We start from the raw sequence: 72089 nt of genomic DNA, 5'->3' as shown, positions 1-72089 counted from the left end.
TTCACCTTACGCTATTCATTGGACTCTTCAGCAACGAAGTTCAAGAATCTGGGGGAGCTCTCCTGTATCTCCACAGGAATCATGGCGTCTGTCCCATAGACAAGGCTGAAGGGTGTCTCATGGGTGCTGGACTGTGGGGTGGTGTGATAAGACCATACAATTCTGGGGACCTCCTCTGCCCAGCCTCCTTTGGCCTTGTCTAGTCTGTTGAAGCTGGAGGAAGCTTCTTCCCTACCAAGACTTGATGTGTGTTTGATGAAGAAAATGGCTTGAGTGGTTTGAAGATTGTAATAGGTTTTTAGATTCATTTGTAATTAGGCTTGTAAGTGTGTATGATTGCCTTTTGCTGTGTAACCTATCCTAGATGCCTAACCAAGTCTAGAACAAGCACATGATGTGGTTAAATGGTTTTTGAAAAGCTTTTAAAATGGTTTTAACAGTTTTAAAACAGTACACAAATAAATCTGTTTTATGGAGAAAGAATCTGTTTATTTCTTCTCTGTTAAGAAGGCTTTCGTTTAATGGTTTTTGAAAAGCTTTTTAAAATGGTTTTAACAGTTTTAAAATAGTACACAAATAAATCTGTTTTATGGAGAAAGAATCTGTTTATTTCTTCTCTGTTAAAAGGCTTTTCTAAATTTCTGTTAAGGCATCAAGGGAAAGCTCAGTTCGTTATTTCAGTTAAGCTGAGCTGGCTTGTGTGTGATACTTTAATCTGTTTTACTGTGAAAGAACAGGTTTATTCTTTGGTGTGCTGAAAGGTTTTTCACAAGGTAGTTAGGGCACCAAAGGTACCACTCAGACAGTTATTTCTGTTAAGCTGAGTTGGCAGTTTTTACAAAATAAATTTGTTAAGTTCAAAACTGAATCTGTTGTTTTCTTAACTGCTTTTCAACTGTTTTTTGAAAAGAAGTTAGAAACTGTTTTCTATATAAACAATGTCTATCTCACATGAAAGAGTGCTGAGGAATTACGCTTTTGACAGAGATCAAACAATTTCCATGTGAGAAGAAGGATTGAAAGAGTTTTAGAAAGGTTTTCCAAAGAGATTTTCAAGTGTGCTTGTTCTAGGAAACCTTTGAATCTTGGTGAAGGTGCTGGTGCAGTTCTGCAGCAAATTGAACTACTGGTTTTGAGTTCTTGCATCTTCTTTTCAGGTGTAATCTTTCCTTTATTCTGTTTTGTAAAGGTGTAAGTGTTAGTCACTCCTTGATAGGGTTTCTTGGAGTGCAAGGTGTGCTGAAATAGGGTTTTTCAGCATTGTGTGTGTTGTTCTTGTAGTGTTCAAGAACTGATGTGTTTGTAAGTGATTGGTACTGTTTTTAGTGAATTCCACCTTGGGGTAAGGTGAGACTGGATGTAGCTCTGTATGAGTGAACCAGTATAAAAACGTGTGTATCTTGTATTCTCATCCCTGCACTCTTTTCTGGTTTTTGCTTAATTCTGTCAAGAACTAAATCTGTTCTTTTTAAATTGAATCTATTAATTCTGGGTTAAGTGAAAATTGTTCTTCCTGATTTGTTGAAGTTTTCTGATCATAAACAAGGTTGCTGCATATAATGGTTTAAGTGAATTGTGAACAAACTGATCATTCATTAAAACCTGAGAAAGGATCATACTTCTTGAAATCTTGTGTTGTGTAACTTTTGATTGATTTCTAAGCATAGCTGTATCTTTCATCCTCACAATATTCAGCTGATCTGGTTCTGTTATAATTCTTTGTTGAACACAATTTTACATTGAACAAAATTCAAATTGTGCCAAGACTGCTCTGAAGAATCAATCTGTTTCATGTAAAAACAATCTGTTCTTTTTGCCTCTGGAATACTGAAAAATTGTGTGTTCTTGCGAAAATTTTATAAGCTCAATTCACCCCTCCCCTCTTGAACTTAGACACTAATAGACCCAACAATTGGTATCAAGAGCTAGGGCTTGTATTTTGCTCAAGTGTGTGTATGATGTCTGAGTTTAAAATGCCTTTTGCTGAAGGTGCATCTATTAATAGACCTCCTATGTTTGGTGGTGTTAACTATGCTTTCTGGAAAATCAGGATGAAGATCTTTATGGAATCTATTGACATGGGAATCTGGGATGCAGTGGTCAGTGGACCTTTTATACCTATGCAGGTTGTCAAAGATGAACCAATAAAGAAGCCTTGGTCTGAATGGAGTGAAACTGAGAAGAAAAAGGCCCAATATGACTCCTTAGCCAAGAATATCATCACCTCTGCACTGAATATGGATGAGTTCTTTAGAGTCTCTCAATGTAACTCAACAAAGGAGATGTGGGATGTACTAGAGGTGACTCATGAAGGAACTGATGATGTGAAACAGGCAAGGAAGCACTCACTCATTCAGGAGTATGAGCTGTTCAGAATGCAATCTGAAGAAAGTATTGCAGATGTGCAGAAACGATTTACAAACATTGTAAATCACCTCACTGGCCTTGGTAAAGTCTTTGACAAGGAAGAGCTTAACATTAAGGTATTGAAATGTCTTGATAGGAGCTGGCAGCCTAAGGTAACAGCAATCTCAGAATCCAGAGATTTATCCAAGATGTCCACTGCTGCACTTTTTGGAAAGCTGATAGAACATGAAATTGAGCTGAAAAGATTGAAAGAACAAGAAACAGTGGAAAAGAAGGCCAAAGGAATTGCTCTGAAAACTACCATAGAACATGATACAAGTGAGGAAGAAGGTGATCCAGAACATGATGAGACTGTGAGTCTGCTCACCAGGAAGTTTAGCAGATTTCTTAGAAAGAAAAACCGTGACAGAACTCAGCAGAGAAAGAGGTATTCCAAACAACCTATTGATTCAAATTCTTCCAATTACACGTGTTTTGGATGTGGTAAACCAGGTCATATAAAAGCTGATTGTCCAAACAATCAAAGTAAAGAAAAATCAGCAAGCAAGAGGAGTGACAAAGGGAAAGGTAGAAGAGCATATATCTCATGGGAAGAAAATGATGTATCCTCATCTAGTGATTCTTCAACTGAAAATGAAGAAACAAATCTTTGCTTCATGGTGAATGATGAGGGATCCAACTCTGACTTAGTAAGTAATTTCTCCACTGATTCTGAAAACTATGATCAACTACTATTAGCCTTTAAGGAAACACATGATGAAGCAAACAGGTTGGCTATAATGTGCAACAGATTGAATAGAGTAAATAGGGTACTTGAACCAAAGGTTAAAGCTCTTGAAGAAGAACTGCACAAAGCTAAAACTGAATTAATTAGTCTTGAATTGACATGTTTGCATGCATCAATTAAAACTTGTGATAATTGCAAAAAGCTGGAAAAACAGGTTGAGTATTTGTTAAAAACACTTTCAAATTTCACTAAGGGAAGAGAAAATCTTGAAACATTATTAGGTTCACAGAATGTTGTTTTCAATAAAAATGGTTTAGGATATAATCCTGGAATGAAAGGTAATGTGAAAAAGCTGTCAAGTTTCTTTGTTCCTTCCAAAACAGTTTTTTCCTCTTTTAGTAATTCAAAAACAATGCATACTGCAACATGTTTTTATTGTATGAAATCTGGTCATGTATCTAGAACATGTAAGGCTAGGAGATATCTTGTTCCTAAAGGATTGGCCAAATGGCTTCCTAAGGAAAGGTGTTAATCATGCTGGACCCTAGACTAAAGGGGTACCATATATGCTAAATCTGTTTTGTTGCAGAAAAACAGCAGGAAAAACCAGTGGTACCTAGACAGTGGCTGCTCAAAGCATATGACTGGTGATGTGACTCAGTTCATAAATCTGAAACTCAAAGCTGAAGGGCATGTCACATATGGAGATAACAATAGAGGAAAAATTCTTGGAAGAGGAGATGTTGGTACTAAAGACTCAACTACTATTGAGAATGTCCTATATGTTGAAGGGCTAAAACATAGTCTTCTAAGCATTAGCCAGCTGTGTGACAAGGGATACAAGGTCAATTTCGAAGCCAATACTTGTACAATTTCAAATGAAAATTCTGGTAAGGTGCTGTTCACTGGAAAAAGGGTAAACAACATTTATCTCCTAGACATTATAAAAAGTTGTTCTGAAAATGAGTGTTTGCTATCTAAAAATGATGAGTCATGGCTGTGGCATAGGAGACTAGCTCATATTCACACAAATCACTTGAATAAGCTAAGGTCCAAGGAACTTGTTTCTGGTTTACCAAACATAAAGTTTCAAAATAACAGATTGTGTGATGCCTGTGTAAAGGGAAAACAGATTAGAACTTCTTTTAAATCAAAAGATATGGTTTCTTCAAATAAAGCTTTGGATGTTTTGCATATGGATTTGTTTGGACCATCTAGGACTGCTAGCTTAGCTGGAAATTACTATGCTTTGGTGATTGTTGATGATTTTTCAAGATATACATGGACTTTGTTTCTTGCTTCTAAAAATGATGCATATAAAGCCTTTAAGAAACTTGCTAAGGTTCTGCATAATGAGAATGAAAATAGGATAAAACAGATTCGTAGTGATCATGGGGGAGAATTTCAAAATGCAAAGTTTGATAAATATTGTGAAAAACATGGGATCATACATAGTTATTCTGCTCCTAGGACACCCCAACAAAATGGTGTTGTTGAAAGAAAGAATAGATCACTAGAAGAGTTAGCTAGGACTATGCTAAATGAATCTGGTTTACCTAAATATTTTTGGGCTGATGTTGTATATACTGCTTCTTATGTGCTTAACAGAACATTGATTAGACCATTTCTTAAGAAAACTCCCTATGAATTGTATAAAGGAAGGAAGCCTAGCATTAGTCATCTTAGGGTGTTTGGCTGCAAATGCTTTGTCTTAAATAATGGTAAAGATAATCTGGGGAAGTTTGATCCTAAATCAGATGAAGGAATACATATTGGTTATGCTATAAATGGTCATGCTTATAGAGTATATAACAAAAGATTGCTTGCTGTTGAAGAATCTATACATGTTGTGTTTGATGAAACAGATTTTTCTGTGCCCAAATCTGTTATGGATGAACCTGGTATGGATGATTTAAGAACAATTATGCAACAGAATCAATCTAGTGAGCTTGATACTACTAATCCAAATTCTGTCAAAGAATCTACTGTGAATGCAGGACTGCCTAAAGGATGGAAGACTCCAAGGGATCTCACTCTTGACAATGTAATTGGTAAAATTGAGAAAGGAGTCTCAACAAGGAATTCACTCAACAATTTCTGCAGAACAGTAGCTTTTGTGTCACAGATTGAGCCTAAAAGTCTGGAAGAAGCACTGCAAGACAACAATTGGATAACAGCAATGCAGGAAGAGCTGAACCAGTTTGAATACAATGAAGTGTGGACCTTGGTTCCAAGGAAGCATGAGATGAACATCATAGGAACCAAGTGGGTGTACAGGAACAAGATGGATGAACATGGAGCTATCACTAGAAATAAAGCAAGACTGGTTGCTAAAGGATATAACCAAGAAGAAGGTATTGATTTTGGTGAAACCTATGCACCAGTAGCACGTCTTGAAGCTGTCAGACTTCTTTTAGCATTCTCCAGCATACAAGGTTTCAAGCTGTTTCAAATGGATGTCAAGAGTGCATTTCTAAATGGCTACATCAATGAAGAGGTGTTTGTATCTCAGCCTCCAGGGTTTGAAGATCACAAGAATCCAGAACATGTGTTCATGCTTAAGAAAGCCTTATATGGATTAAAGCAAGCACCTAGGCAATGGTATGAAAGGCTAAGTGAATTTCTGCTGTCTCAAGGATATAGCCGTGGCAATTCAGATAAAACTCTCTTTCTAAAGAAGAAAAGTGAAGATATCATACTTGTGCAAGTCTATGTAGATGATATTATCTTTGGATCCACAAATGAAGAGATGTGTGAAGACTTTGTGAAAACCATGAAAAGTGAGTTTGAGATGTCAATGTTAGGAGAAATGAATTTCTTTCTTGGTCTACAAGTTAAGCAACTCAAGGATGGGATTTTCATAAGTCAAGAAAAATACTGCAAGGAACTGCTCAAGAAGTTTGATATGAATCAATGCAAAGCAATCAGCACTCCTATTTCAACAAGTTGTCAGTTGGATCAAGATTCTGCAGGAAAATCAGTGGATCAAACGAAGTATAGGGGTTTAATTGGTTCCTTATTATATCTAACTGCCAGCAGGCCTGACATTATGTTTGTTGTATGTCTATGTGCTAGATATCAATCTGATCCAAGGGAATCACACTACAATGCAGCAAAGAGAATTCTGAAATATTTGCAAGGATCTAAGGATGTTGGATTGTGGTATCCTAACAAGGTATCTTTGAATTTGATTGGTTTTTCAGATTCTGATTTTGCAGGCTGCAAAGTTGATAGGAAGAGCACAAGTGGGACTTGTCACATGCTTGGATCAAGTCTAATCTCTTGGCATTGCAAGAAGCAAGCTTGTGTTGCTCTCTCCACAGCAGAAGCAGAATACATAGCTGCTGGAAGTTGTTGTGCTCAAACCTTATGGCTAAGGCAGCAGCTAAGTGATTTTGGTATTCTGTTAAATAACATACCTATAAAGTGTGATAATACAAGTGCCATAAATTTGTCTAAGAATTCTGTCATGCATTCTAGAACTAAACATATTGAAATTAGACATCATTTTTTAAGAGAACATATAGCTAATGGAACATGTGATATACAATTCATTGGTACTGAATTTCAACTAGCTGATCTATTCACTAAGCCACTTGCTAAAGACAGGTTTCACTTTCTTTTAAATGAATTGGGTATTATTAGCTTGAATTGTCCTCTGCAGTGAAAATTTCAATCTGTTGTTTTATGTTTTAACATGTTTCATTCCCTGTTTCAGAAATCACAACTGTGACTAGAAAAGAGAAAGATTTATTTTTTTTCTCTCACTTTATTGTTGACTACTTTTACGGTTATTAACCAGCAGGCCTATGCCAATTAGCTTGTGGGTATCCCAACTGATTGGATTGTGTGTAAGTGCAACAGATTTGATTTATCAAATTAAAATCTGGTTTCAATATATTCTTGTGCAAATCAATATCTGAATCTGCTGCACCACAGGAATAAAATCTGAAGCATATCAAATTGATTTTCTTTTTAATCCATAATTGCTGAAATCTGATTTAAGTGATTTTCTTTTACAATTGGTGATTTCTAAAATCTGATTTAAGCTCTATAAAAACCTAGCTCAAATCAGTTCCTTCTCACACTTTCTCATTTGTGCTATAAGCTGTCCAGGTTCACACTTGCTTCACCACAGGTTTCGTTTCTGTTCTGAGTAATAATCTGTGCTGTTTTTCTCTAGAATTGTATGTTAATAAACTGATGCAGGAAAACACAGATTAAGCATGGCATCCTCATCACACAGAAGGAAGAAATCCAAAGAGCAATCCAGCAGCAACCAAGGCATTCTGGAGAAATGGTTTGCTGGAGATTCTGAAGCAATGACAAGGTACATCCATGAGACAAGCAGGAAGCAAGTCAATGCACCCAAAGTGCTGGAATTTTCCTGGCTGAGAGAAGAAAATCTGACTGAAGCAAAAACCTTGCTCAAGCATCAAAAACTGAAGAACTTTCTAGAGATGACTGGAAATGTATATCCAGATTTAGTGAAAGTTTTCTACAGCAACTTGGTTCAAGATGGCAAAATTCTGGTCTCCCATGTGAAAGGTGTGAAGCTGAAGATTACAAGGGAAATATGGAGCAATGTGGGAGGAATCAAATACTCTGGAATGAAGGTAAGCAAAGGGAACACTACTGGAATCCAGGGATTCAACAAGATGCAGTTTTACAGAAGTTGTGTGAGGAATCCTGCTGAACCAGTGGCTAGATTTCATGCTGGAAATCTCACAATCATTCCAAGACTCCTTGCCTACATCATTGCTTGGCAGCTTACTCCAAGAGGAAGTAATCATGCAACTCTCCATGAAGAGGACTTGATTTTACTATACTGCATCATGAATCAACTCAAGGTAAATTGGGTAAGTACTATGGTGGAGCATATGCTCAAATCCACAAGGTTACCAGACTATCGCTTTCCATATGCAATTTTTGTGTCAAAGCTAATTGATTACTTTGAAGTTGACACTACAAATGAAAGAAATGACACAATTAAGGCAGCAAGTGAGATAGACAACTCCACTCTCCTCAAGATGGGATTTCAAAAGGAAGATGATAGCTGGATATTCAGAAGGAATGCTGCAAACAGAGCTGAAAATAAAGCTGCTGATCCAGAAAATGAAGAAGGAAATGCTGATGGAGTGCAGAACATGGATGCATCACCAGTACACTCTGCTGGACATGAGGATATTGCTGCTACAAACCAAAATGCAATGGTTGCATATGAGGCACCTGAATACAGAGGTGAACCTCTGTCTATGTTTGAAAGACAAGTGCTAAGCAGGCTGGACACACTCACATATGAGCAGAAAGCACACTATGAAATGACCTACGCCAGGTTTCAACACTTGGATGACCAACTTGAAGGAGTTCAAGTGCAGCTAGCTGAGCTTTATTACAACAACAAGTGATCCTATTTCTAAGTCTTTATCTTTTATATGTTGTTGAGCAATTTGGAATTAATCTGTACTGTTTCGTTTCTGCACTGGTTTTTAGTTGTTTTGTGGTTTGTAATGAACCTCTATGGTTTATTGGTTTTATTTGAACTGTTATGTATGGCTATTATTTTTCTGTGGTATTTTGTGCTCCCATTCTGTTTGATGAATCCAAAGGGGGAGAAGAATAGCCTGGTACAGAACAGCCTAAGAATAGCCTGGTACAGGTTCTGCAGATGATATTCACAGTGGCTGCTGATATGATTCAGATGTTAAATCTGCAGGTATATCATTTCTAAATCTGTTGTTCTGCTTTAACACCTGTTTTCTGTGTATATGGTTCTGTACAGATTTGGTCATGATCTTTCTTCAAAGCTGTGCAAAGCAAAGGGAATTTGTCTCCATCAAACAGGGGGAGATTGTTGAAGCTGGAGGAAGCTTCTTCCCTACCAAGACTTGATGTGTGTTTGATGAAGAAAATGGCTTGAGTGGTTTGAAGATTGTAATAGGTTTTTAGATTCATTTGTAATTAGGCTTGTAAGTGTGTATGATTGCCTTTTGCTGTGTAACCTATCCTAGATGCCTAACCAAGTCTAGATCAAGCACATGATGTGGTTAAATGGTTTTTGAAAAGCTTTTTAAAATGGTTTTAACAGTTTTAAAACAGTACACAAATAAATCTGTTTTATGGAGAAAGAATCTGTTTATTTCTTCTCTGTTAAGAAGGCTTTCGTTTAATGGTTTTTGAAAAGCTTTTTAAAATGGTTTTAACAGTTTTAAAATAGTACACAAATAAATCTGTTTTATGGAGAAAGAATCTGTTTATTTCTTCTCTGTTAAAAGGCTTTTCTAAATTTCTGTTAAGGCACCAAGGGAAAGCTCAGTTCGTTATTTCAGTTAAGCTGAGCTGGCTTGTGTGTGATACTTTAATCTGTTTTACTGTGAAAGAACAGGTTTATTCTTTGGTGTGCTGAAAGGTTTTTCACAAGGTAGTTAGGGCACCAAAGGTACCACTCAGACAGTTATCTCTGTTAAGCTGAGTTGGCAGTTTTTACAAAATAAATCTGTTAAGTTCAAAACTGAATCTGTTGTTTTCTTAACTGCTTTTCAACTGTTTTTTGAAAAGAAGTTAGAAACTGTTTTCTATATAAACAATGTCTATCTCACATGAAAGAGTGCTGAGGAATTACGCTTTTGACAGAGATCAAACAATTTCCATGTGAGAAGAAGGATTGAAAGAGTTTTAGAAAGGTTTTCCAAAGAGATTTTCAAGTGTGCTTGTTCTAGGAAACCTTTGAATCTTGGTGAAGGTGCTGGTGCAGTTCTGCAGCAAATTGAACTACTGGTTTTGAGTTCTTGCATCTTCTTTTCAGGTGTAATCTTTCCTTTATTCTGTTTTGTAAAGGTGTAAGTGTTAGTCACTCCTTGATAGGGTTTCTTGGAGTGCAAGGTGTGCTGAAATAGGGTTTTTCAGCATTGTGTGTGTTGTTCTTGTAGTGTTCAAGAACTGATGTGTTTGTAAGTGATTGGTACTGTTTTTAGTGAATTCCACCTTGGGGTAAGGTGAGACTGGATGTAGCTCTGTATGAGTGAACCAGTATAAAAACGTGTGTATCTTGTATTCTCATCCCTGCACTCTTTTCTGGTTTTTGCTTAATTCTGTCAAGAACTAAATCTGTTCTTTTTAAATTGAATCTATTAATTCTGGGTTAAGTGAAAATTGTTCTTCCTGATTTGTTGAAGTTTTCTGATCATAAACAAGGTTGCTGCATATAATGGTTTAAGTGAATTGTGAACAAACTGATCATTCATTAAAACCTGAGAAAGGATCATACTTCTTGAAATCTTGTGTTGTGTAACTTTTGATTGATTTCTAAGCATAGCTGTATCTTTCATCCTCACAATATTCAGCTGATCTGGTTCTGTTATAATTCTTTGTTGAACACAATTTTACATTGAACAAAATTCAAATTGTGCCAAGACTGCTCTGAAGAATCAATCTGTTTCATGTAAAAACAATCTGTTCTTTTTGCCTCTGGAATACTGAAAAATTGTGTGTTCTTGCGAAAATTTTATAAGCTCAATTCACCCCTCCCCTCTTGAACTTAGACACTAATAGACCCAACATAGTCTTCGCTTCAGCCCCCTGAGCAGCACTCGATTTGGTGACTCCACCTGCCCATTGGTTTGTGGGTGCTCCACTGAGGCGAAGACCTGTTGTATCTTTAACTCTTCACACATCTTCCTCAGCTGATGACTTGTGAACTGGGTGCCATTGTCGGAAACCAGCCTCTTGGGTATCCCGAAGCGGCAGACAATGTTTTTCCAGACGAAGTGTTCGACTTTCTGCGCGGTGATGTGTGCGACTGGCTCTGCCTCCACCCACTTGGTGAAATACTCGATGGCCACAACGAGGAACTTCATCTGCCTTGTCGCCAGGGGAAAGGGTCCCAGGATGTCAATCCCCCATGTATGGAATGGCCACGGGCTACGGATGGACCTCAACTCCTCAGGGGGTGCCTTGTGCCAGTCTGCATGCAGTTGACACTGTTTGCATCGCTGAGCAAACCTTATGCAATCTTTCTTCAGCTTTGGCCAGTAGTACCCCGCGCGGAGTACTCTACTTGCCAAAGCTCGACCACCTACGTGGCTTCCGCACACCCCCTCGTGCAGCTCAGACATGAGTCTGATGCATTGCTCGCTGTGTACACAGATCTGCACAGGGTGAGAAAATCCAAATCTAAATAGGCTTCCGTCTATAAGAGTGAACTTACTTGAACCCCTCTTTATTCTTTTTGCCTCTGCCAGATCGAGCGGGAGTACACCATCTTCTAAGTATAGCTGGTATGGCGTCATCCAGGTGTCGGGTTCTGATGTGATTCCAATAGCCACATAGAACAAGATTCTTGACACTTTGAGGAATCACCTTGAGCTGGAAAATGTAGAGGCACTTTCTTAGAAGTTGGATCATGGTTCTAAGATCAAGAACTCACCAAAACAAGTACCAAATCCCAAACTCATTTGGATGAACCAAATATTGTCAAATTGAATCAACAAAGGAGAAGGAAAAGAATAAACCGAACAGAATTGAACTTAAAACAAAAGAACCGAACAGAATTTAAAAACTAAACAGAATAAAGGTGCTGGAAAATTATAGGAACCGAAACAAAAACAACTCAAAACTCAAGGCAACAAGAACAAATTGAAGAAGAAGAAAGGAAGGAGAAGAGAATGCTCATGAAGATGGAGGAATGGTTGGATGATCACGCCACTAGAAGAATGGATGCTCCTAGATGAGTGTGGAAGCCGCCACTTGAGGAAACCATGGTCCTTCAAGATAAGACTAGAGAAGAAGCTCAAAGCTCTCCAAATGCTCACTCCAAGTTTGAGTATAGTTTCTTTAGATAAAATTCAAATCTGAATTTTACAAAGGAAGCACCTCTATTTATAGCCTAAGGTGCTGAAAAATAGGTGGGAAATTTCAAATAAACTCATTTGAAATTCCCACCAAAAACAAGTCACATGGGAGGTGTGACCTTTTTCTACTATGACACCTCCCAAAAACTATACCTACACCACTCTCCTAAGTCACATGGACAATGTGACTTTATTTTACATTTTCACACACCTTTATTTAATAACCACACCTCCTAAAACTATACAAGAGTATTTCAAAGCTTGGCCTTGCCCCTCATGGGATGGACTTGGGCTCTTTGGGCTTTGGCCTTCTTGGGCTTGGGCTTGGGCCTCATCTTTATTTTATGTCTTCTTTTAATTTTGAGAAGACTAGAAGGAAGAACTTCAAATGTGAGGGTGGATGTCCTCTTCCTCCATTAATAAAAGCCTCCTTTATTTGATTCTCATCATACTCCTCGAGTTGGAGAGAATTCGTCCACGAATTCTGAATCCCTGCATATAACAAAGTCAGTTTAGTTTTACAATTAAAAGTTGAAGAAAAATGTAAACATGACTTAGCATTTGTAAATAATGGGATTTCAGAAAAGGAGGTTCTATAAATCGACCAAGTTGGAAAAATTTGTTTGGGAATGATGTGATGTTTTGGAAAAAGACCTCTTAAATGGTGACAACCATTAGGAGGTATGAAAAAATCATCCCTAACATTTTTTAACCAAGATGGTGGTGAAATAGGAACCTTGGGTAATGAAAAAGATAAGGAAGGAAAACACCTTGGAGGTGAAAGGATAAGACCCATGTCAACTTGGCCTTCTTTGTCTTTTTCTTGTTTACTTGTGGTAGGTGGGTGAGTTAGGTCTTGTTTTACCTTGTTGATCTTTAAGATTTGCTTTTGTGGACAATGAAGAGCTATGTGCCCAAAACCTAAACATTTAAAACATTTGATATTTGAAGTTTTGGTAGGTGACTTAGGAGTAGAAAGATTTGTAGTAGAAACTTTGTTTGGAAACATGGTTTGTTTGGAAAAATTGGAAGGAGAAATTTTGTTTGCATCCTTCCTAGAAGAGTTGTAGAAATCATCATCATGAGTATTTTTGAAAGTTTTGTTCAAAAGATATGATTCTACCTTGATGGCTTTGCGAAACACGCTCTTTAAAGAAGAATATTCTTTTAATTCTACAAAATCTCTAATATCTCTTTTCAAACCACGTACAAACCATTTAATCTTTGACTCTTCATTAGCATGCATATTCATTTTAGTCAAAGTTGTTTCAAAATCTTTAAAGTATTCATCTACCATCCTATGTCCTTGAGGAAGCCTTTGGAACTTCAACAAGTGTTCCTTCCTAGAAGGAGGAACAAACCTCGCGCGCATACACTCTTTCAAAGCATTCCAAGAAACCACGGGAGGTTTCTTGCGATATATAATGTCCATTACAATTTTATCCCACCATTCTTTGGCATAGCCCAAAAAGGATAAAGAAACTAATCTAAGTTTTTGGTCATCTTGGACCTTATACACATGAAAATAATGGTCAACCTTAGTCTCCCATTCTAAATACACATTAGGATCACTATCACCATTAAAACTAGGGACTTTTTTACAAGCAATGTTGAACACTTGGTGATATCTTTGGTCACGGTTATAGCTCTCTTCATGAGAATGATGGTGATGCCTCCTTCTTCTATGTTCTTCTTCACCAAGGACTGAAGCTTTGGAAGGAGAATGCTGTTTGTAAGATGCACCACTTGAATAGCCAGCCATTTTGCAAATAAAAAAACAGCAAACACACAAAAACAGCAAACAAGTTAAGAAACAAAATTAGCAAAAACAGTGAGCTTTTTGGCAATGAAACTGCCGAAATGAACTAAGGCTGAAAAGATATCACTCTCAAAGAAATAATGTTCTTGCACCAATCTGATCTTGAGGCCTTGGAATCCTCAAATGAAATATGTCAAAGCAAGCACACCAATCTTAAGAGCAAACCACCACAAAACCAAAGAAACAATAAAGACAAACAAGAAAAGGTATAAGCAAGGAAAGGTAATTGCAAAAGGAATACTATATGTAAGACAAACTCAAAGAGTAAGAATGAAAGACAATCAAGAAAATAAAGAACTCAATGAGAAAAGTAGGCACACAAAAGATTACCTAAGGAAAAGCACTAGAGTAGATGAAGAAAACAAAAAAAATTTAGCTACTGGAAATTTTTTTTTTTTATGCAAACTGTGTTTGATATTCACTGATTTAACTGGAACGTTGTAGAGCGAACTGGATTATGAAATTTTTACCACAGAAACTTCAAGATGTTAACTCAAAAATGGCACTGGAATCAATTAAAAACAGTAAGCCAATTGAGAGAAATAAATTTTTTAAAATCACTGCCAGATTACCGTATTTTTTTCGGCAGGAATGTACACTTTTTTTATTTTATTTATCATTTTTTGTGTACTTCATATTTTTGAATGATTCTTTTTTCTATTCTTTTCTAACACTTTGAATATCTCAAATCCAGAATTTCAGAATTTTACAGTACGTAAATCAGTTGCAATAAGGAAAAACAGTAAGCACTTGTTTTCAGAAACAGAGGAATCCTAATAGGAATAAAAAACAGAATGATGAACTAGCAAAGACATAATAGAAAATGATGTATTGGAACTTGTATAGGTCTAGAATACAAGTATGAACTCAATTCTAAAAAGAAAATGCACAAAGGATCAACATCAATTCAGAAAATTATATGACACCAAAGCAAGAAACAATCAAAACAATAAAAGTACTACTAGAAGTAATGACATATATGGAATAACATGACTAAGACAAAACTTGACATGATTCAAAAATTAAAAGACACAACACAAATTGTAACAAGTGAAAGGAAGCTTAAGGTAAACTCTAGGAAGGATAATGCCATTCCAAAAGAGCAACCATACTCATAAGAATTATGAGTGCCATAAACCTTTCCACAAACACTTGGAGCAAAAGAAAAACAGCAAGAATACTCAATTAAAATTCTAAAACAGCAACTAAAATTGCAAGAAATTAAAGAGCTCTTGAAATTAAAGTGCACACAACTCAACAATTAAACAAGAATGAACCTAAGACTCATGATACCACATGATGTGATTCCAATAGCCACATAGAACAAGATTCTTGACACTTTGAGGAATCACCTTGAGCTGGAAAATGTAGAGGCACTTTCTTAGAAGTTGGATCATGGTTCTAAGATCAAGAACTCACCAAAACAAGTACCAAATCCCAAACTCATTTGGATGAACCAAATATTGTCAAATTGAATCAACAAAGGAGAAGGAAAAGAATAAACCGAACAGAATTGAACTTAAAACAAAAGAACCGAACAGAATTTAAAAACTAAACAGAATAAAGGTGCTGGAAAATTATAGGAACCGAAACAAAAACAACTCAAAACTCAAGGCAACAAGAACAAATTGAAGAAGAAGAAAGGAAGGAGAAGAGAATGCTCATGAAGATGGAGGAATGGTTGGATGATCACGCCACTAGAAGAATGGATGCTCCTAGATGAGTGTGGAAGCCGCCACTTGAGGAAACCATGGTCCTTCAAGATAAGACTAGAGAAGAAGCTCAAAGCTCTCCAAATGCTCACTCCAAGTTTGAGTATAGTTTCTTTAGATAAAATTCAAATCTGAATTTTACAAAGGAAGCACCTCTATTTATAGCCTAAGGTGCTGAAAAATAGGTGGGAAATTTCAAATAAACTCATTTGAAATTCCCACCAAAAACAAGTCACATGGGAGGTGTGACCTTTTTCTACTATGACACCTCCCAAAAACTATACCTACACCACTCTCCTAAGTCACATGGACAATGTGACTTTATTTTACATTTTCACACACCTTTATTTAATAACCACACCTCCTAAAACTATACAAGAGTATTTCAAAGCTTGGCCTTGCCCCTCATGGGATGGACTTGGGCTCTTTGGGCTTTGGCCTTCTTGGGCTTGGGCTTGGGCCTCATCTTTATTTTATGTCTTCTTTTAATTTTGAGAAGACTAGAAGGAAGAACTTCAAATGTGAGGGTGGATGTCCTCTTCCTCCATTAATAAAAGCCTCCTTTATTTGATTCTCATCAGGTTCCTTCTCCGCATGGACCTCCATCGACTCATCGGTCTTTGAGGGTCGCGATCTCACCCTCGGTGCTCTTAGCGTTTCTTGGGTCAACGACCGATGACCGATCGTTAGACGCTCCATTGACTTGTATACATGAAGCACCTGGTTGTCTGATACGAACGCGCGCGGCACCTTCAGGGTCTCCTGAATGACGGTCCTCTGCTTCCCCCCCTTGCCTGAGCTGGCCAGCTTAGCAAGCAGGTCTGCTCGGGCATTTTGCTCTCTTAGCACGTGCACTAACTCAAACTCGGCGAAGGACGTCTTCAGGAGCTGCACATACTCCAGGTAGGCTGCCATCTGGGGATCCTTTGCTTGGAACTCCCCCGTAACCTGCCCGGTGACCAGTAACGAATCGCTCTTGGCCAGCAGATTTCTTGCTCCCATTTCTCTTGCTAGCAACATTCCTGCGATCAGGGCCTCATACTCCGCCTGATTGTTGCCAGCTTTGAAGGCAAAACGGAGGGACTGCTCGATCAGTACCCCATTTGGTCCTTCCAGGATGACTCCAGCGCCGCTTCCCTGCTGATTAGAGGAGCCATCCACCGATAACACCCATCGGAAATCTAGCCCTTCTGCAGGTGTCGCGATTGATGATAGCTCGACTACAAAGTCCGCGAACACCTGCCCCTTGATCGGTCCTCGGGGGTCGTACTGAATATCAAATTCTGACAATTCTACTGCCCATTTGACCATCCTGCCTGCTACATCAGGTTTCTTCAATACGTTCTGGATAGGCAGATCAGTCATTACCACCACTGTGAAGCTGTGGAAGTAATGCCTGAGTCTTCTGGCTGAAAACACCACCGCCAGAGAAGCCTTCTCGAGGGCTTGGTACCTCGTTTTAGGGCCTTGCAGCACTTTACTCACGAAGTAAACAGGCCTCTGGGCCTGGCTCTGCTCTTGCACCAGGACAGAGCTGACTGCTCTCTCCGTCACAGCAAAATATAGACGAAGAGGGATGCCTACCTGGGGTTTTCGCAAGACTGGTGGGCTCGCCTGGTACCCCTTTAACTTGATGAAGGCCTCCTCGCACTCCTGTGTCCAGAGAAATCTGCTGTTGCGTTTGAGACACTGGAAGTACGGGTGACCTTTCTCCCCTCCAGCGGACATAAACCGGGACAGAGCTGCCAAGCGACCGGTGAGCTGCTGCACCTCCTTCACCGTCGTTGGGCTCCTCATTGCCACGATCGCCGCACACTTCTCCGGATTAGCTTCGATTCCCCGCTCTGTCAAGAGGAAGCCCAAGAACTTCCCAGCCTCCACACCGAAAATGCATTTCTCAGGGTTGAGCTTCAGCCTGTACTTGGCAATGGTGGTGAATAGCTCTTCCAGATCAGCTGCATGATGCTTCTTCTCTACGGATGTAACCACCATATCATCTACATAGGCGTGTACGTTCCTTCCCAGCATGGGCGAGAGCACCCTGTCCATGAGCCGCTGGTAGGTAGCCCCCGCATTCTTTAACCCGAATGGCATGACCTTGTAGCAATAGCACGACCGTTCGGTCATAAACGCAGTCTTGCATTCATCCATTGGGTGCATCCTGATCTGTTTATACCCCGAGAAAGCGTCCAAGAAGCTGAGTAACTTTCCCCCCGAGGCGCTATCAACTAGAGCATCTATGCTGGGTAAGGGGTAAGAATCCTTGGGGCACGCCTTGTTGAGGTCAGTGAAGTCCACGCACATTCTCCACTTGCCGCTTGCCTTTTGAACCAGTACCACATTCGCTAGCCACTCGGGGTACTGGATTTCTCTGATTTCTCTGATGTGCCCTGCGGCAAGGAGCTTCTGCGCTTCGTCGTGGATCACCTTCCTCTTTTCCTCGTTGAATTTCCTTCGCCTCTGTCGCACAGGTCGAACCATGGGGTCCATCGACAGACGATGGCAGAGGAAATAGGGGTCGATTCCTGGCATGTCGGATGCTGACCATGCAAAGGTATTCATGTGCTTCTCAATCACACCCATGATCAGCCTTCGCTCTTCTTCAGCGAGGGATCCCCCTATCTTGAACTTTCTTCCCCCGACGTCCACTTCAACCCATCCTTCAGCTGGATGGGGCCTTCTCTCGCTGGCGATGACCGCCCTCGCGATCCCTGACTCGCGAGGAGTGATCGCGCCTTCCTCTTCTTCTTCAACTTGGGCTACCTGGGAGCCCCCCACCGCAGCATCCTCCATCCTCCGAGCGCCCTGTGTCTCCCTGACCACCGATCGCTCTTCGCGCACGCCTGGTGGTGGTTTTGTGGTGACGTGGCACACACTTCTCTTTTGCTTCAAGCTGTTCTCATAACAGCGTCTTGCCTCAGCCTGATCCGACTTGATGGTTATCACGGTCCCCTCCATCGACGGCAGCTTCAACTTCATATGCCTTGTCGACAGTATCGCGCCCAGTCTTGAGTGTTGGCCTTCCCAACAAGACATTGTACGCGGAAGGGGCGTTCACCACCAGGTACTTTATCTTTTCAGTGCGGGCTGTCGTTCCGTCAGTGAACGTTGTCCTCAGCTCGATGTATCCCCGCACCTCTACCTGATCTCCTGCAAAACCGTAGAGACAACCAGTATACGGTCTTAACTGATCAGGGGACAACTGTAGCTTGTTGAATGTTGGCCAGAACATGACATCCGCCGAGCTTCCTTGATCTACGAGTACTTTATGCACTCGTCTTCCTGCTGTGATGAGAGAAATGACCACAGGGTCGTTGTCGTGTGGGACAACATCCCGTAGATCAGCTTTCCTGAAGATAATGTCCACTTCAGGGTAATGACTCTCATTCGCTGCACCTACCGCCATCACCGATCGAGCGTATCTCCTTCTTTGTGACGCTGTGCATCCCCCACCAGAGAAGCCTCCCGCGATCGTCTGCACTTCCCCATGCACAGGGACTTCATGCTGTTGTTCTTCGATCTGGGATCCTGACGCGCGATCACCTTGCGGCTCACGTAGGTAATCTGCTAGGAAACCAGACTTCACCAACTCTGCCAGTTGGTGTCCCAGCGCCAAACAGGAATGAAGTGTATGGCCAAAGGCCTGATGAAACTCACACCATTCATTCTTCTTCCTTCCAAATACCTTATCTGTCTTCTCTGGTACTCGTAGTCTTGCTGCTACAGCAGGAAGGGCGATGAGATCCGCCAATCCTACCATGAAGTTGTATCTCGGGGGTGCGTTATTCTCCCTTGCACGCCCCCTGCTCTGGTCTTTGCCTGGTGCATAGGGACGAGGTTTTTCCCGCACCTTCTTCCCCTCCTTGGCCTCATGCACCCTTGCTTGCTGTGGCTTTCCTTGCCCTCCACGCGGTCTGGGTGGTGCAGCACTTCCCCTCTTCTCAGAAACCTCTGTTTCTGCCACTATGTGCGCCACCGCACGTCGTCGAATCTCTGCAAAGGTGCTGGGATGGCTCCTGATGAGAGACTCGCTGAAAGGGCCAGGCAGCACTCCCTTCTTAAACGCGTGCACCAGCATATCTTCGTCTTTGCTGGGCAGTCTAACCACTTGTGCCCCAAAGCGGTTGAGGTAGTCCTTCAGCGACTCCCCCTGGTATTGGCGCACGTCGAACAGATCGTAGGACACCACTGCAGGTGCCTTGTTGACGATGTATTGTTCAGTGAAGAGCTTCGAGAACTGAGAGAAAGACGTGATATGTCCTTCTGGCAGGCTCACGAACCACTCCATGGCGATTCCGCTGAGCGTACTCATAAACATTTTGCAGTAGACAGCGTCTGAACCCCCAGACAACATCATCTGGGTGTGGAACGCCGTCAGATGTGCCTCCGGGTCTTCTACCCCCTTGAACGATGCTTTCACCCCCACCAGGTTGGGAGGCACCATGGTTCCCATGATCTCAGGGGAGAATGGCATGGGGAACGCTCTTGGAGGTGAGGGCTGCCTAGACACCCTTTCGTCAACCATGTGTTCCCTCTGCGCCTGCAGCGTCCTTCTCAACTCCTTGTTAACGCGATTCAGCTCGTCGTTCCTGCTTTGCGACGTAGCTAGCTCCATCTGCATCCTCTCTTGTTCAACCTTTGACGCTGCGACGTTATCCTGCAGCGTGCGCACCATTTCCAGGACCTGCGCCATTGTCACAACTCCTTCGTCAGCGGATGGCGCAGGTGATGGTTGTCTGTTTCTAGGCATCTTTCTCTATCAACGAAACTGATAAGACTCTCGTAAGTCTTTAACACTGTGGTATATATGGGACAACGATTCACTCGGGCCCTACGGTGGGCGCCAAATGATCCTGCCGGCAACTCGAACGTGGAGGAATCGCTCTGTAGCACACTCTGTCCCGTCTACGCGACTGCGTTTTCTACAGAATCACCCTTAGAACCTTCTCTTGGATCTTCAAACGTGACCTGCAAAACACACAGACGGCGCCTCTAGCGGCCGTTTGCACTCCGACGATCAAGTTAGTCCACAGAACCACCAAATGAGAAAACTAGTAGTGTGTGTGAAAAACTCTTGCTCTCTGTTTTTCGTTTTTTTTCACTTCTCTCCCTGATTCCTCCTTTTATCTCTCTGTCTCTGCTTCTGGGCATAGCAGAATTCTGTTATGCTTTTCTGGCATGTGTCAGAAACCTGTTACGCTTTTCAGAGACAGTGTACCTGCAGAATTAGAGAGTGTGGGTGTCTGTGCGTGTCCTCGCGTCTCTGCGCTGGGCTGGGCCTGTCTGTACCCTTAATGGTACGGAGTGCACTTTTGTCTGGACCGCACCCCTCTCAGATGGTGACACGTGGAGGCCTGCAACTCACATCTAACCACACACGTGTCATTTACTGGAAGGGCTCTAGCGCTTCTCTTTGTGTGCCTAAGTTACGCCCTCGCGGAGTAGCTTAGGATATTTCTCTTATCTGGGTAAATCGCATACTCTTAGGAGAACGTCGGGTGTGGCTGGTCTAGGCACACTCACCAAACGTTGCTCTCTGCGTAGGCGACTTACCCTTCACGATGCCACGCACGTAATGGGTTGAGGGAATCACCAATCACTGACTGGCTTACTAGTCCCCTCAGGCCACTCTCGTGCATGATTCCCTGAGGTGTGCTCATGCGAGATTCATGCGTAACGCTCTCGCTGGGAACCTCGGTCCCAGCTTAACTGCGTGTAACACGAGACCACGATGACAATACACCCGATGACTGATCAGTGTTTATTCGCTTCTCGCGCTCTGCCTCCAGGCGCGAGTCTGGGAACTGGTCTGCTGGTGCCACTTGACTACTGACCACCGATCACCATTCTGGGTGATCTATCCCCCGACCTCTCTGCCGCCTGATCTGTCGGTGGTAACTTGGTTACTGACCACCGATCGCCACTCTTGGCGATCGTCCCCCTGACCTCTTTGCCACCTGGTCCACGTGTCACCCTGCGAGTGGTCCACGTGGTTCTCTGTTGCTGACGTCATCGACTACCGATGACCGATCGGATCACAAGCCCCCCAGTCTCGAGTCGAGAACTCGTTCTCAGCGAAGAGACTAAGTGGTCGTGCCCTCAGTCCACGTGGCAAGTGGGGCCGCCTCACGTGCCACCTCACGTGCTGCGTCTTTAACGTTTGGACTTCTTCTCTTAATCTCGCGACAAGTGGCCCCATCAACGGCCAGCGCTGTGCATCGCTAGCGCTTCTCTTATTCAAATTGGCGCGCCCTTTCACTGTTCCTCCATCTTCTTCATTCGACTCCCAGACTCTCTGCGAACTTCTCCTCTGCGCACCCATCTTTCTTCAAATTTTCTGCTTCACAAACTCTTGCGATCATCCAAAGGTATGGTTTTTCTCCTCCCTGGCCCCCTTTTGGTCATCTTTACCGATTGCATTTATCATTCTGGTTATCATGCATTCATCTTCTCTATTTCCCTCTCTCGAACCCGCGCTAGGGTTTTTCATGCCCTCGCTCTGGCTTCTGCTTCTTCTTCTTTCTCTTTTCACCTGGGCATCTCCTTCTCCTTTCCCCTTTCTGTTTTCACCGAAACATTCATCATTCCCTCTTCTTCCATTCATTCTGACCTTTTCGTTTTTCCTCCATTTGCAGCTATCTCACGATGGCTCGCTTGAAACAAACTGCGCGCATCATTGCCTCTTCTTCTGGTGCACAGCCTTCCGCGAGTGCGCCAGCTCCACCACCGCCTGTGGCTACCTCCTGCCACGACAATGCCAGGGTCTACGAATGGGCTCCCCTGGCATTGCTCGCTGAAACCTCCACCCTGCTGCCTAAGGGTCATCTCACGTCCCTGCTAAGTCGCAACCCCGACGAGCCTTCCTGCTCCATCGACAGGGAGAATGACTTCAACATCCAGATCCGCATTCCTCCTCGAGGAATGCCTATCTGCGCGGATGACAGGGCCACCAATGGGGTGCCCTTCGTCTTCATCTACTCCGCCATTTTCAAGAGACTAAAGCTGCGCCTCCCTTTCACTTTCTTCGAAAAAGAGCTGATAATGGAGTTAAACGTCGCGCCCTGCCAACTCCATCCAGATGCCTGGGCCTTCATCCGGGCGTTTCAAATCCTCTGCAACTATTTCGGGCACAACGCCTCCGTGGACGTGTTCCTCTATTTCTTCGAAGCGAAGAACCCTGGGGACAGGTCCTGGGTCAGCCTGAACGGGGTTGCTGGACGGGTGCTCCTGGGCTTGTACCAGCAATCCTTCAAAGATTGGAAGGGCAGATTCTACATGATATCTGCTACCCCTCAAAGTCCAAGTTTGCTCGAGGGGTACCCCCTCTACTGGGTTCCTGGAGTTGAGTTCAAGAAATCCAGGGACCTCGAAGCCATGGCCCCTTGTGAGCGCGAGCTGTGCGGGCTGCTCCTGGGGGCCAAGTACAATTCTGCTCGTCTCATCAAAGACGAGTTCGATGTGGTGGCCTTAAAGAAGTATATAGGTAGCTCTTCATTTCCCTCTTAGGATACCTGCACCTTTCCATGCATGCTTTTATGTGTTTTTTAACTTACTTGCATATCTTGGTGATCTAACTCTTCCTTTTTCCATGCATGCAGACTCAATGTCGGGGAAGGATAGGAAGCTAGCTTTACTGGAGCTTGCCAAACGTAGGGGAGCCAAGGGCACTGGCTCCTCTTCCTCTACAACTGAGCCCATCGCAGCCCCCCCACTCTCGGTCGCACCAGCTGGAGGCCCCGAGCAAGGGAAGAAAAGGAAAAGGCTGGTGAAGGCTTCCACTTCAACTGCTGCTGCTGCTGCCGCTTCGACTGAAGAGGAGAGCTCAGGCTCTCCTCTTGTACACCGCCAGAGGAAAAGATCAGCAGTTGAGGGGGCCTCATCTCTCCAGCCTGGAGAGATTGAGGTGGTGGAAGTAGAGGAAGGGTCTTCCCCTCCTCCCTGCGCTCAAACTGCCACAGAGCCCATCAACCCTCCTTCTCCAGGCCAGCAGTTGCCTCCAGCTACCAAGCTGCCATCTTCCCCCCCAGCAGGCCAATCACCTGGTCCATCCGCTCATCCTGCTGGGGATGCTTCTGCCCAAACTGGGGGTGCACCACCACCACTGCTGCCAATTCCTACCGCCACTGCTGAACGTGGTGGGTCTAGCTCGTGCCCAAGCGCTTCTGGGGCCACCCACGAGAATTTCAGCAGGGTCATCACCCTAGTTCGACAGCTCATAAGTAACCGGGAGCTCGTCGAGTGGAATGGTGACGAGGTTGACATGCACCTGGCAAGGCAGGTGGTGCTCTCTCTGGAATTCTCCACCCAACATCGCAAACAAATAGCCCTGGAGAAGAGGGTGAAGGAGTTTGAGCACGACAAGGAGTCACTGCGAAGTGACTTCGAAGCCGCTCAAGGGTCCGTTGAACTGATGCGAGGCATGGTGGAGAAGGCTATGAGGGAATGCCTAGCGCAGGTCCAAGAGACCATCAAGACGGAGATCTTGATGGGGCAGATGGTGAGCTCTTTGGACTGCGAGGTGGTGGAGCTTAAGGCCGAGACTTCCTCCCTGCGCCAACAGAACACTCAGCTATTGGGGGAGCTCGAGTCCGCCAAAGAAGCAGCTGCTGCTGGGGAGAAAAGACTTGAGGAGGTGGTGGGCAAACTGTCTGAAGCTGCCTCCTCCCTTGCTGCCGTCACCACTGAGAGAGATGCTGCGGAGGCTTCAAAGCAAGAACTGGAGGTGGAGAAGGCTGATTTGATGAACGTGGGTGCTGATGCCCTTACAGACGGATTCAAGCTAGCACTCGAGCAAATCAAATGCGTTCTCCCAGACCTGGACCTCTCGCAGTTCAGCATCTACCATGAAGTGGTGGATGGAAAGCTCATCCCCCCTGCCCCTTAAACCCTTCTTTTCTCTGTAAATTTAGCTTCTGCACAGTTTTTCTTTGCACTTTGGAATTTATAAGACTTGGCTATGAATGTAATATCTCAATGCTTCTTTCTTGCGTAAGTTTCTTCTTTCGCATTTTCTTTGAACTTCACTTATCTTTATGTGCGCGACTAGCTAGCTTAGGTTCAGCGCGATCTTGGGCTTTACCTTTCCTTTTGCACACGACTAAGTGTTAACCAGCTTAGGCTTAGCGCGATCTTGAGCTTCGTCTTTCACTTTGCGCACGCCTAAGTGTTAACCAGCTTAGGCTTAGCGCGATCTGCTTCTCTTATTCTTTTGCTTCTACTTGATCACGACTGGCTATTCCCTCAGCTTGGTGTTTAACAGTCCTCGTGCGCTGCTTTGCACCCCTAGTCAGTTACTGACGACTCATCAGTGATCGTTCTTTAGTCTTTACTTAGCTTTCTCTGTCGCTCTAACGCTAAGTGCATAGAGGACTTTGACACCGATCGCTCAAGGTGATGCCTCGTCTTGGGGAAAGAAAAGTGTTTCTCGCTAACCCCTCTTACTTTCCCCAAGGTCATCACCCTTTGGCGGGTTGAGTCGCTCATTCCCTGCCTCACTCCTGGGGTGAGAAGGGTTTCGGACTAAGAGTCTTACTGGGCCAATATTGGTGTATGCCAAGTGGGTAAGGACGTTTTGTCAAAACCTTTCCTTTCCCTCCCTTGGTCTTACTAGCACCCCTGGCTTTTCAAACCTTTAACTGCTTGCGCTCACACCTGGGGTGAGGAAGACTTAGATCGGTGCCAGTACTTGCGCCTAGCGCAAGTAGGGCCTAGCCAATCACCTGCACTTGCACCTGGGGCAAGGAGGATTTTAACTTTAATACTTGAGCACACTTGATATGCTGGAAATTTTTCTTTAATTGGGTGGCCTCGTTAAAAAACCTCCTTAGGGAAAAGAGTGCCCCCGTGTCTGTTCAACTGTTTCCACCACATACAAAGCATGTATCTTTTAGCGCGAGAATGCCATTACTGTACAAATTTAACTGAAATAAAATTTTAAATGGGTGGCGTTCCACGTTCTGGGGATTGCTCCTCCCTCCAAAGTCTCTAGGCGATAGGCTCCGTTCTCCAATGTCTCCACCACTCTGTACGGGCCTGTCCACTTTGGGGATAACTTGTTCTGCATGTCATTCTGATGCGCCTTTCTCATCACCAGATCACCTTCCTGGAAGAGCCTGGGCCTCACTTTAGAGTTGTGCCTCCGCTCTACTCTTCTCTTCACAGCTTCAGCACTGACTCTGGCCTCTTCTCGCACTTCGTCTAGCAGATCCAGATTCACCTTACGCTCTTCATTGGACTCTTCAGCAACGAAGTTCAAGAATCTGGGGGAGCTCTCCTGTATCTCCACAGGAATCATGGCGTCTGTCCCATAGACAAGGCTGAAGGGTGTCTCATGGGTGCTGGACTGTGGGGTGGTGTGATAAGACCATACAATTTTGGGGACCTCCTCTGCCCAGCCTCCTTTGGCCTTGTCTAGTCTTCGCTTCAGCCCCCTGAGCAACACTCGATTTGCTGACTCCACCTGCCCATTGGTTTGTGGGTGCTCCACTGAGGCGAAGACCTGTTGTATCTTTAACTCTTCACACATCTTCCTCAGCTGATGACTTGTGAACTGGGTGCCATTGTCGGAAACCAGCCTCTTGGGTATCCCAAAGCGGCAGACAATATTTTTCCAGACGAAGTGTTCGACTTTCTGCCGGTGATGTGTGCGACTGGCTCTGCCTCCACCCACTTGGTGAAATACTCGATGGCCACAACGAGGAACTTCATCTGCCTTGTCGCCAGGGGAAAGGGTCCCAGGATGTCAATCCCCCATGTATGGTGATGGCATTTTCATGAAGTTCTTCTTGAATCAATGTAGAGTATGGGGCGGAAGCAATGAATGAGAGTGAGCAAGATCCTCCTAAGAGTGGTGTTGATCTTGTAGGTGCATGCTATGTGTGGTTATTGGGTGGTTCGGCCAGCCCAAGGGAAAAGATGAAGGAATTGAAGTTTAGAGCCTAGGATTCTAGGGAGAAGCAAAGTTTGGCACAAAATGGCAGCATAACTTTACTCACAATAAACTTGAAAATACAAGGTGTAGGCTCCTCCTTTTATAGGCTAAGGAGGACCATAATGCAACCCTAATGCTAGCCAAATGAAATGTAAATGTGAAGCACATGGGTGCACAAATGAGCACATGGGGAGGGGTGTGTCTAGTTTTTATGCTCACCCCCTCCATGGGCTTTCTAGACCGGCCTTGGTAAATTTAGAGGTTTTTTTAGAAACTCTAAGTTTACCTAGGTTGGTGTTTTAGGTGCCAAAATTAATTCTAAGAAAATTACAAATAAAGTTCCTATGCTAATTTTGACAAGAAATTAAAGTCTACTCTACACTAGAGTTTATGGCATTTGAACATGTAAAAGAACGTCTTCTTGGATCCTCTTGGCCATAACTCTATGGTTGGCCCAAATCTACCCTTTGGTGGGCTTGCATGTGGGCTTGTGCTTGGGCCTCTTCCATCATCCCCTCCCTCTTGAAAAGGATTTGTCCTCAAATCCATTGCTTCTTCTTCTTCATGGCTAGGGGAATGGATGTGGTTGGATGGTGTCCATCATCTCCTCCTTCTTGAGAAGATCTATCCTCAGATCTACAGACTTGATCTCGGATAGCAACCTTTTGCTTCGCCAAAGCTTGTTGATGGAGGAGGGCCCAAGCTCACCATACGATGAAAGCCAAGCCTCCAAGACTAGACGGTCTAGCCTATGATGAGGAGCGTCTAGACTCAAAAAGGAGCGTCTAGCCCATGAAGAGGAGCGTCTAGGCCATGATGAGGAGCGGCTACATAAGGAGCGTCTAGGCCATGATGAGGATTCCTTCTAGACCGTCTAGCTTCACATACACATGGGTCAAAGCTACGGTTTTGGGAAGAGAAGACCTTTGTAATTGTTACATAAAGGCCCATTAGGGGTGCTTAGTAATTAGAGTAGTGTAGAAAGCATATTTGTGTGAACATTCTAGAAAGACCATGGAGGGGGGGTGAGCATAAAAACTAGACACACCCCTCCCCATGTGCTCATTTGTGCACCCATGTGCCATGTGCACCCATGTGCTTCACATTTACATTTCATTTGGCTAGCATTAGGGTTGCATTATGGTCCTCCTTAGCCTATAAAAGGAGGAGCCTACACCTTGTATTTTCAAGTTTAATTGAGTAAGGTTATGCTGCCATTTTTGTGCACAAGCTTTACTTCTCCTAGAAATCTAGGCTCTAAACTTCAATCCTTTCACCTTCTCCCTTGAGCTGGCCGAACCACTCAAACACCATACTCATCATGCACCTACAAGGCCAACACAACTCCTAGGAGGGTCTTGATCATCTCACCCATTGCTTCCGCACCTTATTTTCTACTTTGATTCAAGAAGAACACATGAAAATGCCATCATTTGGTATCAGAGCCTAGAAAATAAGGTGCGGAAGCAATGGGTGAGATGATCAAGACCCTCCTAGGAGTTGTGTTGGCCTTGTAGGTGCATGATGAGTATGGTGTTTGAGTGGTTCGGCCAGCTCAAGGGAGAAGGTGAAAGGATTGAAGTTTAGAGCCTAGATTTCTAGGAGAAGTAAAGCTTGTCCACAAAAATGGCAACATAACCTTACTCAATTAAACTTGAAAATACAAGGTGTAGGCTCCTCCTTTTATAGGCTAAGGAGGACCATAATGCAATCCTAATGCTAGCCAAATGAAATGTAAATGTGAAGCACATGGGTGCACATGGCACATGGGTGCACAAATGAGCACATGGGGAGGGGTGTGTCTAGTTTTTATGCTCACCCCCCCTCCATGGTCTTTCTAGAATGTTCACACAAATATGCTTTCTACACTACTCTAATTACTAAGCACCCCTAATGGGCCTTTATGTAACAATTACAAAGGTCTTCTCTTCCCAAAACCGTAGCTTTGACCCAAGTGTATGTGAAGCTAGACGGTCTAGAAGGAATCCTCATCATGGCCTAGACGCTCCTTATGTAACCGCTCCTCATCATGGCCTAGACGCTCCTCTTCATGGGCTAGACGCTCCTTTTTGAGTCTAGACGCTCCTCATCATAGGCTAGACCGTCTAGTCTTGGAGGCTTGGCTTTCATCGTGTGGTGAGCTTGGGCCCTCCTCCATCATCCCCTCCCTCTTGAAAAGGATTTGTCCTCAAATCCAAAGTTTTTTCTTCAACTAGGGGGATGGTTGTGGCTGGATGGTGTCCATCATCTCCTCCTTCGGGAAAAGATCTATCCTCAGATCTACAGACTTGATCTCGGATAGCAACCTTTTGCTTCGCCAAAGCTTGTCCTTCTGGATCAAACGTCCACCTATAGAAATAATCAAATAAGGCATAAGTGTTAGTTTGCAAATTAATTTTACTAGGTTGCCATTTTTGCTTTTCTTTTGGTTTTGGCAACCTTGGACAAAGTTTCTCTTTTAATGGTTGTGTGTGGTCTCTAATCATCTTATGTATTTTAAAAGGTTCATTTGTGGTTACTTTCTCTTTAGGCATAAATCCTATAGAAGATGGTAACAACTTAAAAGGAGAAAGATGATTGAACCCACACATAACTTTAAAAGTAGAAATATAAGTAGTTTTGTGAACTACTTTATGGTATGCTTGCTCATCTCTAGAGTTGTGTGTGCACTTCATGATTATTCTAGGCATAGTAGAAAGAGCTAGATTTTCAAATATATTTTGACCATGCGTTTGAGGATGATAAGAATTTAAAGTGTGCAATTTAGTTGCAAGTTTTCCAAAGGAAATCCTCAAATCATGGTTTGCGAAATTTGGAACTCTATTCAACACTATGCTTGAAGATAAACCATGAAGATGTATCACTTCTCTAGAGAAGAGTTTATCCATAACCATGAAGATTGAATCACAACCTTTTGTTGTCCTAGGGAGTTTTAATAGGAAATTTATATCTTCCCAAGGATCATTTGCAAAAGGTGAAAGAGTATAGAGTTTATGAGACATTGCCTTGGGCGTATTTTGAAAACAAGAATTGTACCTAAGGTAATGTCTTTGAACTTCTTTTCTCATGGGGGACAAAAGTTTTCCTTTTAAAAGCTCTAGAGTTTTATAAACTCTAATTTGTCCCATGAGTTCTCCTTCATGAAGACTTTTTCTCTTATGTGTAAGGATAGTCTCGTTGTGACAACCATTGTTTATAAGGATTTGTACACTTTGCAATGGTTGTCTCAATAAGACATGACAAGTTTCTTTAGGCACTACTTCACATAAAAATTTGTTTTTGTAGATGCTTATAAAAAACTTGACATTCACTTGGTGATATCCTAGCACATATGAGAAATAATCTATTTCATTTTTATCTATGCAAGCTTCTTTTAAAGACTCTTCTTTTTCACTTAGGCTTGCAAGTGTTCCTTTACAAAAGGTAAGGCTTTGAGGTTGTTCAGCAAGACACATATTTTCAAAGGTATTTTTAAATCTTTGGTCTTGTTGAATGACCTTGTGGGAAGGAACACTCTTCTCCCACGCCTTTTGTTCTTCAAGGGTCTTCTCATGCTTTTCTTTTTCTTCTTTTTCTTTAGCTTCCCTTTCGACTTCCCCTCTCTTCTTTTGTGTTTTTCTTTCCTTTCTTTCTTTATGGGAAGCAAACAATTTTTCTACCCTCATTTCCCAATCTATGCATGCTTCTATATTTTCTTTTCCATGGAAATGGGGTTGGTCTACCCTAACCCCTCTTGGGTTTTCTTGTTCTTTTCTATCTCTTCTATGTCTTCTAGGGGGTGCTTGATAATAATCATTTACTCTAATGCTTCCCTCCCCAAAAGAATCATGATCTTTAGAGATATATGCATGAGAAGGTAATTTTTTTAGAATGTGAGACTTCTCATCCTTTGCTTTAGTCAAACCATTAAGTTTAGTCTCACTCTCCAATTGTCTATAAGCAATTGATTGCACAGTTTGTGAAACTTCTTTCAAAAGAGTTTTTAAAGATTTTAATTCACTTCCAATAGACTTTGTAGAATGAGAAGAAGAAGACATGGCTAAAGCTTTGTGTATACAAGTATTTTACCTTGAGAAAACTTAGGAAAGCCAAAGAAGGTAGTTTTCCAGGTAAGGGAGGTGAGTCACAAAGGACTACTTAAATACCAAGCCTTTGCCTTAGCCAAAAACTATCCCTCAATGTCTTCACACAAAACTTTCTCTTAGTAAACCACTTAGAACACAATTAAGTTGAGAAATCAAATTTTCAATGAAAGAAAACAATGCAAGCTACTAATCAACAAAGCTAGTCGGTTTAACACAAACTGAACAAAATAACGATGCAAAGCGTCACTAACTAAGCAAAAGAAAAGGCAATTACAAACAAGTAACAATTACTAATCAAGAATGCTATACTATTTGGCCCTAGGTGAGGCTTCTTGGACACTTTGAGCCCTTGAAGACACACTCACCGTCTAAACGTAATTAACAAGGTAATTAACAATAAACCAAGTTGCAAAGGAAATAAGAGAACTCCCTTTGTTGATCCTCTTTTGGTTAGTGCACTTCCTTGTTGTCTTTGCTTGTTGATCTTCCAAGTGTTTGTAGTGTTTTCTCAAGAATGCTTGTTTCGGCTTTGGCCTTGTCTTCTCCTTAGAATGATGGCCTTTAATCCTCCAATTTCCAGCACCTAGCAAAGGGCTAAACCTTAACCAAATCAAGTTCCCATTCACATAAGCACCAAAGAAGAATTAAATTCCAGCACCCAAATTAGAGGTCAAAGAACAAAAGCAAGAAACAAATTTAATTGAATAAAACAGTACCACCAAAAGGATTTAGATTGTGACAACTAGAAAGAGAGTCAAGTAATTAAAGCAAACAAATAAAGGTACTCAATTAAAGGTTGGCACACAAAAAGAATTCCTAAAGAAAAGCACTAGATTAGATGACCAAATAAAAAAAAAACAGCACCACTGGAAAATGTTGTGGGCCAGAAAACGTGTTTGTTCCCCGATTTATGCTGATCTGTATTTTTGGAATTTGGCTCTGAAATTTGTTATGCAAGATATTCAGGATCTTATCTAAAATCTGGCTTTGGATTCACTCAAAACGGATGCACCATTTTTTTTTAATAAATTTTGCAAAATTGGTGTTCGGTTAGGCCAACTGGAGCGCTTCAGATTTGCACTCTGATCTTAAAAGATTTATCATTTTTTTTATGTTGCTTCTTTTGACCTAATTCTTTTTTTTTCCTTTCTATAACACTTTAAACTTGCATTTTCCAGAAAATCAGAATTTTCCTATGGGTGGAAATATTTTTCTGGATTAAAACAGCCAAAACAGAGAAGGTGAAAACAGGGGAATCTGAAAACTGGAAACAAAAACAGCAAGATACCAAAGTTTAGACACAATGGAAATTTGTGAAATAGAATTGTGTATGATCTAAACACAATATGAACTCAAACTAAAAATTAAAAAGGCACCAAAGGAGCAAAGAACAGCAGATTCAAGCAAATAAAGAGACCCAAAATCAAGAAACAATTAAGCCAAATAAAAGGACTACTATGAATTGTTGACAATATGGATGAACATGACTTGACAAAACATGTATAGATTCAGAAAATTAAAGACTCAAAGCATAATATGAACCAAATAAGGAAAGCAATAAAGACTCAAAGCCTAAAAGAAAATAGCAACACAAAGGTGTATGGAATCTGTACCGCCCTGGTGGTCGGGTATGATGACGTGGCATCCTGCTAAAGTGTAGGCGTGTTGACAAGGCGCCAGGTTGGCAGATAGGAAGGAAGTCGGGAGGCACGTGTAGTCGCCAGTTGTTAAGTTGGCGTGTTCCGACTTCCAGCTTACCAGAATAGGCGATCGCCAGGTTGAAGATGAAGTCGCCAGATGCAGACCCAGGCGACCAAGCAGTCGGAGATAGCCAGAACAAGCACATCGCCGAAGATGAAGGAGAAGCAGATTATGAAGGCGGCCGGCGAGACCACAGGGAAGGTGTATGAAGGCCCTAACTCGCCAGTTCCAGTAGAGATCGCACTCCTAAGTTAGCTATGCACTGGGCAGTACCATGCATAAGTAACTTAGCCAAAATGAGAGCAGAAGCAGCGCCAAGTCAGGGAGCCTCCAGATGATGGCACGTGTACAGTTGGATGCAAGCCACGTGTCCAAGTCTGTAACTGCCAGGAGAGAGAAAGCCACCAGGTATATAAGAGTTCTTAACACACTTTCTGAGGTACGCACGTTCAGTTCATACACTTTACGCTTGCGAGTGATAGAGCTGATTGTGAGAGAGGATTTTCACGGTTCTTGTTCTTAGTATTTGGTGATACCGTCACTGACTTGAGCGTCGGAGTGCGATCGGCCGCAGCGGCGCCGTGTTGTTTCTTTGCAGGTTCATGAAATAGATCCCGGAAGGAACGGAGGTGAGAAGCGGTGCGCACGCCGATCCTTTGACGAGGCATTCTCCAGCGTTCCGGTCAACAGGCAGGATCATCAGGCGCCCACCATGGGGCCGTGTAAAACTTGCTCCCATCCACAGCGTGAGTTCGTGGAAGTTTTCGAGGTTTTCTGCGTGGTTGTGTGTTGGTGCAACCGTCGTTCGCAGTTTCTTTGAGTTTCGTTCGGTGAATCTGCGTTTTGAACCGTTCGTTTGGCTTTTCGATCGGTGGAGTGAGGTCTTTTGTTGCTTGCACGCAATCTGTTTGGTGGAAGTTCGAGTTCTTTCGCTTGTTTGGCTGTCCGCGGGGAAACGGTGGTTTTTGGTGAAGTTGTGGTTTTCTTCGAAGGTTTGCGGTGTTCGTGAGTTCTTGCGCAGTTTCTTGAGTTTTCTCCGATTGATCGCTGATTCGATCGTGGTTGAAGTGTTGTTTGCTGTATTCCTGTGGTTCGCTGAAGTTAATGAGAAAAATGAGAAGCAATCGTTCCAGTCCCGTGGCGCCTGTCGCTGCTGAAGGCGACGCCGCCATGACCATGGCGCAGATGGCAGAAATGATGCGTTCGTTGCAGGCAACTGTGGAAGCCTCGCGCGTAGAGCAGGCGAGGATACATGAGGACCTGGTCGCCTCTCGCGCCAGGAACGAGGAGCTCAGTAAGGTAACTGAGGAGCTACGTCGAGCTCTTCAGGAGCAGCAAGGACGTTCTTCTGTTGAAGAGGCGGCGCCGTCGACGCCACCTCGTGTGTTCCCAATGCCATTTGTTCAGGCGATTACCGACACGCCAATTCCCACGAGCGTGGTTCCGGTCAAAGCTGTTTTTACCGGCGTGGAGGATCCAGAGGCTCATCTGACCACGTTCCACACGCAGATGATGCTGTCGGGAGGGTCAGACGCCGTCTACTGCAAGATGTTCGTGAGTACGCTCCAGGGAACGGCGATGGAGTGGTTTGTGAGCCTGCCTAACGGCCACATAACCAATTTTCAACAGTTCTCGAAAATCTTTGTCTAGCAGTACATTGTGAATAAGGCACCGCCCAGGGTGTCCTATGATCTGTTTGATATAAGGCAGTACCATGGGGAGTCCCTCAGAGACTACCTCAATCGCTTCGGAGCGCAGATGGTCAGGTCGCCGGCCAAGGATGAAGAAATGCTGGTCTATGCCTTCAAGAAGGGCGTGCAGCTAGGGCCATTCTGCGAGGCCTTGATCAGGGCTCATCCAGCGACGTTTGCTGAAGTCAGGCGACTTGCGGTGGCCCACATCGCCAACGAGAGTGAAGTCGCCGAGAAGAGAGGCAGCGTGGCTCCCGCCAGGCCACGCGCCCAGACCAGGATCCAGTCGCAGAGGGTGCTGGAAACGGCGGCGGCGGCCAGAAAAGACCAGAGGACTCGCCATCCTTACGACAGGAGAAACAAGGGAAGAAGCCAAGCGCGCCAACAACCAGCACGCCGGGAATACAATCGCCCGCCTAAGCACAAATTCGTCATGGGACTAGCGGACCTGATCGCTATTCCTAACATATCTGCTAGGTTGAAAGCGCCTGAGAAGGTGGGCGACAAGGTGCTGGGGTCAAAGCCGGACGCCTGGTGCGAGTTCCACCAGTGTTTTGGCCACAACCTGGACTCGTGTTTGTCTTTAGGATACCAGCTCGACGATCTGGTTAAGAGCGGGTTCCTAAATGACTATCTGCTGGATAGGAGGACGGGGGGAGCGTCGAGTTCCCAGCCAGCAGGTGGAGAAGCCCAGCAACACGAGATGCCTATCCATGGGGAGATCCACACCATTGCAGGGGGTTTCTCAGGTGGTGGATGCACCGCGTCGCAGAGGAAAAAGTATGCGCGATCGGTGATGGCAGTGGACATGTTTGAAGATCACTCGCCGGAAGTGGACATCACGTGCAAGCCTACGTCGATGACATGGTCGTGACCTCGCAGGAGAAGAGCAAGCACGTTGCGGACTTGGAAGAATTGTTCACGACGATCGCCAAGTTCAAGTTAAAGCTCAACCCGGAGAAATGCATTTTCGGCGTGGAGGCTGGAAAGTTTTTGGGTTTTCTCTTGACTGAAAGAGGAATAGAAGCTAACCCGGACAAGTGTGCCGCCATCTTGGCGATGAGAAGCCCGGCTACAGTGAAAGAAGTCCAGCAGCTAACAGGTCGGATGGCAGCCCTATCTCGCTTCGTGTCAGCTAGCGGAGAAAAGGGGCATCCCTATTTTCAATGTCTGCGGCGCAATAATAAGTTCGTTTGGACGAAAGAGTGCGAGGAAGCTTTCGTCAAACTAAAGGAGTATCTGGCGAGCCCGCCGGTTCTGTGCAAACCGCTGGCAGGAATCCCTCTCAGGTTGTATTTCGCTGTGACTGAGAGGGCGGTGAGTGCGGTGCTCGCCCAGGATCAAGATCAGGCTCAGAAGCCTATTTATTTTGTGAGCAAGGTGTTGCAGGGCCCAGAAACGAGATATCAGGCCCTGGAGAAGGCTGCGCTGGCTGTGGTGTTTTCGGCGAGGAGGTTGCGCCACTACTTCCACAGTTTCACAATACTTGTGATGACTGACCTGCCCATCCAGAAGGTCTTGAAGAAACCTGACGTTGCGGGAAGAATGGTGAAGTGGGCAGTGGAGTTGTCAGAGTTTGACATTAAATATGAGCCCCGAGGCCCGATCAAGGGGCAAATCTTTGCAGATTTTGTGGTCGAGCTCTCATCAGAGGCGACGCGGGTTGAAGGAGACGATTTCCGTTGGGTACTCTCGGTGGATGGATCGTCGAACCAGCAGGGTAGCGGTGCTGGAGTCATATTGGAAGGGCCCAACGGCGTGCTGATTGAGCAATCTTTGAGGTTTGCCTTTAAAGCCAGCAACAATCAAGCAGAGTATGAGGCACTGATCGCCGGGATTTTGCTGGCCAGGGAGATGGGAGCTAGGGTGCTGATGGCTAAGAGTGACTCGCTGCTAGTCACAGGGCAAGTAACAGGCGAGTTCCAGGCTAAAGATCCACAAATGGCGGCTTACTTGGCGTATGTGCAGGAATTGAAGAGTTCCTTTGCCTCCTTTGAAGTAGTACATGTGCCCAGGGAGCAGAATGCCCGAGCTGACTTGCTTGCTAAGCTCGCCAGCTCAGGCAAGGGGGGTAGGCAGAGGACGGTGATTCAAGAAACTCTGAAGACGCCGAGGGCATTTGTAGCAGATCACCTGGTCCTTCAGATAAGCAAGTCGACAGAGAGAGCAGCGAGAAGCCATAAGTCTTTGACGCAAGAAACTCTGAGATCGCCGAGAATTAGAGCATGTCGAGGAGAGAAGGTGGACGTGATGCAGGTCTGCACCGACCGTGAGCCAGACACTTGGATAACACAGTACAAGCGGTGCCTGGCAGATGGCCTCCTCCCGCTGGATCCAACAGAAGCTAGGAAGGTAAAGAAAAATTCCAGCAAGTACACATTGATTGATGGCGATCTGTACAGGTTTGGGTTCACTCACCCACTCCTGGAATGCATACACGGCGAGAAGTGCACGAGAATTATGGCAGAGCTCCACGAAGGTATATGTGGAAGCCACGTCGGGGGTCGAGCTCTGGCCGCGAGGACTCTCCGTGCAGGCTACTACTGGCCATCCATGAGAGAAGATTGCAAGAAATATGCCCAATGCTGTAAACAATGCCAGCAGCACGCCGATTGGCATAAGGCACCTCCCGAGGAGTTGAAGTCGATCTATAGCCCTTGGCCGTTTCATACTTGGGGAATCGACATCCTGGGACCTTTCCCGCTGGCGATCAGGCAAATGAAGTACTTGGTGGTGGCGATTGAGTATTTCACCAAGTGGATTGAAGCAGAACCAGTGGCCCAGATCACCGCACACAAGATCGAAGGTTTTGTATGGAAGAACATCGTGTGCCGGTTTGGAGTGCCTAAGCGCCTGGTGTCAGATAATGGGACGCAGTTTGCAAGCCACCTGTTGAAGAAGCTTTGCGAAGGGGTGGGAATTCAACAAGTGTTTGCATCCGTCGAGCACCCTCAAACAAATGGCCAGGTGGAATCAGCGAATCGGGTGTTGTTGAGAGGTTTGAAGAGAAGGCTTGAGAAAGCCAAGGGAAGTTGGGCTGAGGAGGTGCCCCGTATAGTCTGGGCGTACCACACCACCGAGCAGTCAGGAACCCATGAGACCCCGTTTAGCTTGGTCTATGGGTGTGATGCCATGATTCCAGTGGAGATCCAGGAGAGCTCGCCGAGATTCCAGAACTTCGTAGAGAAAGATTCGAATGAAGAGAGAAGGCTGAACCTGGATCTGCTGGATGAGGTCAGGGAAGAGGCGAGGCTGAAGGCTGAGGCGGTGAAGAGGAGGATCGAGCGAAGATACAACTCAAAGGTGATGCCAAGGCAGTTCAGAGAAGGCGATCTGGTGATGAGGAAGGCCCACCAGTACGAGATGGAGAATAAACTATCACCCAAGTGGACTGGACCGTTCAGAATAACCGAGGCGCTCGGGAACGGAGCCTACCGCTTAGAAACGCTGGAAGGAGGGGCGATTCCTCGCACTTGGAACGCCACACACCTGAAGTTGTACTATAGTTAAGAGCTTTGTAAGTAAAGACAAACACAATGTTATATTACAATGTCTCTGTTAAAACAGTTTGAAGGGGGCACTCTTTTTTCCCTAAGGAGGGTTTTTAATGAGGCCACCCAATAAAAGAAGAGTTTTCGAAGTATAAGGTGTTTTCAGATTGCATGTGTGCTGTTTTCAAAAGTTTTGAAGAAAGACCTTGTCATTTGTACATGATTTAAGGCAAGAAAAGCATGTCGCAGTCTTTCTAAAAAGTTTTTAAGTCCTCATCGTTTTTCGGCGATCGGAGGCACCAGTTAAAGTTTTTAAGTCCTCATCGTTTTTCGGCGATTGGAGGCATCAGTTAAGTTTTCTAAGTCCTCATCGTCTTTCGGCGATCGGAGGCACCAGATGAAAGACCTCAACGCCCTCGCGCGTTTTGAGGCAAGATAAAGTCCTCCTCGCCGTCGAGCGAGTGCAGGCGAGAAAGAGTAAAACTCCTCCTTGTTTCTGGGGGCGAGAAGATGTAACCCCTGGGGCAATGTAGAGGCACCAGTAAAAGTCCTCTGTGTTGCTGGGGGCGAGAAGATGTAACCCCTGGGGCAATGTAGAGGAAAGTTAAAGACCTCCTCGCCGCCGAGCGAGTGCAGGCGAGAGAAAGAAAAGGTCCTCAGTGCATCCAGGGGGGAGGAGATGTACACCCTGGGCAAGTTGAGGCACCAGATAAAGTCCTTATCGCCGTTGTGCGAGCTAAGGCCAGTTAAAGACCTCCTCGCCGCCGAGCGAGTGCAGGCGAGAGAAAGAAAAGGTCCTCAGTGCATCCAGGGGGGAGGAGATGTACACCCTGGGCAAGTTGAGGCACCAGATAAAGTCCTTCTCGCCAAGATAAAATCCTTCTCGTCTCGAACGAGTTCAGGTATGGCGCAGAGGGTGGAAGAAGCTTGGAAGGTGGCTAAGGTAGGTTCGAAGAGAACGCCTAGTCAGCCGGTCTTTTGCTCTGAAGTTCAGGGGGGCAAAGGAAGATCCCAAAGGGCGCTTCTACCCCAGATAAAGAAACGATTGCCGAAGCATGAGGCTAGGAAAAGCTGATGTTACCAAGAGGTCTTGGCGATCGGGAAGAGTTTAAACGACGGCGAGAAGGTTGAAAGACTTGTTTGATAAAGCAGGTCGAGTGGGACGTTGTTTGAGCCAATGATTGAGTTACAGTTCGTTGCTTGAAGGGTATTCTTGCAATAAGGTTAGTTGCCTTAAGAATACAAGTTGTTTAAAGTGATTATTGCTTAAGTTTGAATTGGCTCGAGGCAGTTACGTCAGAAGTCGCGTTTGCAAAATCACTAAGTTAAATCCGACAAAGTTAAACATGCAAAGAAGGCTAAAGCGCTTAAAAGGAGTCAGGGGAGAGAATATCCAAGCTTTGTGATTGAAATAAGTATCTGTTCAAAACACATATGCACGAGTTTCTATTACAAGATATATACAAGGGAAATCATAAAGTAGCAGATGAGGTGGAGTTGATTAGTCTTCAGCAGGAACGACCTTTCCATCTACTACTTCGTTGTTCAACGACACCATGCTGAGGTCGAGATCGGGGAATAGGCATGCGAATTGTTCCCGAGCGGCTTCGAATCCAGCAGCCAGAATCTAAGCAGAGTTTAGCTTAAGTTCTTCAATTTGCCTTTGAAGTTCTTCAACCTGTTTCTTGAGCTCTTTGTTCTGCTGCTCCTGCTCTTCAACCTGTTTTCGGAGTTGTTCGTTGGTCTCTTGAGCATGGAGAAGGTCGTCAGTAACCTTCTTGGATTACGTTTGAGCTTGGGCCAACTCAGCAGCCAGCTTTCCTTTCTCCTTGTTTGCCTCGGCGAGATCAGCCATGGCGTCGTCCCTCGCTTTTTCTACTTGCCCAAGTAGCTTCTCGCGGTCGATCGACCTCTGCTCCAGTTTTTGCACCCTGGCGGCGTCAGCTTGAATGTGAGCCTCCAGGTCGCTCGCCTTGGCGCGAAGAGGCACGATTTTGCTTTCCAACTCGACCTTCTCTTGGGCAAGATCGTGAACTTTGCGGCGAAGGTCAACAGCTTCCTTGCGCGCCAGCCTGAGCTCGGTATTCAGGGCATCCTCCACTCGGGAGTGTTCGATTTCTGCGAGCGTCAGGCTGAATGACATCTTCTCCACCTCGACCTTCATAGTGCTATTTTCAGTCTTGAGGTTGAAGAGATCGTCTTGAAGCCTCCTGGTGGAGCTCTCCACAGCCCTCGTTATGATCGCTGGGATATCCTCTGCTATGGTCTTCAGTTTGGCAGTCAGAGGTTCCCACATCCTTGTGACTTCAAGGGAAAGGTTTGCTGCTTGGAGAGGCGCCAGGGGGGCTTGTTGAGGGTTCTCGCCGCCACCTTCCTTAGTAGGATCTTCAGTGTTTGCTTCCTGGCGTGGCGACGGGATCGGGGATTCGGTGATTAGAATTGGAGAGGTATGAGCAACCTCATCCCCGATTGGAACGTTTCCTGCAGCTGAAGTGTTTGAAGGGGGGCCCCCTCCTGCTGACACATGTGGCGTAGAGGCGCTTGGGGGCTCCTCCAAGAAATTTGGCTCTTGGGCCTCCGCTGCAGGTGGCGCAATGGCCAGCGGAACCGCTTGGACTGGTGATGAAGGAGCTTGTGGTGTTGGCGATGAGGGAGGAGGAGCAGGCGTTGATGGTGGTGTTGAGGTTGGAAGAGGGGATGGAGCAAATGGAGAAGATGGTGCCACCCTCTTCCTTTTCGTAACGAGGCCATCCTCTGTGACCTCGTCATCCTCTTCTTCCTCCTCGTGGACGACTTGAGAGGCTTTTCGCTTAGGTCTCTTAAGGACCAGTTTCTTGCGCTGGGTGGGTTCCTTGGGCGGTGATCGCCCATGAACGATGGCCTTCTCGACCGCCGAGTTGGGCACCGTTTGGGAACCGGTTGCCAACCCGTGGTTTCGGGCGAGCGATTTGAGTTCAGCGAGCATGTTCCTGGGCAACATGTTGTCTGCAGGGGACAGAGATGCGTGGGTTAACTCAAGGAAAACAGATAAGTGCATAGTGTAATAAACAGCAAAGCAGATAATATGTGCAGGAAAAGTAAAGCCAAAGTCTTGTGCGTATCGCATAAGACGCCCAGAAGCAGTATCAGAAGCAGTATCAAAGCAACAGTTTGGATGTCCTAACCTATTTGGAATTCTAGCTGATCCTCGAAGAATTCGAAGGAGATCAAGGTGGTGGTCAGAAATGTTATATTGGCGTCCGCCACCCTCTTCCAGAAAAGACAGAGGTCTCTGTCCAATGCTCCCATGCTATCAGGACTTCTGGGCCTCCTGAAGCAGCTCTTGGACTCCTTTTTCCCCTTGTCCACCCAGTACAAGGGGAAGCCATCAAGAAGGGAGGTGTCCTTGTCGTTTGCGCGTACTTGGATGAATTTTCCCTTCCAGTCTTTGTACGATTGCTGGAAGATGGTAAAAATGGATCTCCCAGCAATCGCATTCAAGCTGACCCACAAGCGGTCTCCTGGGTGCTTGGCCTCGAAAAGGAACAAAAACACGTCCACCGACGCGGGCAACCCCAGGTGGTCGCATGTTATTTGAAAGGCTCGAACAAACGCCCAGCTGTTAGGGTGAAGCTGGGCGGCAGCAATGTTGAGCTCGGTCAGAAGTTCCCTCTCGAATCGGGTGAGAGGGAACCTGAGCTTGACCTTCTTGAAGAAAGTTGTATAGACAAAGCATAAGGGCCCGTCGGCGCTTACTTTGTCATCAGCACACACTGGCAGAGCGGCGGGGCAAGGCAGCACCATCATCTTCTCGTCGTGCTCCTTGTGAAACGATTGATAGGCCTCGTCCCCCTTAGTCAACCGCAAAACGGCTCCCGCAGTGTTCACCGACGAGGTCTCCTTCAGAAGGGTTGAGTTAGCCCAGGGGTATAGAGTTTTGAAGTCTGGCTGAGGGACGGGGGCTCCTCCAGCGTTAGATGGAGTCGCCTGAGCCAGGGCAGTTTGGGAAGATGCAGGCCTCTCAGCCTGCGAAGAGGAAGCACCACGAACTTGTGTTGAGTCGTGTGCTTGTGAAGGAAGGTTTCGCGCTGATGGAGGGGGGTTCGGGGTAATCTTGGTGCGAGTCATGATGGCAGCTGCAAAGGAAGAAGAAAGGAAAAATGATCAGGAGGGTTACAAAGGCTGACTCGATCATAGAAGGAAGGTGAAAGACGAACGAACGTGGGTTCGTTGCGACGATCGACAAAGCCCTAAGTTACGCAGAAGGAGAAATGGAAAAACGACCCACAGCGTATGCACCAGGCAGTTACAGGATGATGCGAATCGGTGAAAATGCAAGGAAACCCAGCAGATGAAGGAAAGTAATTACCTTTCGATGATCAGGAAGACGGTGAAGGGAGATGGTGATCTAGAGCGTTGAAGAACGTCGAGAGCTTTCGCAGAAGGAAGTGAGAGCGTTTGCAAGCACGAAGAAAGTGATGGAACAGTGGAGCGTAATGGGTTTAAGGGTTTTCGAAATGATTTTAGGAAGCGCTAACGGCAGATGAAGAGAGTCGTTGATGAAGCCACGTGTCGAACGATGAGTGAAGGGTTTGGTGGAGCGTCAGAGCAGCAGAAAGTACAATCGCTTGGAATTCTGCGTCAGTGCCACGTAGATCGGTGTTAACGAAGGCTCTTTCAGTCTTTTCGCTAGACAAGTCTTCGCTTAAGACTGGGGGGCTTGTGTACCGCCCTGGTGGTCGGGTATGATGACGTGGCATCCTGCTAAAGTGTAGGCATGTTGACAAGGCGCCAGGTTGGCAGATAGGAAGGAAGTCGGGAGGCACGTGTAGTCGCCAGTTGTTAAGTTGGCGTGTTCCGACTTCCAGCTTACCAGAATAGGCGATCGCCAGGTTGAAGATGAAGTCGCCAGATGCAGACCCAGGCGACCAAGCAGTCGGAGATCGCCAGAACAAGCACATCGCCGAAGATGAAGGAGAAGCAGATTATGAAGGCGGCCGGCGAGACCACAGGGAAGGTGTATGAAGGCCCTAACTCGCCAGTTCCAGTAGAGATCGCACTCCTAAGTTAGCTATGCACTGGGCAGTACCATGCATAAGTAACTTAGCCAAAATGAGAGCAGAAGCAGCGCCAAGTCAGGGAGCCTCCAGATGATGGCACGTGTACAGTTGGATGCAAGCCACGTGTCCAAGTCTGTAACTTCCAGGAGAGAGAAAGCCACCAGGTATATAAGAGTTCTTAACAGACTTTCTGAGGTACGCACGTTCAGTTCATACACTTTACGCTTGCGAGTGATAGAGCTGATTGTGAGAGAGGATTTGCACGGTTCTTGTTCTTAGTATTTGGTGATACCGTCACTGACTTGAGCGTCGGAGTGCGATCGGCCGCAGCGGCGCCGTGTTGTTTCTTTGCAGGTTCTTGAAATAGATCCCGGAAGGAACGGAGGTGAGAAGCGGTGCGCACGCCGATCCTTTGACGAGGCATTCTCCAGCGTTCCGGTCAACAGGCAGGATCAGAATCCTATCACAAATTGCACAAGAACTTGTTCAAGATCAAATGAACAAGAGTGCTTCGGTTGGATCTTCCACAAAGCACACCAAGAACAAATTAAAATGTAAAAAAAAGCAAGACAAGTAAGGAAAGTAAATGACAATATGAAATAAAGAAGAACTAAAATTTAAAAGACAAGGAGCTACTCATCTTGAAGAACCAAAGCTCATGATACCAAATGATGGCATTTTCATGAAGTTCTTCTTGAATCAATGTAGAGTATGGGGCGGAAGCAATGAATGAGAGTGAGCAAGATCCTCCTAAGAGTGGTGTTGATCTTGTAGGTGCATGCTATGTGTGGTTATTGGGTGGTTCGGCCAGCCCAAGGGAAAAGATGAAGGAATTGAAGTTTAGAGCCTAGGATTCTAGGGAGAAGCAAAGTTTGGCACAAAATGGCAGCATAACTTTACTCACAATAAACTTGAAAATACAAGGTGTAGGCTCCTCCTTTTATAGGCTAAGGAGGACCATAATGCAACCCTAATGCTAGCCAAATGAAATGTAAATGTGAAGCACATGGGTGCACATGGCACATGGGGACAAATGAGCACATGGGGAGGGGTGTGTCTAGTTTTTATGCTCACCCCCTCCATGGGCTTTCTAGACCGGCCTTGGTAAATTTAGAGGTTTTTTTAGAAACTCTAAGTTTACCTAGGTTGGTGTTTTAGGTGCCAAAATTAATTCTAAGAAAATTACAAATAAAGTTCCTATGCTAATTTTGACAAGAAATTAAAGTCTACTCTACACTAGAGTTTATGGCATTTGAACATGTAAAAGAACGTCTTCTTGGATCCTCTTGGCCATAACTCTATGGTTGGCCCAAATCTACCCTTTGGTGGGCTTGCATGTGGGCTTGTGCTTGGGGCTCTTCCATCATATGGAATGGCCACGGGCTACGGATGGACCTCAACTCCTCAAGGGGTGCCTTGTGCCAGTCTGCATGCAGTTGACACTGTTTGCATCGCTGAGCAAACCTTATGCAATCTTCCTTCAGCTTTGGCCAGTAGTACCCCGCGCGGAGTACTCTACTGCCAAAGCTCGACCACCTACGTGGCTTCCGCACACCCCCTCGTGCAGCTCAGACATGAGTCTGATGCATTGTTCGCCGTGTACACAGATCTGCACAGGGTGAGAAAATCCAAATCTAAATAGGCTTCCGTCTATAAGAGTGAACTTACTTGAACCCCTCTTTATTCTTTTTGCCTCTGCCAGATCGAGCGGGAGTACACCATCTTCTAAGTATAGCTGGTATGGCGTCATCCAGGTGTCGGGTTCCTTCTCCGCATGGACCTCCATCGACTCATCGGTCTTTGAGGGTCGCGATCTCACCCTCGGTGCTCTTAGCGTTTCTTGGGTCAACGACCGATAACCGATCGTTAGACGCTCCATTGACTTGTATACATGAAGCACCTGGTTGTCTGATACGAACGCGCGCGGCACCTTCAGGGTCTCCTGAATGACGGTCCTCTGCTTCCCCCCCTTGCCTGAGCTGGCCAGCTTAGCAAGCAGGTCTGCTCGGGCATTTTGCTCTCTTGGCACGTGCACTAACTCAAACTCGGCGAAGGACGTCTTCAGGAGCTGCACATACTTCAAGTAGGCTGCCATCTGGGGATCCTTTGCTTGGAACTCCCCCGTAACCTGCCCGGTGACCAGTAACGAATCGCTCTTGGCCAGCAGATTTCTTGCTCCCATTTCTCTTGCTAGCAACATTCCTGCGATCAGGGCCTCATACTCCGCCTGATTATTGCTAGCTTTGAAGGCAAAACGGAGGGACTGCTCGATCAGTACCCCATTTGGTCCTTCCAGGATGACTCCAGCGCCGCTTCCCTGCTGATTAGAGGAGCCATCCACCGATAACACCCATCGGAAATCTAGCCCTTCTGCAGGTGTCGCGATTGATGATAGCTCGACTACAAAGTCCGCGAACACCTGCCCCTTGATCGGTCCTCGGGGGTCGTACTGAATATCAAATTCTGACAATTCTACTGCCCATTTGACCATCCTGCCTGCTACATCAGGTTTCTTCAATACGTTCTGGATAGGCAGATCAGTCATTACCACCACTGTGAAGCTGTGGAAGTAATGCCTGAGTCTTCTGGCTGAAAACACCACCGCCAGAGCAGCCTTCTCGAGGGCTTGGTACCTCGTTTTAGGGCCTTGCAGCACTTTACTCACGAAGTAAACAGGCCTCTGGGCCTGGCTCTGCTCTTGCACCAGGACAGAGATGACTGCTCTCTCCGTCACAGCAAAATATAGACGAAGAGGGATGCCTACCTGGGGTTTTCGCAAGACTGGTGGGCTCGCCAGGTACCCCTTTAACTTGATGAAGGCCTCCTCGCACTCCTGTGTCCAGAGAAATCTGCTGTTGCGTTTGAGACACTGGAAGTACGGGTGACCTTTCTCCCCTCCAGCAGACATAAACCGGGACAGAGCTGCCAAGCGACCGGTGAGCTGCTGCACCTCCTTCACCGTCGTTGGGCTCCTCATTGCCACGATCGCCGCACACTTCTCCGGATTAGCTTCGATTCCCCGCTCTGTCAAGAGGAAGCCCAAGAACTTCCCAGCCTCCACACCGAAAATGCATTTCTCAGGGTTGAGCTTCAGCCTGTACTTGGCAATGGTGGTGAATAGCTCTTCCAGATCAGCTGCATGATGCTTCTTCTCTACGGATGTAACCACCATATCATCTACATAGGCGTGTACGTTCCTTCCCAGCATGGGCGAGAGCACCCTGTCCATGAGCCGCTGGTAGGTAGCCCCCGCATTCTTTAACCCGAATGGCATGACCTTGTAGCAATAGCACGACCGTTCGGTCATAAACGCAGTCTTGCATTCATCCATTGGGTGCATCCTGATCTGGTTATACCCCGAGAAAGCGTCCAAGAAGCTGAGTAACTTTCCCCCCGAGGCGCTATCAACTAGAGCATCTATGCTGGGTAAGGGGTAAGAATCCTTGGGGCACGCCTTGTTGAGGTCAGTGAAGTCCACGCACATTCTCCACTTGCCGCTTGCCTTTTGAACCAGTACCACATTCGCTAGCCACTCGGGGTACTGGATTTCTCTGATGTGCCCTGCGGCAAGGAGCTTCTGCGCTTCGTCGTGGATCACCTTCTTCTTTTCCTCGTTGAATTTCCTTCGCCTCTGTCGCACAGGTCGAACCATGGGGTCCATCGACAGACGATGGCAGAGGAAATCGGGGTCGATTCCTGGCATGTCGGATGCTGACCATGCAAAGGCATTCATGTGCTTCTCAATCACACCCATAATCAGCCTTCGCTCTTCTTCAGCGAGGGATCCCCCTATCTTGAACTTTCTTCCCCCGACGTCCACTTCGACCCATCCTTCAGCTGGATGGGGCCTTCTCTCGCTGGCGATGACCGCCCTCGCGATCCCTGACTCGCGAGGAGTGATCGCGCCTTCCTCTTTTTCTTCAACTTGGGCTACCTGGGAGCCCCCCACCGCAGCATCCTCCATCCTCCGAGCGCCCTGTGTCTCCCTGACCACCGATCGCTCTTCGCGCACGCCTGGTGGTGGTTTTGTGGTGACGTGGCACACACTTCTCTTTTGCTTCAAGCTGTTCTCATAACAGCGTCTTGCCTCAGCCTGATCCGACTTGATGGTTATCACGGTCCCCTCCATCGACAGCAGCTTCAACTTCATATGCCTTGTCGACGGTATCGCGCCCAGTCTATTGAGTGTTGGCCTTCCCAACAAGACATTGTACGCGGAAAGGGCGTTCACCACCAGGTACTTTATCTTTTCAGTGCGGGCTGTCGTTCCGTCAGTGAACGTTGTTCTCAGCTCGATGTATCCTCGCACCTCTACCTGATCTCCTGCAAAACCGTAGAGACAACCAGTATACGGTCTTAACTGATCAGGGGACAACTGTAGCTTGTTGAATGTTGGCCAGAACATGACATCCGCCGAGCTTCCTTGATCTACGAGTACTCTATGCACTCGTTTTCCTGCTGTGATGAGAGAAATGACCACAGGGTCGTTGTCGTGTGGGACAACATCTCGTAGATCAGCTTTCCTGAAGATAATGTCCACTTCAGGGTAATGACTCTCATTCGCTGCACTTACCGCCATCACCGATCGAGCGTATCTCCTTCTTTGTGACGCTGTGCATCCCCCACCAGAGAAGCCTCCCGCGATCGTCTGCACTTCCCCATGCACAGGGACTTCATGCTGTTGTTCTTCGATCTGGGATCCTGACGCGCGATCACCCTGCGGCTCACGTAGGTAATCTGCTAGGAAACCAGACTTCACCAACTCTGCCAGTTGGTGTCCCAGCGCCAAACAGGAATGAAGTGTATGGCCAAAGGCCTGATGAAACTCACACCATTCATTCTTCTTCCTTCCAAGTACCTTATCTGTCTTCTCTGGTACTCGTAGTCTTGCTGCTACAGCAGGAAGGGCGATGAGATCCGCCAATCCTACCATGAAGTTGTATCTCGGGGGTGCGTTATTCTCCCTTGCACGCCCCCTGCTCTGGTCTTTGCCTGGTGCATAGGGACGAGGTTTTTCCCGCACCTTCTTCCCCTCCTTGGCCTCATGCACCCTTGCTTGCTGTGGCTTTCCTTGCCCTCCACGCGGTCTGGGTGGTGCAGCACTTCCCCTCTTCTCAGAAACCTCTGTTTCTGCCACTATGTGCGCCACCGCACGTTGTCGAATCTCTGCAAAGGTGCTGGGATGGCTCCTGATGAGAGACTCGCTGAAAGGGCCAGGCAGCACTCCCTTCTTAAACGCGTGCACCAGCATATCTTCGTCTTTGCTGGGCAGTCTAACCACTTGTGCCCCAAAGCGGTTGAGGTAGTCCTTCAGCGACTCCCCCTGGTATTGGCGCACGTCGAACAGATCGTAGGACACCACTGCAGGTGCCTTGTTGACGATGTATTGTTCAGTGAAGAGCTTCGAGAACTGAGAGAAAGACGTGATATGTCCTTCTGGCAGGCTCACGAACCACTCCATGGCGATTCCGCTGAGCGTACTCATAAACATTTTGCAGTAGACAGCGTCTGAACCCCCAGACAACATCATCTGGGTGTGGAACGCCGTCAGATGTGCCTCCGGGTCTTCTACCCCCTTGAACGATGCTTTCACCCCCACCAGGTTGGGAGGCACCATGGTTCCCATGATCTCAGGGGAGAATGGCATGGGGAACGCTCTTGGAGGTGAGGGCTGCCTAGACACCCTTTCGTCAACCATGTGTTCCCTCTGCGCCTGCAGCGTCCTTCTCAACTCCTCATTGACGCGATTCAGCTCGTCGTTCCTGCTTTGCGACGCAGCTAGCTCCATCTGCATCCTCTCTTGTTCAACCTTTGACGCTGCGGCGTTATCCTGCAGCGTGCGCACCATTTCCAGGACCTGCGCCATTGTCACAGCTCCTTCGTCAGCGGATGGCACAGGTGATGGTTGTCTGTTTCTAGGCATCTTTCTCTATCAACGAAACTGATAAGACTCTCGTAAGTCTTTAACACTGTGGTATATATGGGACAACGATTCACTCGGGCCCCACGGTGGGCGCCAAATGATCCTGCCGGCAACTCGAACGTGGAGGAATCGCTCTGTAGCACACTCTGTCCCGTCTACGCGACTGCGTTTTCTACAGAATCACCCTCAGAACCTTCTCTTGGATCTTCAAACGTGACCTGCAAAACACACAGACGGCGCCTCTAGCGGCCGTTTGCACTCCGACGATCAAGTTAGTCCACAGAACGACCAAATGAGAAAACTAGTAGTGTGTGTGAAAAACTCTTACTCTCTGTTTTTCGTTTTTTTTCACTTCTCTCCCTGATTCCTCCTTTTATCTCTGTTTCTGCTTCTGGGCATAGCAGAATTCTGTTATGCTTTTCTGGCATGTGTCAGAAACCTGTTACGCTTTTCAGAGACAGTGTACCTGCATAATCAGAGAGTGTGGGTGTCTGTGCGTGTCCGCGCGTCTCTGCGCTGGGCTGCGCCTGTCTGTACCCTTAATGGTACGGAGTGCACTTTTGTCTGGACCGCACCCCTCTCAGATGGTGACACGTGGAGGCCTGCAACTCACATCTAACCACACACGTGTCATTTACTGGAAGGGCTCTAGCGCTTCTCTTTGTGTGCCTAAGTTACGCCCTCGCGGAGTAGCTTAGGATATCTCTCTTATCTGGGTAAATCGCATACTCTTAGGAGAACGTCGGGTGTGGCTGGTCTAGGCACACTCACCAAACGTTGCTCTCTGCGTAGGCGACTTACCCTTCACGATGCCACGCACGTAATGGGTTGAGGGAATCACCAATCACTGACTGGCTTACTAGTCCCCTCAGGCCACTCTCGTGCATGATTCCCTGAGGTGTGCTCATGCGAGATCCATGCGTAACGCTCTCGCTGGGAACCTCGGTCCCAGCTTAACTGCGTGTAACACGAGACCCCAATGACAATACACCCGATGACTGATCAGTGTTTATTCGATTCTCGCGCTCTGCCTCCAGGCGCGAGTCTGGGAACTGGTCTGCTGGTGCCACTTGGCTACTGACCACCGATCACCATTCTGGGTGATCTATCCCCCGACCTCTCTGCCGCCTGATCTGTCGGTGGTAACTTGGTTACTGACCACCGATCGCCACTCTTGGCGATCGTCCCCCTGACCTCTCTGCCACCTGGTCCATGTGTCACCCTGCGAGTGGTCCACGTGGTTCTCTGTTGCTGACGTCATCGACTACCGATGACCGATCGGATCAATAAGTGTTTTCAATCAATTAATAGCGAAAATTACAAGTTGCAAACATTTAGTTAAGTAATAATACGCTTGTTTTCAGTAGTTAAGATGCTTTTAAACTATTATTATACAGAACATTCACTTTCTTATAGTTTCCTAGGTTATAAAACCTTAGATTGTAAATGAAAGAAGTATTAAACGTATCTGTTCCGTCCGGTTGACCGGGACGTCTTCGTGCGCGACCTCAACCGTCAGCTAAGGACTCCTTCCCACTGATTGCCTGTAAATTCCTGCAAAAAAGAGGACAAAGAGGCGCCCTAGCGGCCGTTTGCACTCCGACGCTCAAGTCAGCCAGCAAGAAACACCAAAAAAACTGTCCACCCACGTATCTGAGCACCGCGTGTGGCACTCTGAAGGTGGTGAAAGAACTGTGTATCTGTGTGTGTATTGTCTCCTTTAGGCAAAAATCTTCTCCAGTCACTTGTACGTAACCTTAAAGCACGGGCAAGCAACCAAAGAGTTTCTCGTAAGTTTGCCAAAGGTTCCAACCCTTTTTCCGACATTCTCAGCGCTATTTAAACTGCCCCAGCATTTAAAGCGCCTTAAAGCGCTTTTAATCTCAAACGTAACGCACTCATTAAAGCGCTTAATTAGGAAACGTAGCGCATTTAAGACGTTGAAACGCTCGGGAGCCCTAATAGTACCTGAATGCTAGAAAGGGAAACTGTATTGAATATCTTTAATTACCTGGCACCTGACTAGAGGGTGTTTCTATTCCGGCATTGCTGTCATACACGTGGAGGGCCTCACGACGCCATGACCCCATCTGGGGACGTTTCTACGTGTGGGTCCTCCTGCCTGGGAGTGCTACTGCGCTAGGGGTGGATTTTTGGGTGCCAACTCACGCCCCCAAGTATCTAGCCACTTACTCTGAGAGCGTATCTGCCTTCCTCTCGCACCCTGCACCCGGTTATCCTGGGCGTGACCTTCCTCTTGGGTCGTATCTGTCCCGAAGGCGTCTCTAGGGCGGCAGGGGTACTTCACGAGTCAGGCTGCCCTTCACTGGTACTATCATTATGGCCTTGAAGCCACCTTTTCCTTCTCTTTATCACTTTCCCGAGATATCGGGTCCTGAGGCTTCCCACGGCGTCGCTCCCTCCATGGTATTTCCTACCCATGGGTATCGGGGAACCATACTGTGATTGCCTTACCTTTACACTACTTGATCTAGCCACGCCCTGGCTAGGCGACGCCTTCACCCAGGCGACGCCTTGCCCTGGCAACGCCTTCACCCAAGCGACGCCTTGCCTTGGCGACGCCTTCACCCAGGCGACGCCTGGTCCTATCTTGGCGACGCTTCCTGCTGGCGTCTCTACACCCGGGCGACACCTTAAGTTGACTTTGACTTTCCAGTCGTTGACTTTGACTTAGTCAACGCCCTGATACGGGACGGTACAGTAGCATTTTAACACATGAAATTGTTTTTCAAAGATATCATAAGTGCTTCAATCAATTAATAGACCTTAGATTGTAAAAGAAGTATTAAACGTATCAAAATACAATTTGAACACATGAAATGGTTTTTCAAAGGTATCATAAGCGTTTGAATCAATCAATAGACCTTAAATTGTAAAAAATACGTTAAACATATGAAAACACAATTTCAACACATGAAATTGTTTTTCAAAGATATTCATTCATAAGTGTTTCAATCAATTAATAGACTAAGATTGTAAAAGAGATATTAAACATATCAAAACACAATTTTAACAAATGAAATTGGTTTATAAAGATATTCATTCATAAGTGTTTTCAATCAATTAATAGCGAAAAGAACAAGTTGCAAACATTTAGTTAAGTAATAATACGCTTGTTTTCAGTAGTTAAGATGCTTTTAAACTATTATTATACAGAACATTCACTTTCTTATAGTTTCCTAGGTTATAAAACCTTAGATTGTAAATGAGAGAAGTATTAAACGTATCATTTTAACACTTGAAATTGTTTTTCAAAGATATCATAAGTGCTTCAATCAATTAATAGACCTTAGATTGTAAAAGAAGTATTAAACGTATCAAAATACAATTTGAACACATGAAATGGTTTTTCAAAGGTATCATAAGTGTTTGAATCAATCAATAGACCTTAGATTGTAAAAAATACGTTAAACATATGAAAACACAATTTCAACACATGAAATTGTTTTTCAAAGATATTCATTCATAAGTGTTTCAATCAATTAATAGACTAAGATTGTAAAAGAGATATTAAACATATCAAAACACAATTTTAACACATGAAATTGGTTTTCAAAGATATTCATTCATAAGTGTTTTTGTACCGTCCCGTATCAGGGCGTTGACTAAGTCAAAGTCAACAACTGGAAAGTCAAAGTCAACTCAAGGTGTCGCCCAGGTGTAGAGACGCCAAGAGGAAGCGTCGCCAAGATAGGACAAGGTGTCGCCAAGGCAAGGCGTCGCCTGGGTGGAGGCGTCGCCCAGCCAGGGCGTGGCCAGATCAAACAGTGTAAAAGTAAGGCAATCACAGTATGGTTCCCCGATACCCATGGGTAGGAAATACCATGGAGGGAGCGACGCCGTGGGAAGCCTCAGGACCCGATATCTCGGGAAAGTGATAAAGAGAAGGAAAAGGTGGCTTCAAGGCCATAGTGATAATACCAGTGAAGGGCAGCCTGACTCGTGAAGTACCCCTGCAACCCCAGAGACGCCTTCGGGACAGATACGACCCAAGAGGAAGGTCACGCCCAGGATAACCGGGTGCAGGGTGCGAGAGGAAGGCAGATACGCTCTCAGAGTAAGTGGCTAGATACTTGGGGGCATGAGTTGGCATCCAAAAAGCCACCCCTAGCGCAGTAGCACTCCCAAGCAGGAGGACTCACACGTAGAAACGTCCTCAGATGGGTAGAAACGCCCCCAGATGGGGTCATGGCGTCGTGAGGCCCTCCACGTGTACGACAGCCATGCCAGAATAGAAACACCCTCTAGTCAGGTGCCAGGTAATTAAAGATATTCAATACAGTTTCCCTTTCGAGCATTCTGGTACTATTAGGGCTCCCGAGCGTTTCAACGTCTTAAATGCGCTACGTTTCGTAATTAAGCGCTTTAATGAGTGCGTTACGTTAGAGATTAAAAGCGCTTTAAGGCGCTTTAAATGCTGGGGCAGTTTAAATAGCGCTGGGAATGTCAGAAAAAGGGTTGGAACATTTGGCAAATTTACGAGAAACTCTCTGGTTGCTTGCCCGTGCTTTGAGATTACGTACAAGTGACTGGAGAACATTTTTGCCCAAAGGAGACAACACACACACATATACACAGTTCTTTTACCACCTTCAGAGTGCCACACGCGGTGCTCAGAGACGGGGGTGATTAGTTTTGGTGTTTCTTGCTGGCTGACTTGAGCGTCGGAGTGCAAACGGCCGCTAGGGCGCCTCTTTGTCCTATTTTTTGCAGGAATTCACAGGCAATCAGTGGGACGGAGTCCTTAGCTGACGGTTGAGGTCGCGCACGAAGACGTCCCGGTCAACCGGACGGAACATTTGGCGCCCACCGTGGGGCTCGATATAAAACATCAGTCCCATCACAAGTTCGAGGAAAATTTACCAAGCTACAGTAACATTTAAGGAGGTTGGAGTGACAATGGCCCCCACCAGACGAAGAGCAGCGCGCGCAGCCCCAGCAGACCTATCCATGCAGCAGGTCCTGGAAATAATGAGGGGGCTGCAGCAGGACATGGCGGATTCGAAAATGGAGCAGGAGCGCATGCAGGCAGACCTTGACGCCTCGCATGAGCGGAACGAAGAGCTCCACCGTGTGAATGAGGAGTTGCGTCAGGGCCTGAGAAACGATAGGAGGCGGCTTGGGCATGACGAGACGGAGAACCAGTCCCCACCAAGGGAGTTTTCCACTCCTTTCTCACAGGAGATCCTGGACGCAGCGATCCCGAACACGTTCGCGGGACCCAAGGTGATCTTCACCGGGATGGAGGACCCAGAGACGCACCTGGCTGCATTTCACACGCAGATGGTCCTGATAGGCGGTTCTGATGCTGCCAAGTGCAAGCTCTTCATGAGCACCCTGACCGGGATGGCTATGGACTGGTTCATTAGCCTCCCTGAGGGCCACATCACGTCTTTCCGCCAATTGTCGCGGTTATTCAGAGAACAGTACTTGGCCAACAAGGCCCCGCCGCCAGTCTCTTACGACCTGTTTGACGTGAAGCAGTATCAGGGGGAGACCCTGAAGGAGTATATCAATCGCTTCGGGGCCCAGGTCGTGAAGGTTGGTACAACAGAGGAGCCTATGATCGTGTACGCATTTGTGAAAGGCGTATGCCCCGGCCCCTTTGGAGAATCTATTATCCGCAATCGCCCTAGGACTTTCGCTGAATTACGGCATAGGGCGGTAGAGCATATTGCTTCGGAAGGGGAGGTATGTGTGAAGCGCACCAGCGTCGTGCCCTCACGCCCGAGGGGACCGGCGCGAGTTCAACCCGTCAGAGTCAATGAGACCACGACGGGGAGAAAGAAGCCAGAGGCGAGACGCCCCTACGAAGCCAGAAAGCCCCAGCCCCGGGGCCCCGCAGGAGGCGAACGCCCCGCCAGAGAAAGAGCAAGACCGGCGAGGTATAATTTCGTAGTTGAGTTGAAGGATTTGATCGCCGTACCCAACATAATTGATAATTGCCTGTCGTTGGGCTACCAGCTAGATGAGCTGGTGAGGACTGGGTTTTTGAAAGACTATGTCGCAGATTCCACCACGACCGCCACCCTGCCGCCGCCGGCAGATGAACCAGCACACGAGATGCCTGTGCTTGGCGAGGTCCACACCATTGCTGGAGGTTTTTCCGGCGGAGGACCCACCGCCTCCCAGCGGAAGAAATACGCGAGGGGGGTGAATTCAATCGAAGAGAGGCTCTCGGGGGAGCCCTGGGAGTCAGATATTGTGTTCACAAGAAGAGACCTCCGAGATGTGGTGCCCCATGACAACGATCCCGTTGTCATCTCAGTCGTCACAGCTGGAAGGAAGGTCCACAGAGTGCTTGTTGATCAAGGAAGCTCGGCAGACGTCATGTTTCTGTCGACCTTTAATAAGTTACGGTTGTCCCCTGATCTGCTAAGTCCCTATACGGGATGTTTGTATGGGTTTGGAGATAACCAGGTAGAGGTCCGGGGGTACCTGGAGTTGAGGACCACGTTCACAGACGGAGAGGCCTCCCGTACAGAGAGCATTCGGTACCTCGTCGTGAACGCCAATTCTGCCTACAATATTTTGCTGGGCAGACCGGCGTTAAACCGTCAGAGTGCAGTGTCCTCCACCCGTCACATGAAGATGAAGCTACCGGACCTCAGTGGCCGGGTGATAGTCATCAGGTCAAACCAGGAGGAGGCGAGGAAATGCTATGAAAACAGCCTGAAGAAGAAGAGAGGCGTGTTTATGGTGTATGAACGTCCGCCAAGAGCGGACACGACGATGGTTGAGGCGACGCCCGTTGGGCTGACGCCCGAAGCGTCCATAGCAGAGAGGGCGAGGCCCGAGGCAGGTGTGCCAATGGAGGAAGGCCCTGACGACGCGGCGCCCGTAGAAGAGGTGGCGCCTGTTGGAGAGGCGGCGTCCGTCGAAGATGATAGCAGGGAGCAGCCTGCAGCTAACGCCATAGAAAGGGAGATTGGCGGCAAAGCTTTCAGGTTAGGAAGCTCGCTAAGCCCAGAAGAACAGGAAGGGGTGGTAGAAGTGATTTCGCGCCACCTGGATGCCTTCGCATGGTCCGCCTCGGATATGCCAGGCATCGACCCTGATTTCCTGTGTCACCACCTCATCATGGACGCCACGGTCCGCCCCGTGCGTCAGAGAAGGAGGAAGTTCAATGAGGAACGACAACAGGTGGTGAGAGACGAAACGCAGAAACTGCTGAGTGCTGGCCACATTAGGGAGATTCAGTACCCTGAGTGGCTCGCCAATGTCGTCTTGGTGAAAAAGGCGAACGGAAAGTGGAGAATGTGCGTTGACTTCACGGACCTGAACAAGGCGTGCCCAAAGGATTCCTATCCGTTGCCCAGCATCGACGCCTTGGTGGACAGCGCGTCCGGCAGCAAGGTGTTAAGCTTCCTGGACGCCTTCTCAGGGTACAACCAAATCAAGATGCACCCAAGGGACGAGAGCAAAACTGCATTCATGACGGAGACATGCAGTTACTGTTATAAGGTGATGCCCTTCGGGCTGAAAAATGCGGGCGCCACGTACCAGAGGCTAATGGATAAGGTCCTGGCGCCAATGCTTGGGAGGAATGTGTACGCTTATGTCGACGACATGGTGGTGGCGTCGCAGAGTAGGGTGCAGCACATGGCAGACCTCGAGGAGTTGTTCAACACAATATCCAAATACCGCCTCAAGTTGAACCCCGAAAAGTGTGTTTTCGGGGTAGAGGCCGGTAAGTTCTTGGGTTTTTTGCTCACCGAGAGGGGAATAAAGGCGAACCCCGACAAATGTGCGGCTATTATCGCCATGCGGAGCCCGACATCGGTAAAGGAGGTGCAACAGTTGACAGGGCGGATGGCAGCGCTCTCGAGATTTGTTTCCGCCGGAGGAGAAAAGGGGCACCCGTACTTCCAGTGCCTCAAGAGAAACAGTCGCTTTGCCTGGACTGATGAGTGCGAAGCGGCTTTCATTAAGCTGAAGGAGTACCTGGCGACGCCACCGGTTCTCTGCAAGCCGGTAACGGCGTGCCCCTCCTGTTGTATTTTACTGTAACGGAGCGGGCCATCAGTTCTGTGTTGGTCCAAGAGCAGGACCAGAGTCAGAAGCCCATATATTTTGTAAGCAAGGCCTTACAGGGGGCTGAGACAAGGTACCAAGCACTGGAGAAGGCGGCGCTGGCGGTAGTGTTTTCTGCTAGGAGGCTCCGTCATTACTTCCACAGTTTTACGGTGGTAGTGATGACCAATCTCCCCATACAGAAAGTGCTGCAGAAACCCGATGTGGCAGGAAGGATGGTACGCTGGGCAGTGGAGCTGTCCGAATTCGACATACAGTACGAGCCTAGAGGATCCATCAAAGGGCAGGTGTATGCGGATTTTGTAGCAGAACTTTCGCCCGGAGGTGAGCAAGAGGTGGAAGCGAGTTCACAGTGGCTGCTCTCGGTTGATGGCTCCTCAAACCAACAAGGGAGTGGTGCGGGAATAGTGCTGGAAGGACCCGACGGCATACTGATCGAGCAGGCCTTACATTTGGCCTTCAAGGCAAGTAACAACCAAGCAGAATATGAAGCCCTGATTGCAGGAATGCTCTTGGCCAAGGAGATGGGCGCACAGAACCTCCTAGTGAAGAGCGATTCCCAGTTGATTACGGGGCAGGTGTCGGGTGAGTTCCAGGCGAAGGACCCACAGATGGCGGCGTATCTAAAATACATCCAGTTGTTGAGAGGGGCGTTCAACGCTCTTGAGTTAATACACGTCCCGAGGGAGCAGAATGCCAGAGCTGACCTGCTCGCAAAGCTGGCCAGCTCAGGCAAGGGGGTTAGACAGAGGACAGTGATCCAGGAGACTCTCAAAGCTCCGCGTCGATTCGTGGAAGACAACAGGGTGGATGTCCTCCAGATTTATGCATCAAGGGGAAGGCCGAGGAGTCATTCCTCGTTGACCCAAGATACGCAGAGGGCGCCCCGCATTAGTATATACGCGGGTGTGTCTGAGGAAGAGCAGATGCAGGTCTGTGTCCTGTCCAAGGGAGACACCTGGATGACGCCCTATAAACGATACCTGGCGGATGGGGCCCTTCCAGTGGACCCCGAAGAGGGTAAGAAAATCAAAAGAAACGCCGCAAGATATACTTTGGTGGATGGGGTGCTGTTCAGGCACGGTTTCGCTCACCCTATCCTAACATGCGTCAGTGGCGATGAGTGCACCAGGATAATGGCGGAGCTACACGAAGGCATCTGCGGAAGCCATGTAGGAGGAAGGTCCTTAGCCTCCAAGGTAATACGCGCAGGTTTCTTCTGGCCAACAGTGAAAGAGGATTGCGCACGGCACGCCCAGCGGTGTAAGCAATGCCAAAAGCACGCCGACTGGCACAAGGCGCCGCCAGAAGAGTTGCGGTCCATATACAGCCCGTGGCCTTTCCACACATGGGGAATTGACATCTTGGGCCCTTTCCCACTGGCAATCAGGCAGATGAAATATCTGATCGTCGCCATAGAATACTTCACTAAGTGGATAGAGGCAGAGCCCGTGGCACAAATCACTGCGCATAAGGTACAACATTTTGTGTGGAGAAACATCGTGTGTCGCTTTGGCGTACCCAGGCGCCTGATATCTGATAACGGGACCCAGTTCGCCAGTCAGCAGTTGAGAAATCTGTGCGCTGAAGTGGGAATCAAGCAAGTGTTCGCGTCGGTCGAACACCCCCAGACCAATGGACAAGTAGAGTCAGCAAACAGAGTTCTGCTGAGGGGGTTAAAAAGAAGGTTAGAGAAGGCCAAAGGGGCGTGGGCGGAAGAGGTGCCAAGGATTGTATGGGCATACCACACCACGCCCCAATCCTCTACTATGGAGATGCCGTTCAGTTTGGTGTACGGGTCGGACGCGATGATTCCAGTAGAAATACACGAAAGCTCACCGCGTTTTCAAAACTTTATGGTGGAGGAATCTAATGAGGAGAGACAGGTAAACCTGGATCTGCTAGAAGAGGCCATGGAAGAAGCTAGAATAAAAGCTGAAGCGATGAAGAGAAGAGTGGAGCGGCAATATAGCTCTAAAGTAAAGCCGCGACAGTTTCAGGTGGGCGACCTAGTGATGAGGAAAGCTCACCCATACGAGTTGGAGAATAAGCTGTCTCCCAAGTGGACAGGGCCCTTCAGAGTTACTGAGGCTAAGGGCAACGGTTCGTACAACCTGGAGACTTTAGATGGAGGCCCTATCCCGCGCAGTTGGAATGCAGCCAACTTAAAATTTTATTTCAGTTGACTTATGTAAGCAGCATGTAACAATTTAGTTGAAGGGGACGCTTTTTTTCCCTTTCGGGGGTTTTTTAATGAGGTCACCCTAATAAATGGAAAAACCAGTTGAGAAAAAGAAGTGCCTTGGTTTTCAGCCTTTATCTTTCCTTGTTAGAAGTAATGTAATGCGCCGCCTAGGCCATGGTGTCGCCAAGGAAGAAAGCGTCGCCTAGGTCTTGGCGTCGCCCAGAAAGAAGGCGTCGCCCAAGTAGAAGCATGCATCGTTGGCAGAACGAGATGAAAGGAAGTCGCGCGGTATATGAAGCATAAGCAAAGTAAAGTGGCGTTGTAAAGAATTATGACATTGAAAAATTGTTATTACAAGCAATGTTCAGTACAAAATGCAAAAACACAAACAAGCCACTTCTTAGCGCTCATCAGAGTCATCACTGGAGGAAGGCGAAGCCCCTTTCCCAGCCCGCAGCGCTCGAGTAAGTCGTGTCCTCTTTTCTTGGCTTATTTTCGAACCTGCACAAAGGGAACAGATGTATTAGCGACACCGTGAAGAAAGACAGGCACAGTTAGAAAGTAACGAAGGCCGAAGTTGCCTAAGGCAGTGGTTCTCACATATGTACTTCTCAAGAGTCCTAGCGTTGAACTCCAAGCTGATCACCGTAGCAGAGTCAAAGCCTCCCGCCTCAGCAAGAATCCGGCAAGCTATTTGATCACTTGGAGCCAGATTCTTGAGGGGTTTGGCTTTGAGGGCCTTTTCCTCTCTCACCCAGTACAGTGGAAACCCATCCAGAGCGTCGGGAACAAGGTCAGTACGACAGATCTTGAAGAACCAGCCTTTCCACCCGGTGAACGAGCTCTGGAAGGGTGTGAAGAGAACCTTCCCGGGCACATTACTGAGAGTTACCCAGAGGTTGTGTCTCTGTCTCTTCACCTCAAAGAAGTGAAGAAAGAGGTCAACCGAGGGTGCACAACCCAGAAACCCGAAGAGAACGTCGAAGGCCTTGACAAAGGCCCAGCTGTTGGGATATAACTGGGCCGGAGCAACGTTGATCTCCGTCAGCAGTTCCTTCTCAAACCAGGAGAAGGGTAAGCGCACCCCGATGGTCTTGAACACCACCTGGTAAAAGTAAAAGAAAGGGACCCCGTCGTTGGCCCGTTCGTCTCCACACACTGGCTCCCCCAGAGTGCAAGGGAGCACAGTGATGTCGTCATCGTGCCTCCTTGCGAAGGCCCGGTGGTCATAAGAACACAACTCCCCTTTCTGTTCCCGTACGGCCCTGGTAAAGAGCAAGCATGAACACTCATCAAGAAGTTCACTCGAGGCCCAAGGGTACAAGTCTTTGGGACGGACCCTGGAGGAAGCATCATGCGAAGACATTCTTTAACAAGAGCAGGATGGCCAGAAATGCAAGAGTTGAGCGAGGGGAGCGAAGGTTAAAACAACCCTTCGACAGAGAAGAAAGGGTGCAAGAAGGAAGGGTGCAAGGAGAAAGAACGCAAGTAGGTTATGAAGAGTGAGAAAATGGTGAAGATAGTTCTAGAGTTTGAAGAGTTAAATAAAGCGGTTAGAGCGCCAAACGACGCGAACGGATGCACCGTGCGATTGATACACGTGGCAGAAGATGAAAGGACGACACTGGCACCACTGGTTGAAATCAGAAAACGTCGTATCGGCAGAATATCCAGTGGTACGATGCGCCGTCGAAAGTGAGCCAGGGGTACAACAGGAGTCAGAGAATGGAATGACTAGATACCCCAGCAACCATGCAAACAGCGCCACGTGGATCAAGTGAATGACAGAAGGTCCCATCAGCTATACAAGGAGCGCCACGTGGATGGCACAGGCAAAGCCTTGGGCTCTTCGCTGTTATCAGGCGTTGACCAAGGCAAGAATTAAGGTCAATGTCGAAGTAAAGGTAACGCCCGAGGCGTTGCCAGGAAGGACGTAAAGGGCGACGACAGCGCGAGATGTCGCGGGCGTCGCCAACCCAAATACCGATTGGCGTTATCTCCCCGATACCCACAGGTAGGAAAGACTGAGGAGGGAGAAGAAATCAGAGAAAGGCAAAGTTAGTCGCAGGCGTCGCCTCCCCGATACCCACAGGTAGGAAAGACTGTGGAGGGAGACGAAACCGTCAAACGCCAGCGAGTCACTGGCAGGGTGTTCCCCGATACCTATGGGCAGGAAAGACCATGGAGGGAACAAAACCCCACAGCACTCAGCGTTGTAGACACCCGGGGAGGATACGGTGCTGCTTTAGCAGGCCTCTCCTTAGGCGTGGGCGCCGAGCGTTAAAAGATCAAAGAAAGAGCCTTTCGGTATCAGAGACGTCCCGTGGACGATACAGCGCCACTTAGTGATCCTCTCCATGGGCGTGAGGGTTGGTGGGCGACCTTACCCAATCATACCAAACCGCCCGACGAAGTGAAAGAAATGGGCAGAACCCAGATAAAGTAAGTGAAGCGCGTGAAGGGAAAAGATGAGAATGAGATCGCATAGGCAGAATCGTATGTGACAAAGAAATAAAGACAACCATGCGAACGTCCCAAATCAGTAACAAGAGTGCGGATAGTTCAAAGAATTACAAGTTTTGACAGATAAAATCAAAAAACGAAGGTAAAGAATGAAGAGTTAAGCTTGAAGAGGAAGGTGGCGGATGAAGGGCAGCAGTTCAGTCGTTCAAGTCCATGGGCACGACCTTCCCGTCGACTACGTGGTGTGTGGGGTCGCAGTTCGAAAGGTTGACGCCAGGATTCTCGCAGGACGCCTGGGTCAGGGCCTCTTGGAACCCCTCCTCGAAGGTACCCGCCATCTCCTGGATGAGGGACTTTTTCTCCTTCTCCAGTTCCTCAATGGCGGCGTCTCCAGAGGCCACCTGCTTCTCCAGAGCCTCTTTCTCCACGCGAAGCCGGCTAACCTCGACCTGCAGTTTGTCGTAGTCAACTCGGAGAAGGTCCATAGCTTTGGCCTGGGTGGCCATTTCCTCCTCCATCCGCTCCACCTTGGCAGCCTGTTCACAGCAACGGTCCTTCAGGTCCTTGTGAGTTTCTGCATCCGCTTTGACCACTTCCTGAAGACCCGCTACCTGCACTTGAAGAGCAACTTCCCGAGTGTAGAAGCCTGCCTGGAGCTCCAATGCCTCCGCCAGTCGCCTCTCTGTTTCCGCTTTGGACTCTTGCATTTCTCTCAGGGAAGTTTGATAGGTTTCGTTCTGGCGTCCCAGGGTCCTCATTTCCTCTTCCAGAGTAGATGCTTTCGTTTCCAAGGCTTGGAGGGTATGAGCTTGCAGGACCGCATTTCTGGCCTGGGAGCGCCATTCAAGAGCCACCGCCAAGAAGGCCCCCAAGTAGAAAGGCATGCCTTCCCTCCTGTCGGTACCTTCTGGCATAGTCCCGCCACTGAAACCCCTCATCAGATGCATGATAGGAGGAGGGATGGCAATGAAGTCGGGGGCAGCAGCGTCGGGAGCTGGGGAAGCAGTGGTTTCTGGCGGCGGCGGAGGCGGCGCAGATTCAGCACCTTCGCCCCTTTCCTCTTGGAGAATCATAGGAGGGAGTGAGGTTGCGCTTGGAGGGTTGTCCATAAAGGGGTTCCCTCCCTGTGGCGACGTCTCTACCAGGAGAGGAACCCACGCGGATTTTCTCCTTCTGAAGGGTGCCACACCCTCTGATTCCTCATCATCTGACAGAATCTCCAAAACCCTTTTCCCTTTGTCAAGGGGGGGTGGAGCCGGTGACGAGGCCGCAGCTAGGGGGACAGCGGCGATAGGCGAAGGAGAGTTGGGAGTTGGAAGCAAGTCGGAGCCAGGTGGAGACGTCGGAGATGGGCTAGAAGCAGCTTCAGCAGTGACTGGAGGCGGCGGTGACGGAGCCGGTGGGAGAACCGGATTGGCAACAGGGCTGGAGGAGACGCCTGCCTTAGCGGCACGAGCCTCCTTCAGTACTTTCGCCAACATTATTCTTTTGGAAACGCCCATCACTGATCCTATATCAAGACAGGCCAAACAACAAGGATTAGCACTAGAAAAGTTATGCGAATTCACAATACATGAAGAGGCGTGAAAATGCAAGTAACATTGTACAGCGAAAAATGGTAGCATAAGTTTAATTCAGATGAATCAGAAGGAAGATTCTGTGGCCAAATACATGCAGATAACCACAACAACTAATGCATCATAAATCGCCAAGAGCAGATACCAAAGTATGTAGAAAGCCCATGGGCATTGAATTCATTCTAGATGAGTTTGGCGGTATCGAAGACTATTCCCAGTCCCGCCAAGGCTTTGCATACATCCCGGTCAGGCGGGGCGAGCTCGTCCAGGGCCAAGGGCTTCGTGGTTATAGGTTTGTCTGTCCAGTACAGAGGAAAGCCCTCTAGGATTGAAGGATCGCGCTTGGTCGCGCGTACCTTGAAGAATTTCCCCTTCCATCCTTTGAACGAATTTTGGAAGAGCGTAAGGATGATGCGCCCTGCGATGCCAGAAAAGCTCATCCAGAGACTCTTCCCTTCCTTATTAACCTCGAAGAAGTGAAGAAAAACGTCCACGGAGGAAGGAACGCCTAGATAGCCTTAGAGAATTTGGAACCCCCTCACGAAAGCCCAACTGTTGGGATGGAGTTGGGCGGGAGCAGTGTTTATCTCTGTCAGTAGCTCTTTTTCGAAGGGAGTGAGGGGTAGACGCAGGCCCACCCTCTTGAGCACCATCTGATAGAGGAAGAAGAAAGCGCATCCCCCAGTATCCCGTGAGTCCGCACAAACGGGCATCCCAGGTCGCACCCGGCTTACCAGGACTTGGGAGTCGTGATTTTTGTCGAACGCATTGAAGTTATAGAGGGCAGGGTCCCCCCTATGAGCCTCCACGTCCTCCACAGAGTTCAGGAGGGAACATTCGTCCAGAAGTTCGTCGGGGGCCCAGTCATATTCGCCCTTATAATGAGACTTGGGGAGCGGGGGAGGCGCGGTGGTCTTGGTTTTCGCCATCAACGTCAATGCTGAAGATCAAAAGAGAAAGAAAGGGTTCAGAGAAAAGGGGTTTGGGGAGAAGAAAAGGGGAAAAAGGAAGAACCCTAGGAGCGCCCTACCCACAAGAGAACGAAGGGAAGCGAGAGGAACAACGAAGCATACAAACAATATCCAGAGAAATACAAGAATAACGACAGTCCCAGGCAGTTTCCGATAATGCGGCAAAAGTGAAGAGTTGAGAGTGCTCAAAACCATACCTTTGCTGTTGAAATGGAGGCGGTAGGAGAGCGCAGGAAGGGGAGAATCGCAATTGCAGAGAGAAGAGGTTTTGGAGGCGATGAACAGGGCAAAGTAGCAGAGTGAATGAATGTAACAGTAGGGTGAGCGCGGGGTTTGGAGTAACTTAAACGTTACATTTCGCGACTCAAGAGGCGCTAACTAAGGGCCGTAGGATCGGGCCACGCGTCAGAAGGTCGATTGCCCAGGGGAAACGCAAAGGTCTCTAAAGGAGGACCACGCGATGGGCCACGTGGCGCGCGATCAAGGGTAGCCCAAAAGGTGTTATCATCCCCATTTCAGGGAATGTCCAATCGGTCATTAAGAATACCCAGTGGTTCAGAAAGTGTCGCGTCAGTAATTCGAAAAATTGCTGAGTCAGCAGAGAATGACACGTCATCAGGAAGGTACGCGGATGGTGGGGGCAAGGCTTTAGTCTTTGCGCTGAAGACAAGTCTTCGGCTTAAGACTGGGGGGCTTGTGTACCGTCCCGTATCAGGGCGTTGACTAAGTCAAAGTCAATGACTGGAAAGTCAAAGTCAACTCAAGGTGTCGCCCAGGTGTAGAGACGCCAAGAGGAAGCGTCGCCAAGATAGGATAAGGTGTCGCCAAGGCAAGGCGTCGCCTGGGTGGAGGCGTCGCCCAGCCAGGGCGTGGCCAGATCAAACAGTGTAAAAGTAAGGCAATCACAGTATAGTTCCCCGATACCCATGGGTAGGAAATACAATGGAGGGAGCGACGCCGTGGGAAGCCTCAGGATCCGATATCTCGGGAAAGTGATAAAGAGAAGGAAAAGGTGGCTTCAAGGCCATAGTGATAATACCAGTGAAGGGCAGCCTGACTCGTGAAGTACCCCTGCAACCCCAGAGACGCCTTCGGGACAGATACGACCCAAGAGGAAGGTCACGCCCAGGATAACCGGGTGCAGGGTGCGAGAGGAAGGCAGATACGCTCTCAGAGTAAGTGGCTAGATACTTGGGGGCATGAGTTGGCACCCAAAAAGCCACCCCTAGCGCAGTAGCACTCCCAAGGAGGAGGACTCACACGTAGAAACGTCCCCAGATGTGTAGAAACGCCCCCAGATGGGGTCATGGCGTCGTGAGGCCCTCCACGTGTACGACAGCCATGCCAGAATAGAAACACCCTCTAGTCAGGTGCCAGGTAATTAAAGATATTCAATACAGTTTCCCTTTCGAGCATTCTGGTACTATTAGGGCTCCCGAGCGTTTCAACGTCTTAAATGCGCTACGTTTCGTAATTAAGCGCTTTAATGAGTGCGTTACGTTAGAGATTAAAAGCGCTTTAAGGCGCTTTAAATGCTGGGGCAGTTTAAATAGCGCTGGGAATGTCGGAAAAAGGGTTGGAACCTTTGGAAAATTTACGAGAAACTCTCTGGTTGCTTGCCCGTGCTTTGAGATTACGTACAAGTGACTGGAGAACATTTTTGCCCAAAGGAGACAACACACACACATATACACAGTTCTTTTACCACCTTCAGAGTGCCACACGCGGTGCTCAGAGACGGGGGTGATTAGTTTTGGTGTTTCTTGCTGGCTGACTTGAGCGTCGGAGTGCAAACGGCTGCTAGGGCGCCTCTTTGTCCTCTTTTTTGCAGGAATTCACAGGCAATCAGTGGGAAGGAGTCCTTAGCTGACGGTTGAGGTCGCGCACGAAGACGTCCCGGTCAACCGGACGGAACAGTTTTCAATCAATTAATAGCGAAAAGAACAAGTTGCAAACATTTAGTTAAGTAATAATACGCTTGTTTTCAATAGTTAAGATGCTTTTAAACTATTATTATACAGAACATTCACTTTCTTATAGTTTCCTAGGTTATAAAACCTTAGATTGTAAATGAAAGAAGTATTAAACATATCATTTTAACACATGAAATTGTTTTTCAAAGATATCATAAGTGCTTCAATCAATTAATAGACCTTAGATTGTAAAAGAAGTATTAAACGTATCAAAACACAATTTGAACACATGAAATGGTTTTTCAAAGGTATCTTAAGTGTTTGAATCAATCAATAGACCTTAGATTGTAAAAAATACGTTAAACATATGAAAACACAATTTCAACACATGAAATTGTTTCTCAAAGATATTCATTCATAAGTGTTTCAATCAATTAATAGACTAAGATTGTAAAAGAGATATTAAACATATAAAAACACAATTTTCACAAATGAAATTGGTTTTCAAAGATATTCATTCATAAGTGTTTTCAATCAATTAATAGCGAAAAGAACAAGTAGCAAACATTTAGTTAAGTAATAATACGCTTGTTTTCAGTAGTTAAGATGCTTTTATACTATTATTATACAGAACATTCACTTTCTTATAGTTTCCTAGGTTATAAAACCTTAGATTGTAAATGAAAGAAGTATTAAACGTATCATTTTAACACATGAAATTGTTTTTCAAAGATATCATAAGTGCTTTAATCAATTAATAGACCTTAGATTGTAAAAGAAGTATTAAACGTATCAAAATACAATTTGAACACATGAAATGGTTTTTCAAAGGTATCATAAGTGTTTGAATCAATCAATAGACCTTTGTTCCGTCCGGTTGACCGGTACGTCTTCGTGCGCGACCTCAACCGTCAGCTAGGGACACCTTCCCACTGGTTGCCTGTGGATTCCTGCAAAAAAAAAAGGACAAAGAGGCGCCCTAGCGGCCGTGTGCACTCCGACACTCAAGTCAGCCAGCAAGAAACACCAAAAACTGTCCACCTACGTGTCTGAGCACCGCGTGTGGCACTCTGAAGGTGGTAAAATAACTGTGTATATGTGTGTGTTGTCTCCTTCAGGCAAAAATATTCCCAAGTCACTTGTACGCAACTGTACCGCCCTGGTGGTCGGGTGTGATGACATGGCATCCTGCTACAGTATAGGCGCCAGGTTGACAGTTGGGAAGGAAGTCGGGAGGCACGTGTAGTCGCCGATAGTTAAGTTGGCGTGTTCCGGTCTCCAGCGTACCAGAATAGGCGATCGCCAGTTTGGGGATGAAGTCGCCAGATGCGGACTCAGGCGACCAGACAGTCGGAGATCGCCAGAACAAGCACATCGCCGAAGTTAAAGGAGAAGCAGATTATGAAGGCGGCCGGCGAGACCACAGGGAAGGTGTATGAAGGCCCTACCTCGCCAGTTTCAGTAGAGATCGCACTCCTGAGTTAGCTATGCACTGGGCAGCACCATGCATAGGTAACTTAGCCAAAATGAGAGTAGAAGCAGCGCCAAGTCAGTGAGCCTCCAGATGATGGCACGTGTACGGTTGGATGCAGGCCACGTGTCCAAGCCTGTAACTGCCAGGAGAGAGAAAACCACCAGGTATATAAGAGTTCCTAACAGATTTTCTAAGGTACGCGCGTTCAGTTCATACACTTTACGCTTGCGAGCGACAAAGCTGTTTGTGAGAGAGATTTGCACGGTTCCAGTTCTTAGTATTTGGTGATACCGTCACTGACTTGAGCGTCGGAGTGCGATCGGCCGCAGCGGCGCCGTGTCGTTTCTTTGCAGGTTCTTGAGATAGATCCAGAGGAGGAACGGAAGTGATAAGCGGCGCGCACGTCGATCCTTGACGAGGCATTCTCCAGCGCTCCGGTCAACAGGCAGGATCATCAGGCGCCCACCGTGGGGCCGTGTAAAACGTGCTCCCATCCACAGCGTGAGTTCGTGGAGGTTTTCGAGGTTTTCTGCGCTGTTGTGTGCTGGTGCAACCGTCGTTCTTGGTTTCTTTGAGTTTCGTTCGGTGAAGTTTGTGTTTTAAACCGTTCGTTTGGTTTTTCGATCGGTGGGTTCGAGTTCTTTCGAGTGGTTGTTTGGTTCGCGGGGAAACGGTGGTTTTGGTGAAGCTGCGTTTTTCTTTGAAGGTTCGCGGTTTCTTGAAGTCCTTGCGCAGTTTCTTGAATCTTCTCCGATCGGTCGCTGATTCGTTCGTGGTTGAAGTGTTATTTGCTGTACTTCTGTGGTTCGCTGAAGTTAATGAGAAAGATGAGAAACAATCGTTCCAGTCCCGTGGCTCCCGTCGCAGCTGAAGGCGACGCCGCCATGACCATGGCGCAGATGGCAAAAATGATGCGCTCATTGCAGGCCACTGTAGAAGCCTCGCGCGTCGAGCAGGCGAGGATACATGAAGACCTGGTCGCCTCTCGTGCCAGGAACGAGGAGCTCAGCAAAGTAGCTGAAGAGCACCGTCGACGCCGCCTCGTGTGTTCCCAATGCCTTTCGCTCAGGCGATTACTGACACGCCAATTCCCACGAGCGTGGTTCCGGTTAAAGCTGTGTTTACCGGCGTGGAGGATCCAGAGGCTCATCTGACCACGTTCCACACGCAGATGATGCTGTCGGGAGGGTCGGATGCCGTCTATTGTAAGATGTTCGTGAGCACGCTCCAGGGAACGGCGATGGAGTGGTTTGTGAGCCTACCTAATGGCCACATAACTAATTTTCAGCAATTCTCGAAAATCTTTGTCGAGCAGTATATTGTGAACAAGGCACCGCCCAGGGTGTCCTATGACCTGTTTGATATAAGGCAGTACCATGGGGAGTCCCTCAGAGACTACCTCAATCGCTTCGGAGCGCAGATGGTCAGATCGCCAGCCAAGGATGAAGAAATGCTAGTTTATGCCTTCAAAAAGGGCGTGCAGCCAGGGCCATTCTGCGAAGCCTTGATCAGGGCTCATCCAGCGACGTTTGCTGAAGTCAGGCGACTTGCGGTGGCTCACATCGCCGACGAGAGTGAGGTCGCCGAGAAGAGAGGCAGTGTGGCTCCCGTTAGGCCACGCGCCCAGACCAGGATCCAGCCACAGAGGGTACTGGAAACGGCAGCGGCGGCCAGAAAGGATCAAAGGACTCGCTATCCTTACGATAGGAGAAACAAGGGAAGAAGCCAAGCGCGCCAACCGCCAGCACGCCAACAACCAGCACGCCGGGAATACAATCGCCCACCTAAGCACAAATTCGTCATGGGACTAGCGGACCTGATCGCTATCCCTAACATATCTGCTAGGTTGAAGGCGCCCGAGAAGGTGGGCGACAAGGTGCTAGGGTCGAAGCCGGACGTCTGGTGCGAGTTTCACCAGTGCTTTGGCCACAACCTGGACTCGTGTTTCTCTTTAGGATACCAGCTCGACGATCTGGTCAAGAGCGGGTTCCTAAACGACTATCTGCTGGACAGAAGGACCGGAGGGGCGTCGAGTTCCCAGCCGGCAGGTGGAGAAGCCCAGCAACATGAGATGCCTATCCATGGGGAGATCCACACCATTGCAGGGGGTTTCTCAGGTGGTGGATGCACCGCGTCGCAGAGGAAAAAGTACGCGCGATCGGTGATGTCAGTAGACATGTTTGAAGATCACTCGCCCGAAGTGGACATTACGTTCACCAAGCAGGATCTTCGGGACGTTGTGCCTCATGACAACGATCCCATTGTTATTTCGTTGATCACGGCGGGGAGGAAGGTCCACCGAGTTCTGGTGGACCAAGGAAGTTCGGCAGACGTGATGTTCTGGCCGACTTTCACGCAGTTGGAATTGCCCCTTGACCAGCTAAGGCCCTATGGAGGGTGCTTGTATGGGTTCGCTGGCGACCAGGTGGAGGTCAGGGGGTACATCGAGCTGAGAACCACGTTTACCGATGAGGCTGGGTCGAGGACGGAGAAAATCAAGTACCTCATCGTAAACGCCCCTTCAGCATATAACATCCTGCTGGGAAGGCCCACTCTCAACAGGATAGGCGCAATTCCATCGACTCGGCATATGAAGGTGAAGCTGCCGTCCATGGAAGGGGTGGTGATCACGATAAAGTCTGATCAGAAGGAAGCGAAAAAGTGCTATGAAAATAGCCTGAAAAATAAAAGATCAGTGAGCTATGTCACAACCACCCCACCTCCCGGTGTGAAGCCCAGACCGCCGATAATGGAGGAGGCCGCCGGAAGGGACGTAGAGATGGTAGATGCTGAGCTGGGGGAGAGGAATGCTGGCCTGGAGGAAGAAGAGGCGCGGAATCGCCCGGAGGAAGCAAGGGAGCTGGGAATCGCCAAGGCGGTGGCCGCCAGAGAGTCCAGGCCCAAACCCGTCGAGCAGTGGCTCGAGAAGGAGATCGGGGGGAAGGTTTTCAAGCTCGGAAGATCTCTGGAGGTCGATCTCCAGGACCAGATCGCCAAGGTGATTGAACGGCATCTGGACGCGTTTGCCTGGTCCGCTTCGGACATGCCCGGAATCGACCCCGACTTCTTGTGCCATCATCTGGCGATGGACAACATGGTGAGACCGGTGCGGCAAAGAAGGAGGAAATTTAATGAAGAAAGGAGGCAGGCGATCAAGGATGAGACCCAGAAACTCCTCGCTGCAGGCCACATCAGGGAAGTCCAGTACCCTGAGTGGTTGGCAAATGTCGTGCTGGTGAAGAAGAGCAACGGGAAATGGCGCATGTGCGTCGATTTCACCGATCTGAATAAGGCTTGCCCAAAGGATTCGTATCCTTTACCAAGCATTGATGCCCTGGTTGATAGTGCTGCAGGGTGCAAGTTGCTGAGTTTCCTGGATTCCTTCTCGGGCTACAATCAGATCAAGATGCATCCCCTCGATGAAGAAAAGACAGCCTTCATGACGGAGAGGTCGTGCTACTGCTATAAGGTGATGCCGTTCGGGTTGAAGAACGCCGGGGCCACGTACCAGAGGCTGATGGATCGAGTACTTGCACCGATGCTGGGAAGGAACGTGCAAGCCTACGTTGATGACATGGTCGTGACCTCGCAGGAGAAGAGCAGGCACGTAGCAGACTTGGAAGAGTTGTTCACGACGATCGCCAAATTTAAGTTGAAGCTTAACCCGGAGAAGTGCATTTTCGGCGTGGAGGCTGGGAAGTTCTTGGGTTTTCTTTTAACTGAAAGAGGAATAGAGGCCAACCCGGACAAGTGTGCCGCCATCTTGGCGATGAGAAGCCCGACTACAGTGAAAGAAGTCCAGCAGCTAACGGGTCGGATGGCGGCCCTATCCCGCTTCGTGTCAGCGAGCGGAGAAAAGGGACATCCCTATTTCCAGTGTCTGCGGCGCAACAACAAGTTCGTTTGGACGGAAGAGTGCGAGGAAGCTTTCGTCGAGCTGAAGAAATATTTGGCGAGCCCGCCGGTTCTGTGCAAACCACTGGCGGGAATCCCTCTCAGGTTGTATTTCGCTGTGACTGAGAGGGCGGTGAGTGGGGTGCTCGCCCAGGACCAGGATCAGGCTCAGAAGCCTATTTATTTCGTGAGTAAAGTGTTGCAGGGCCCGGAAACGAGATATCAGGCCCTGGAGAAGGCTGCATTGGCTGTGGTGTTTTCGGCGAGGAGGTTGCGCCACTACTTCCACAGTTTTACAATACTGGTGATGACTGACCTGCCCATCCAGAAGGTCTTGAAGAAACCTGACGTCGCAGGAAGAATGGTGAAGTGGGTAGTCGAATTGTCAGAATTTGACATTAAATATGAGCCCCGAGGCCCGATCAAGGGACAAGTCTTCGCTGATTTCATAGTTGAGCTCTCTTCAGAGGCGACGCGGGTTGAAGGAGACGATTTCTGTTGGGTACTCTCGGTGGATGGATCGTCAAACCAGCAGGGTAGCGGTGCTGGAGTCATATTGGAAGGACCCAACGGCGTGCTGATCGAACAATCGTTGAGATTCGCCTTCAAAGCCAGCAACAATCAAGCAGAGTATGAGGCGCTGATCGCCAGGATTCTGCTGGCTAAGGAAATGGGAGCCAGAGTGTTGATGGCTAAGAGTGACTCGCTGCTAGTCACAGGGCAAGTAACAGGCGAGTTCCAGGCTAAAGATCCACAAATGGCGGCTTACTTGGCGTATGTGCAGGAATTGAAGAGTTCCTTTGCCTCTTTTGAAGTGGTGCATGTGCCCCGAGAACAGAATGCCCGAGCTGACTTGCTTGCTAAGCTCGCCAGCTCAGGCAAGGGGGGTAGGCAGAGGACAGTGATCCAAGAAACACTGAAGACGCCGAGGGCATTCGTAGCAGATCACCTGGTCCTTCAGATAAGCAAGTCGACGGAGAAGGCAGCGAGGAGCCATAAGTCTTTGACGCAAGAAACTCTGAGATCGCCAAGGGTCAGAGCTTGTCGAGGAGAGAAGGTGGACGTGATGCAGGTCTGCGCCACCCATGAGCCAGACACGTGGATAACACAGTACAAGCGATGCCTGGCGGATGGCCTCCTCCCGTTAGATCCAACAGAAGCTAGGAAGGTAAAGAAGAATTCCAGCAAGTATACACTGATTGATGGCGATCTGTACAGGTTTG

This window comes from Phaseolus vulgaris, chromosome 1 (assembly GCF_051622355.1).
Source record: "Phaseolus vulgaris cultivar YP4 chromosome 1, ASM5162235v1, whole genome shotgun sequence".
NCBI classification, from domain to species: Eukaryota; Viridiplantae; Streptophyta; class Magnoliopsida; order Fabales; family Fabaceae; genus Phaseolus; species Phaseolus vulgaris.
The sequence above is the reverse complement of the archived record's forward strand: the minus strand, read 5'-3'. Positions refer to the sequence as shown.